General features: G+C 37.2%; 1 protein-coding gene, 1 long non-coding RNA gene and 1 other non-coding gene across 3 annotated transcripts; 2 read left to right on the top strand and 1 right to left on the bottom strand.

Moving 5' to 3' along the window:
* The first annotated feature begins 12,195 nt into the window (after positions 1-12,195).
* On the top strand, positions 12,196-17,197 carry LOC112766411 (transcription factor bHLH96). The gene is made up of 3 exons (XM_025812303.3): positions 12,196-13,190; positions 13,535-13,957; positions 16,633-17,197. Exons 1-3 carry the CDS (start codon positions 12,729-12,731, stop codon positions 16,744-16,746), a joined length of 999 nt encoding a protein of 332 aa, XP_025668088.1. The 5' UTR covers positions 12,196-12,728; the 3' UTR covers positions 16,747-17,197.
* Positions 17,198-26,133: 8,936 nt separating this feature from the next.
* LOC140180795 (uncharacterized) lies at positions 26,134-27,783 on the top strand. The gene is made up of 3 exons (XR_011874760.1): positions 26,134-26,456; positions 27,386-27,469; positions 27,604-27,783. It is a non-coding gene; the product is annotated as an uncharacterized lncRNA (long non-coding RNA).
* A 15,463-nt stretch (positions 27,784-43,246) lies between these two features.
* LOC112768280 (small nucleolar RNA R71) lies at positions 43,247-43,354 on the bottom strand. Its single transcript, XR_003185717.1, has one exon. It is a non-coding gene; the product is annotated as a small nucleolar RNA R71 (small nucleolar RNA).
* Between the last annotated feature and the right edge of the window lie 28,735 nt (positions 43,355-72,089).

The following is a 72,089-nucleotide window of genomic DNA, read 5'->3' on the forward strand; positions in this document are numbered from 1 at the left end:
GGGAGGCCTCAAATGAGGTCCAATGATTGGAGGACTTTGATTCACCACAGAAGTTGGAACAAAGGTGGATGTAGTTGGTGGTCTAACTATTGGTTGCTTCATCCTTTGTGGAGGTGGGTTATTCAAGTTGATAGTCTCAGATGGTAAGGATGTAGGGTTTCTCGCACGATTAAGGAGATGGAAAACTTCGACGCCGGTGAAAGAAGGACGGAGTGTAACACCCTAACTATCCAAATGTCACGCTTCTGGCTGCGCCACTCTGATAGCTCGGGTATTACGACGACTCTTATAATATTTAATACTAAAATATGAGCCTATTTAAAACTTAAACCGAATTTTTCAAAAACATACATTCATACGTACAATATAAATTACAATACTCACAAGAAATATATATATATATATATATATATATTAATTTACAAGCATCTCATATCAAAATCATATCCCTCTTACAAGACTTGCAAAGTTAAAGGCGAGGGAAACATAAATACTAAAACAATACAAAAATATCGTCTAACAGAAAAGAAATAAGCTCTTTCAAACTTCGTCGTCTGTAACCTGAAAAAGAAAAGACCTGTAGGGGAGTGAGAACATCATCCTCGAAAGGGTTCTCACTATAGGGTTGCAGAATTACTATAACAGGATACGTGAGATAAAATCGTTACAGTGATTAATAACCGCCTTATGCATCTTTTCAAAACCAAAGATTTAATTTCAATTTTTCGAAATCCTTTCTGAAAGAGACAACTGTCAATTCTTCAAAATCCAAAAGCCTTTCGAAAAGTCTTTCCTAGACAGTGTGAATGACCAAGCTGCTCCAAGCATAGGTTCATTAAGTCTATGCTGAACCAGTTTAGTTTTTCATACGTTTCTAGACCAAAAACACGAATCAAACATGGCCTTCGGCCCACCTCATAATCAACCACGGCCCTAGACCTAAATAATCCAAACAACAGCCAATCCACCGCAATCCAACCAATTTTTCAGTCACAAACACAAGTAGGAATGTTCAAGCACAAACAAACGGTTACTTCAAGTAGAGCAAATAGCAATTAAATATAATTAATCACATAGGCAAACCAAGTACAATATGCACACCCAAACAATGTCACATAAATGCATATGATGCATCCCTGTCCTAATGGCTGATGAGTCACATCTGTCGGTTATAAAGCCAACCCGACAAGTCCTGGTAGCTAACCATTGGACTGTCCTTCTGTCGTGCATCCCCAACTCGAGTTATTCACAATCATAATCATAATCACACAACACCCACACTGGTGTTTATCCACGGGGGCGAGCTCATCCGGAACTTTCACAGTGTCCGACCACACTTACCATATAGGGTCAACAGAGTATCGAGTCTCAACCTGGAGCACATGGTGGCTAGTCACTGCTTTCACCCAGGAAAACTCGTATCTCAAATAGTTGGAAGTGCAACAATCACTTTATCAAGTCAATTCTCATTCATATTCATCCTTAGCCATCCGGCTCATAACATATTCCACAATCAGCCATAATTCATTATCATATACAGCCATCCGGCTCATAACATAACAGCACTTCCACCATCCAACATCATCAAACATATAATCATCATTTAAGTCATAAATAACTTTTTCTCAAATTACTTTACTTTGAAATCAAAATCAATTCTTTCCAGCCTTAACTTTAAAATCCCCATTTCTCAAATCAATTAAGACTCATAAGCCACTTTTCCTCAAACGTATATTCCCCTTTTTTTTTAAAACAAGGTCACTCTCCGCAACATCTTTCTAAACATTTCAGAAACCACACCAAATCAAAAGTCCTTTTCGAGAGATTCAAAATCATTCATTCTAAAACAGGATTTGGTAACAAAGTTCCTCAGCAAAATCTCAAGTCTTTAGGGGAGAACAACATAATTCATTTTTCTCAAATTTGTTTAAAATCCTTAAAACCTTAACTTCTTGATTTGAGTAATAAAAATAGAATATAAGCCAAGCCGAGTCGTGTAATCAATTACTCCAACCACATTTTCAAAATATTTTCTTTTACTTATACTAAAACTAATTTCAACCCCATTTTAAAATTTGAAACGTTTCCAATGACTCGGAAATCATTTTAGTCTTTCTAAACCAGAACCTTAAGGATACTTTAAAATTTTCCCAAAACGTCGTAAAAATAAGGTTTATCAATCAAAATTCGAGTTCTTTCAAAACCACTGAAACTCCTCCAATTGAAATTCCCCAAGTCAAATTCAAAAGCATAAAATCCCTTTTATATTTAAAACAGCCTTAAAACATAAGCTTCTTCTAAGTAAATTGCTCCCAAAAGAGATATAATACTTTTCTTAAGAAACAAGACTAAATCAATATTCTCTTTTCAACAATTTGTTTCAAAACATAATTCATAACTTTCTTAAATAACTCAAGTAAAATAGTAAAAGTCTTAAACTCATAATTTTCCAAATAACATTTCAATAAAGCTCAGGATCCCCTAGGAATTTTGGCAGCACCTCCCTTAAAACTTGGACCTTGCCATCCTTTCCGGGTCCTAATCGAAACATTTCGCAACCCTCTTCAACGGGTTAAAAACCAAATCAGTTCAAAATCAAATTGTTTCCAAAAGTGCATCATTTTTAGATTTCAAGAACGCCAATTCAAACTCAAATCAATTCCAACAGGTTAAACTTGATTTCAAAGCTTTTACAAAATAACTTTAAAGAAGCATTTCAAAAACAGTCAATTTCACAAAACCGAACAATAACCCAACCGAACAAGCATTCATATTCATCCAAGACAACCAACAACACATAAGACTTATACAATCACTCAAGATACATTTTCTCACATCAATATCCATATATAATAATTCCAATTCATAAACTATAGTTTTCCGAAAAGGCCCCTACCTCGACAAGCAAAACCATAACCCAAGCGCCTCACAGAAATCCTTTCGTCTCGACCCGAATTTGACAACCAAAATCCCAGCTCCGCTTGCTTTTCTCAATAGCAGAAACAGCCTCAACGCCACATATAAGCTCGGTTACTAATTCCTAACACATCAGTATCGCGAAAATCTTAAAACTCATAACTGAAAACTAATGGCAAGGATTCCGAGATAGAGACACTTATTGGAATAAAAGGAACGGCGCAGCAGCCACAGCAACACTTACGCGACACACAATCATCATAACTCAAATCTACGTTACCAAACCTCAAAGTCTTTAACCAAACATAACCGAACACTAACGCAAGGATTTTCAAAACGTAAAATACTTACTGTAATATGAAAACGAACCAACGGCGGTCTCCAAACCGATTCGGCGGCAGCACCCGGCAGCCACCTCAAGCGGCAGCGGCGACCTACATAACATGCAGCGACAATGAAGTTCCCGAAAACTCAACGGAAAGGAAAACTAACTTAAAACTCTTACTGGCAGAGCGTCCTCTCGCGGTAGAGGCAGCTTCGTCCCCTCTCATCCATGATCAACCACGACGGAGATGGAAGTTGGCAGCGACAGCGGCGGTTCAGACGAAGGCGACGCCAGGGACGCGAACAGCGGCTGGGCGCGGTGGTTAGACCCCAGCTCAGTCTCAGATCTCTCTCTCTCTCCTCTACTCCCGAGCTCACTCTCTCTGGCTTTGCCATAAGTGACGGCGATGACTCGGGCTCCGCGGTGAGGATGACGACGGCGCGAACATAACAGCGGCAACGGCGAGCTAGTCAGCGACGAGGATGATGACGAAGGCCCCACGTTCGGCCTCTCTTTCTCTTCGGCGCCGCTCTCCCCCGGTGACCCTCTTGCGTGCGACGCGACTAGGGGTGGCAAGCGGGGAAGCCCGCCCCGCCCTGCCCCGCCTAGTGAGGCGGTCCCAGAATCCCAGCCCGCCCCGCCTAACAGCGTGCTGGCGGGCTAGCGGACCGGCGGGCTAAGCCCGCCAAATATCGTCTTCTTTTTTTTTTACTTTTAACTATTAAATAATATATATAAAGGCATATAAAAATCTCCTTTGTTTTTTACTTTTAACTATTATAATTTCTAAAAGTATAAACAAATTATAATTTTTATATTCACAAACATTAAAGTCTTTGTAATTATAAATATCTAATAAACATAATTATAAACCAAGTTTTCATCCAAAAATAATTATAAATATTGTTCCCAAAATAAAATAAACATAATCCAAAACATAATTATAAATATTGTCTCTAAAACAAAATAAACATAATCCAAAACATTCAATTTTCATCTTCATTCTCTTGTAAGTTAGGTTGAGGGAAGTTGGGTTTTGGCAAAAAAAAAATTGTAAAAATAACCCTTGTCAAAAAAATACTAAGCCTGACGGGGAAGCCCGCCCCGCCCCGCCAAAGCCTGCGGTTTAAGCGGTACAGGTTAGGTGGGCTTTTGCTATTTGGCGGTCCCAATTTTCCAGCCCAGCCCGCCTTTTTTGGCGGGTTACGCGGACCGGCCCGGCGGGTTTAGACCCGTTTGCCACCCTTAGACGCGACGTGACAAAGACTGGGTGCGGCTCCTCCAGCATCACGCCTTCTCCCTCCTCCTCTCGGTGACAGAGGCGCGACTCATGGCTCCATGGACGGGACGACAATGGAGGCAACGGCACGGCTTCTCACGTGCAGCAGTTCGGCGGTTGGGTGTGGCGCAACTGCTCTTCTTCTTCCTTCACTTCTCCTGGATCTCTCTCTCGATGATGATGATGGTGTGCGCTCAGTAAAGAAGGGGGAGGAAAGATGGGTGGCGGCTACTGATGGAAACATAGGAGGGGTGGTTGTTTGAAATTAGGGTTAGTGTGGGTCAATTTGGGGATTTTAGGTTAACTAGGGTTTGAAAATTCCTAAAAATTATTTTAAAATATTATTTGTTCTACCGAAATACTAATTAATTAAAATCAAATACTTTAATTGAAAAAAATAAAATAATAAGATTAGTTTCTTTTATTTCTAAGACTTAAAGTATTGAATTATAAAAATATCAACTATTTAAATTAGACCATATAAAATTCTTATTATTTCATAACTACTAACGTTATAATTTAAATATAGAATTCGATAATTAGAAAATTGAATAAGAATCTTAATTTATTTCAAATTCAATTAATCAAAACTAGTTTTAATTATCTTTAACAAAGAAGTTTTTGAAATTAAAGTTATAAATAAATAATTGAATCTCAAATTAATTTATAATAAAATTTTTAAAAGATCTGGGTCTTACACTGAGGGCAGCCACACGACTCAACAACCACACAGAGGCGCAGGGTGGGTCGGAGATTAGCTAGGGATTTTACGCGCCGTGGATGAGGGAGTATGGATTTCAGACACTGTGCAGGAGTGTCGAAAGCTCCATGCCGGATAGAGGAAGATGGATCAGCGACACACGGTGGAACAGTAGTGCCAGGATTCGTGCGCTACCAATCTCATTTCGCCAGTTTCTACAATATTGGGGGAAATGATTGGTTATAAGATAAAAAAAAGGCAAAATAAAAATTTAATTATGATAAAGTCTAAATTAGCGGCATTTTTTGATACAGTCGCCACCGATAGTGCGGCACATGAAGGGTTGATTCTTTTGCATACATATTTTGCGGCAGTAAATTGAGCGGCTGGTAATTTTTGGCCGCTATGCTCAATATCTCTTGTAGTGTAATAAAATTTTTAGGACAACTATTAATATTTTAATTAACTATTTACAATAACTTCACATAATGGATTAAAATAATTATCATATCTTAAATTATTTTATATAAATATTTTATTACAACATCAATAAAAAATTTTTTAGTACAACTAATAGTATTTTAAAAGATTTAATTTTAGTGTATTAATAATTTAAAAGTACTATTTATTATTAGTAGTGTTTTTAAATTTAATTATTGGATTTTATTTTTAAAATAATAAAAAATACTAATAATTGATAATTAGTATAATTAATTAATTATGCATTAAATACTGATTTTATATAATAATTATAATAAAGATACTTTCATAAAATAAGTCGAGAAAGAAAAGATATGTGTACTTGACACTAAAATAATGTACTATCTCAATATTCTTAATACCAAAATGTTATCAACTATAAAATAATATAATAATATAATAGATTAACAAAAAAATAATACTATCCTTACAATTCAACCCAAAAGTGAAAACAGACTCAACAACTGATAATAAATAAAAAACACATCCTCATTAAAGTAACTAGAACTTTTTAAATATAGTTATTAGCTGTTTCCCAATTTTGACACAGAATTATTTGTAAGACTAAAATTTCTAGTTGTTGCACTATATTCTTGGAACTTATACTTTTGAAAACTTATCACGTGTTCTAAAAATTTTGATGTTACATAGTTTCATATATATATATATATATAAAAGCAAGTTTTAAGTGTTTTAGAAAGTCACCAAAAAAAAAGTGTTTTAGAAAAATTAATATTCCAATCATTTAATTTTAACTATTAATTTCAATTATGTATATATTTTAAATAAAATTAATAACTAAAAGTATCTGAACACTAATTTTTCTGATACACATGATAACCTTTCTATATTTTCTAATAAAAACTAATGGTGAAAATTACTAAAATATACCAATTTTCTTGAAACACCTGATAACCTTTCCATATTATTGTGTCACATACTCACATACACCCCCATTAAGTGGTTTATCTATTTATAGATACGAGTTCCTTTCTTGTTTATTTATCTCATGAATGGGGTCTTTCAGATTCTGGGTTATTAAAAGCTTTTGGTGTCCTTTCTCTGTTCAAAGTGTCCAATACCAATTATCACCAAATGAAAGCGAGCACAGATCCAAATTAAAAGTAGTACCGTATTACATGACGCAGGACAACAGACAGAAGCCCATGCATCATCATCCTTTTCACCTTAATAGTGTTAGAATATTTGTGTGGTTGTAGTTTGAAGTTTTAATTTGGAGAAACAATTTTATGAAACCATATCACAAAGTGTAAAAAAATATTACTTATCATTCTATATATATATATATATATATATATATATATTCAAATTTCAAACTACTATGTTAGATGTATATTAAAATTATTTACTAAAATCAATCATTAGAGTAAAATATACATTAAAATACAAAATATATATTTAAAATGAGTTAAATTATACATATATTTTTTATATAAATAATATATAATAATTAATTTTAGTAGCTAATTTGGTGTATAAATAGTATTTTTAGTATTCAAAATGTATAATTTAACACTATTGATCAAATATTACAAATAAAAAAGTTTTTTATTTTCTAAATTATTAACACAATTAATTGTTATTTTTTTCTTTAATTAAAAGGCTATTTTGGAAGAAAATTTAATTAAAAAGATGTCTTTTATACTATAATAATTTCCAGAAGTTAAAAGGGATTATTAATTACGTTTTTCTCAATTTAATATTATAACTTTGAATACACAACAAGCTTTCAGTTAAATCCAGGAAAATATTATTAATTATTAATCGAGTTGGGGACAGTGAAAAGACCAAGTTATCCTTCAGGTTGTCATGATGAATAATGAGTGATCAATGAGTGTGATCAGTGAAGAGTGGAGTGAGCCTGCTATGCTGAAGGAAATATATAGTGTTTCTTGCATTGTGTTTGTCCCATTGTGACAACTAACCGTTTTTGGTGTTATGACAACTAAGTTGGTCTATATGGATGGATACGTAGTTTTCTTTATGCTTTTGTCCCCTTGCCGACCAACCTTTTTTCTTTTCCCACCAAGATTCGTGTATGTATCTACACACTATTATTTTTGGCCATCATATGTTCTTAAAATAAAGAGTTTGATGAAGTGGAGGATAAGATCAAGTTATTCGGTTGATTATATTGAATCATGAAGAGATTTATTTTTGGTTATATACTTAATATTTTAGATTTCTATTTATTCTGCTTTCATAGAAAAGAAGATCATAAATGATATACCACTTTTCTACATATATTTATTAGATTATATCGATGAGATAGTTGTTATAAAAATGATTTATCCGCCCGTATAAATTATTAATTAGATAATAATATGTGAATATGATTATATATTTAATAATAAAAAAATAAAAATTTATGTAGTTATAGAAACATAAAATTTTTTTAGAAACAAAAAATTGTTATATATGTTTCGTATTGCAAAAGTGAAAACAAAACATATTTGTTTTTATATTTTTTTATAAAGATAAAATTTAAATGCCATCCTTATAACATTGTTTCAAAAATGGAAAAGTTGTAAAAAACAATAATACTATTTTGAGTTATTTAGAGAAGTGGATTGAGTAAAAGAGGTATTACCAAAAAAAGAGAGAAATTGTTTAAGGAAAGATTCAATATCATTGGGAGAGATAGAAGATATACTGATAGAAATTAAAGTGGTAGAGTCACTGATAACAGCAATAGTTATAGACACAGACTTGACAGAGTTTAAACAAACATGATATTTTGGCTAATTTGCTCATGATGGACGAGTGAGACAAGTAGCAATCAAGTTCCCAGAAAACTTGCAGTAGCGATAGAATTGGTTGGGGCCGTTTAAGGTAATGTGACCCTTTTGCTTGCAACTACGGCATTTGACCGAGGTACAATCTGAGAGAAGATAACCTGATCAGTTATAATTTCGACAAAAATTTTCCCTTTTTATCGGTAACCATCAAGGCAATCTCAGATTTTAATCGAGTCAACTGTATCCTAGTCATGATTCTTTAGACTTAAGACGAGGGAGAACATCTCTAAATCTAAGTAAAGAGCTCTGATAGAGTACCCACTCATAGTCATCAGTAAGTGTCATGATGAATTGGATAAGATGCGAACTGTTGCCATAATCATCATAAGCCTTGCATTAGTCAAGTCTTTGTTTGGAAGAGGTCAATTGATCCCAGGTATTTTTTATTTGGACAAAAAAACCATAAATAGTTTGTCTACAATCTTGCTTAAGGTTATAAAACTATTTCAGCAGTTGGTATTAATAGTGCGAGCGATTAAAAGTGATCTAACGTTTGACCAGGTGGTCCTATACTTTTTTAACAATTTCAAAATACCCAAATTATAAATAGATATCTGGAGTAAAAGTGTTATAAAACCAAGTGATAATTTAGTATTTTTGTTGTCCCATTTTTTTAATTTTTCTGCAAAATCTTTGCCAACGTCATATTTGGAATTGGAAACACCTTCTTTGAGAATTTCTCATATGGTTTCAACCTAATGACTACAGTTGGAATCATTAACAATGACATGAGTGGGCTGAAAAAGTTTGATTTCTCCATAAATATACCATAGAATTGAAAAACACCAAAATCAAAATAGAGCCATAAGAAAGGAGGGAAAAATTAGAAAGAACTTACCAAAAAACTTAGAAAGGGTCTCACGAAGTACCACGTTAACGGCCACAAGGAACTGACACATCAATAGCTAAGACGACATGTGGCAAATTTAGATTGAAAGAAGAAGACACATTAGCAGAGTCAGCAAGTGAATAAAGTCATCAGTATGTGGTTTATTGTATTGGTCATTCGCACGGGTCACAGTCTCGATGTGCGGGTCAGATTTTTTGTGTTATAATCATAGTCGTTGAACTTATCACATCAGATGGTTGGAAATGCATGTGGAAGGTTGACGGAAAAACGAGAGAAGAAGCGGGCTTGTGGCAGCCCATGGGAGTACTTCCGGCTGCGATTGGCGGTAGTGTTTGGTACGTTCGACTCTGAACAGTAAGGCGGAGCCAATTGTGTAGTTGGTGGCGAAAAGTAATGTAAAAAGGTGAACAAAACATGAAAAAGTAACACAAGAATATTTAATTAAAAGAAGAGGAATGTTAGAGGGTTAGTAGATTTTGTGATTTGTAATTATTAATTAGTCATTATTAATATTTTTAATAATATAAAATTACTCATTTTTTTTACTAGTTAAATGTTAGACCAAATTTTAATTAAAAAACTGACTTTCTAGACTTTCTTTTAAAAAGAATTAGTTGTTTCATCGAAAAAAACTACCTAAGCTTATACCATGATATTAATAAAATCAGAGAATATAAAAAAGTTTTGTATTTGAATTGAGTAATATGATATAAGGTCCAAGATATATATTTTTTTTTTTACTAAAGATATGGAGACTCGAATCTGCAATCTCTTAATTGAGTATAGGGAGACTATACCATTTGAGCTATTATTTTTTGGTAGGTACAAGATATTTATTGGTGATGAATAATGTATCAAAATAATAAAAATATAATATTCTATACTTAATTATAGTATTATACTAATAAATATATACATATGTTAGTTAATTCTAACATATTGTAACAGTAAAATTATTGTATATACAGGAAAAAAGGAAAAAAAAAAAAGAAAAACAAATAAACTTTATTCGTCCTTTGTATCTGGTAGCTAAGATCTTGTGTCATACTCATATCAGGAATAATGTAAGCATATACTATTACTAGGACCTCAAGCAATGACGGTTTCTCTCATTCTCTTTTGTAATCTAGAAAATCATAAAGGAGAAGAGTGTAATTTCACAGTGTGAAGCGTGAACTGTGAAGCGAATCTGAATCTGCCTGTGTTTGTCCGTGGCCGGGTGAGTTTGCGCGATCAGGGAAACTGGTCTTAAATTGAAACCTCACGTGCATAGAGCTGTAGCATTTTGTTTGGAGTTGAGTAATCCGGATTATGTGTATTAACTCAAATATTTTATTTTCAAATTTTTCAATAACTGGTATCAGATACAAACTAAAAGAAAAATGATACAAATTTATATGATTATTTCAACTACTCACATTTTATATATAGTTAAATAGATAAATCGTTAGGTATCAATTTATACGGTATATTATGTTACCCATAACCTAACAATTTAGTCATCATCTCAAAATATGTTTGACATAAGTTTAGCCCCTCAACAAATAAATACGTCCAAACCGTCTATATTATGTGAAATTAGTTTAGTCGATTAGCTTCGCCAGTTAAAAGATGTGATTTTGGAGAAAGAAAAGTGAAAGAGAGCTTAAAAATTGTAAACTTTTTTTGTTAAGTTTAGAATGAATAAGGAAGAATGATTTAAAGGATTTATTATATATTTTTATAATTTTATCTTTTACTAGAATATTAGAGATAAAAAGGTAAATGATAATATAATAATTTATTAGTAGAGAAATAAAAAGGTAAATTAAATTAAAATAATATAAAGAATTTAATTTTGAACATTGTTAATGTAAATATTTTATATAATTATGTAATTACATCCGTTTTTTTAGATGATTATTCATACAGTCAAGATAAAAAGTAATTGTTTATGCTAGTATAACTTTACGTAATAGAATACAAGTATTAAAATTAAATTCTATTATAAAATTGTCAATTTAAAAACATTTAAAAACAGAGATAGAGTTTAGAGTGTATATAAAACCACCAAAAATCTTACCCTCTAAAAATAGAAAGCATAAACAAAGTATAACCTTTAAAAACCTATTTTTGCTCTCCTAAATCTCCTAAACTAAAAAACTAAGGAACACACACTTAAAAAGAGCTAAATATTTTAAGCTGTATTTGCTTTGTATTTTTATTTTATTTTATTTTTTAAATATTTTTTGTTTTTTAAATTTTGTGAAAAAAAAAGGAAAAATAGGAAATAAAAATAGAAAGTAGAATTTTATTGTTTTCACTTTTTCTTTCACAAAATTCAAAAAAGAGAAAATACTAAAAATAAAAATAGAAAATAAAAACGCAAACCAAACATATCTGAGCTTTCTAAAAAATTTGTAATAGTTATTTTTTTAAAAGATACATGGCACTTTATGAATTTATTTGATATCATATGTATTTTCAAAAATAAAAATATTTTACATTTAATTTATTAAGAATTGAACTAACATCACTTTATTAAAGACTGTCATAAAATCATTTTTTCTAAGTTTAAATTGATAGGAGGAAGTATATTAATAGATATATATCTAATATATTTATTCACACAAAAATCTCTTTTATATTTGTGTGATCAAATTTTAAATTTTTAATTTATAGAAATTCTAATATCATATTATAAAATTATCTTTTTAAAAAATTTAAAATATAGAAGAAGATACATCAATAATTTTTTTTAATAATTAATACATGAATAAGTTTATTTTTAATTATTATTGTCAGAAGTTTTTTAGGTTAAGTATCTTATATCACATGTATTTTAGTGACCAATACTTGTTGAGTTTCTGAGTTTTTTTTTTTTTTATTTTTTGGTTTCCCTACTAACAATGCAAACTAAAGGCAGAGGCCTTTTTTAGAAAGGAAAAAAAAAATACAATCCTGCTTAAAGTTTAAACTAAAGACAGGGCTAACTTGATGAGGCGATGATGCAATATAAAAGGGCTACGTTGTTTGCTCTGTTAGCTAGGACTACATTGCTTCTCCTTTCCCATTTTCGCCTTCCTTCCTTCTCCAAATTCATCTTCCTTTCTTCTTTGCCACTTAAATCCTTCACCTTCATCATCTTCATCTTCACCATCCATACTTTCCTTTACAACTTTCTACATCTCTTTTCCCTCTGTCTTGCTTTTCTTTTTTTTTTTTTCTTTCTCTCTTGTTATTTTTAAGCTTTCATCATTTTGGGGAACAAAGAGGGGCGTCCTTTCAACAATTACTTGAAATTCAACTCTATATCTCATTTGAGCCTGAATTCCGTGTTCAACTCCCATCAGTATTGAAGTAAGAATAGTTTATATACAATGGCTTTGGAAGCAGTGGTTTTCCCACAAGATCCACTTTCTTATACTTGTAACAAGGATAACTATTTGTACTCCATAGCTGCAAGTGGTGGACCTTGGAGCAACCATGAAGAACCCTACGGTAATAATGTCACAGATTCCATGGACCAATGGGATTCTTACAACTCGAATTCCTCCCCTGAGCCTTGCATCACCACCATTGATCACGATCAAGCATCGGTTCCTGGAGCTAACAATTCCCCCCTTGCCCCTGTAGAAGCCGCCACGAGTAGCAACACAGTTGCTGCTGGGGCGGCTTCCACGGGGCGACGCAAGAGGAGGCGTACGAAAAGCGTGAAGAACAAGGAGGAGATTGAGAACCAAAGGATGACCCACATTGCAGTTGAGAGAAACCGAAGAAAACAGATGAATGAGTACCTGGCTGTACTTAGATCCTTGATGCCTCCCTCTTATGTACAAAGGGTCAGTTTCTCTTTTACACCCTCCAAAATTTATCTGCACACTTTTTTGTTCCGTTTTTATCCTCCGCTGCTTACTGCCTTTGATTTAAAAAAAAAATGGAATAATATCAAATTATGTGAATTGTATTTAATATTTATTCTCTTTTTGAACAAATCTTTATAGGCAAAAAAAAAAAAAAATTGAATTCAGTGTAAATAAAAAAATGAAAAAAAAAACTTGTTAGTTAGAAATCCAAACTAAATGACCATGACGTGAAATATTCAAATTTAATTTTAATTTTGAAAATAAACTGATCCATGATCTTATTAATTACTTTGCCTTGTTTACAAAACCGTAAAAAACAGGGTGATCAAGCGTCTATTATTGGTGGCGCAATTAACTTTGTGAAGGAGCTAGAACAGCTTGTACAGTGCATGAACGGCCAAAAGAAAACAAAACAAGAACACCACAACAACACTGTACCCTTTGCCGAGTTCTTCATGTTCCCTCAGTACTCAACACACGCCACTCGTTATTGCAACAACGACAACACGGTGTACCCGCCGTGCATCGAGGCGGGCACGAAGAAGCCATCGTGGTCGTCGACGGCCGCGGTCGACATAGAAGTGTCGTTGGTAGATAGCCATGCTAACATGAAGATATTGTCAAAGAAGCAACATGGTTTGCTTGTGAAGATGGTTATTGGACTACAAAATCTGGGTTTCACCATTCTCCACCTTAATGTTACAACCGCTAATGATATGGTCCTTACCTCAGTTAGTGTCAAGGTATAGTTGCTTCCCTTTCATTTTGCTAACGATAATTTAATTAAATATATCAAATAATCTAATAACTTTTAATTATTAATTTTATATGAAAATAACTAAATTTAAATCTCTACATTTTGAATAAAATTACTAGTATAACTTCATCAATAATTATAAATAAATGTTCAAAAGCAATTTTCTAAAGGTGAAAGGATGAGAAAGCATTACACTGTTACTAAATTGTGGCCTATGGTAAATTAAAGTATGTATTAAATAAATGAGATACTAATGTTGCTTGAAGTGTTCAAATTATATAACATTATTCAAAGCACCAATAATAACGTAAAATTGTTGCTATTTTCTTGTTAATCAAGATGACGTAAGAAGGTCGGTCTAGTTAAACTGAGGTAGATTCAAGCTAAGATCCTTTATCATATCAATAAACTTATTTGTACATAATAAATCAAAATATTTGTAACAGCAAAATATAACTAAGTCGAGAATTGTAGGACAATTTATTTAATCACATTCCTATTTTTAGATAATTTTATGTTGGATATGAAAAATAATTATTTTTAAAAGAGTTATAATACATAAATAATTGAGATATAAAATTTAGGTTTAATTATTCTATTGGTTCCTTTAATTTCGCAAACTTTTTAATTAGATCCTTATACTTTTTTTCTTTTAATTGGGTCTCCGCACTAATTTTTTTTCAATTGAGTTCCTACACTTTTTTTTTTATTTGAGTCCTTGAACTAATTTTTTTAGTTGAGTCCCTATACAATTAAGTCAATTACTACCAAGAGGAATCTAATTGAAAAAAAAATTTGGTGCAGGGACCCAATTAAAAGAAAAAAAAAAGTATAGAGACCTAATTAAAAATTTTGCGAAATTATAGGAACCAACAGAATAATTAAACCTAAAATTTATTTATGCTAATAATGCATCAAAATTAATTTTATTAAAAAAGCTCAAATTATCAACATATTTTCGAAAAAAAAATTTCAGTCAATTTTTTTTAGCTATCAACAAATTTTGTCCATAAAACATATGTTAGTTTAAGAATATATAATTAGTAAAGAGGTAACTACCAAATTGGTACCCGAAAGATTCTGGCGCTGACAAAATGGTACCTGACTTTTGTTATTGACAAAATAGTCCCTAAAAAATTTTAAAATTTGACAAGCGTGTCCCCGAGCTCGCCGGAGCAAATTTTCGGCAAGCACAATGCTGACATGGCCACCGTATTTTGGTGACCTGGCAAGCCACCTCCCAAACCCTAATTCCTCCTTCCCCAACGCAGACTCCCTTTCCTCTTCCTCCCCATTGCAGTCCCCAATACACACTCCCCCCTTCCCTTTCCTTCCCCATCGCAGTCCTCTTCCCTCTCCCTCCCTCTCATATCATCTCATCTCATCTCATTTCTGCAACGAAAAAGAACAAAAATCTGATACCTCAAAATCACATCCCTTCACAGCATTCACAAACCAAAACGAAAATTGGAGAAGAAGAAGAAGAAAAAGAAGAAGAAGGAATAATGGATCTAGCACTAGAGGAGCTACAATTCCTGAACATCCCAGAAATCTTGAGAGAATCAATCTCAATTTCAAAAAGATCACTGAAGATGTTCTACCTCATAACCCTAACCCTAATTTTCCTCTCTGATTCGCAATCCTCGCACACTCACTCTTCACACACCCATTTCTCACTTAGTTTCAGAACCCTTATCAGGACTCTTCCCAGGCTAACCATGAATGGACTCTTCTCCTCACAATTCAGTTCTGCTATCTTCTCTTCCTCTTCGCCTTCTCTCTCATCTCCATCACCGCCGTCGTCTTCACCGTCGCTTCCCTCTACACCAACAAAGATGTCTCCCTTTTCTCCACCGTCTTCGCAATCTCCAAAGTCTTCAAGCATTTTGTTCATCACTTACCTCTGGGTCACAATTTTGATGTTTATCTATAATTTTGTCTTCGTGATTTCCTTGATTTTGCTTATTATAGCAATTGATATCCTTCTCTTCCTTTGCTGTTTTTTGCGGTTATTGTGAATGTGTTGGTCATTGTGAATCTGGATGTATGATCAAAAGAAAAGAAATTTGGGGGGTTTGTAACTGAATTTTTTTCTTCTTTTTCTATCTGTGTCTTTATATGATCTGCGATGAGAGGAAGAGGGAAAGGGGCTGCGATGGAAAGGAAAAGGGCAGGGAGAGTGTGCGTTAGGGGGCTGCGATGGGAGGAAGAGAAAAGGGGGTTGCGATGGGAGGGAGGGGGAGGGGGTTGCGTTGGGTAGGGGGGTGGGTTGCGATGGGGAGGAAGAGGAAAGGGAGTCTGCGTTGGGGAAGGAGGAATTAGGGTTTGGGAGGTGGCTTGACAAGTCACCAAAATACGGTGGCCATGTCAGCATTGTGCTTGCCGGAGATTTGCTCCGACGAGCTCGGAGACACGCTTGTCAAATTTTAAAATCTTTTAGGGACTATTTTGTCAATAACAAAAGTCAGGTACCATTTTGTCAGCGCCAGAATCTTTCGGGTACCGATTTGGTAGTTACCTCAATTAGTAAAAATGATTGCTCTAGTATTATATTTATTTATATATTACTATAAGGTTTTTCTTTTCTTTAAATTTCTTATAAAAAAAGTACCAATTCCTATATCCTCATATATTCATTTATTTCTTTTTTTATTGGAACAGGTGGAGGAAGGGAGTCAGCTGAATACAGTGGATGAAATCGCAGCTTCTGTGAATGAACTATTACGCACAATCCATGAAGAAGTTCCTCTCTACGCTGATCATCATCAATTATAAGCTTAAAAAAAAAGAGTTGCATCTTCTAATTAATATAATATAAAACAATATTGTGCAAAATAACTTTAATAATATCCATGTGTACAGGCATCATCGGTTTCGATCGTTCACCAGTTTGGATGGAATAACATTAACAAGTGTTCCATTATTTTCGGCATAAGGAAGATGCTTGCTTAGTTATAGGTTTATTTTATTATTATTATTATTATTATTATTATTATTATTATTATTATTATTATTATTTTTTCCCTATATGTTTATCTCTTTCCTCAGTTGCAAGAAATTATCACCAACAAAGAGAGATGGAGGAAACAACCAAAGTAATACATGTTGTATTGTTGGAGCCCATTTTAGATTCTACTTGTAGCTAGGGTGTATCATCATCATCATTTACCAACTTGTGAATTATTAATCGTTATTTTCTATGATAATATGATCATCATTTAATTAATTAGTTTCCTTGGAATGTTTGTGGTTTTCATCTTTTATTAAATGCGCTTGTGTATAATTGTTGTATAACACTATAAATTATTATTCTTCCGGTTTTCACGAGACCCATATGTTAGATAACTCGTATTAATAACTAAAATTGACCACTCTATATATGTATTATATATAGTAGACTATGCTTTAAAAGAGGCATAGTATCAGTGATATATGTAGAGATCATGTTATTGCATTATAAGAGTAATATTCCTCCGTTTAATTTTTTTATCATTTTTACATGCAAGCATTAACGGATCCAAATTAAACACAAAAAGGTATATTTAGATACGAAGGATGTTACATGATACCCTAATAAAATTTATTATATTTGGATTAATTTTTAGCTAATTTTAGACATTAAAAATTAAATTTTAAATTTTAAACATTAAATTATAAATTCTAATAATATAAAAATAAAATATTAACATAAAATATTAGCTAATATTAACAAAAAGTATTAATTCTTAATTTTTTCTTTAAATATATTAATATTTGTATTATTTAAAAGATAAGAGTGACTAATGTAAGAAAATCAATTTTTTATATTAAATTTTAGAATTTAAATTATAAGTTTTTAGCTCTAAATTATAAATTATAAAATTTTAAAAAGTAAAAAAGTTTTAAAATTGAAAAAAAAAATTAACTAATGTTAACTAAGTCATTTCTTATCGTTTCTCTATCTAAAACCAACAGAATATAATATTGGGGGTTGGACTTTAGTGAGAGAATATAATGTAAGTAAAAGCGCCAAGAAGAAACATTCATGAATTATTTTTTCTGATCAGTGTACTTCTCTTATATATATTGCTTTTTTTTGGAATTATTTGGACATGATAATGCTTTTGGAAACAGTGAAACAGGGTAAAGTAGTAAAGTGTTATCTTCTCTTCAACATATGAGTTGGAAATCGAAATAGTGTCATATTTAAAAATGTTAAATAATTAATTTTTAATTTAACAGTATAAAAATAAAAAAATTAAATATTTAAAATTTGTTAAAATAAACAAGTTTGGTAAAAATTAAAAACCATAGAATTGATCTTTATTTTTATGTTCGAATGATAATTATAAAAGTAGAAAATAAAAATATGTAAATTAAAATTTACATAAAAAATTAATATATAAAACTACACATGCATGCTCATCGATAAGCATTCTGTACCTTAATTAATTTTATTCTCTAGCTAGCTAGCTGGACTAACTCAAGATGTAAAATTATTTATTCATTTGAGAGGCAAAAATATAAAAATGGGGGCCAATAGACAAAAAAATGCACATGGTCGGTCCACCTTTCAGAATGACACGAGGACATCACGAATCCATAATGTCGTAATTTGATAGTTTGATTTTTTAGTCGGTTTTTAATTTTAAGTAAACTATTATTTTTTATCTATAAAAATTAAAAATATTGAGATAGAAATTATTATTTGTATTAATGAAAGATTGGTTTTTACAAATAAAATTATCTAAACCTTAAATAATTAAATAAAATTTTCAAATTATTTTTGGTGAGTCTTATCATCTGCTGCTCTTTATCTATAGTTCTCTCTTTACGTCACAACTCACCCAAAACTAAAACTTTTTATTTTAATTTATTTTTCAATCATTCACTCAGAAGAAGGAGAAAAATCAAAAGAGGAGAGAGAAGGAAGAGGCGAAGGCACGAAAAGCCACTGTCGCCACTGTCGCCGTCGCGGGTTGACGAGGAATTGAGGCAGAAATGTTGAACCCGAGAAGACAGAGAGGGGAGAGAGATGGAAACAGAATGCGAAAGGGGGTTGAAGATCCCGAGGAGATGGCAATGACAGAGGTGCACTCGCAGTGATTTCCGTCGCAGCTGAAGGAGGCCGCCGCCGAGCTGCTCTTCTCGCTATGTCGCTGCTGCTACTGTAAACTCCATAGAATTAGCAAATAATTAGTCAATAAATTAATTTTTAATAAGAGAAATTAGAAATATGAATTTTATAATATAGGAGGTAGAAATAATTAAAATATAAATTTCAAAATTAATTTTAAAGAATTTGGTCTAAGATTGGCCCAAACGGATCGAACTGGTCGAAATAAGCCCAAACCAGACTTATGTGTACACGAATATGTTCTGTGTACGTGAGATAAAGGAAAATGCATGCCTACACGTACGTATGGCCCACGCATACGCAGGGCCCTATTTTTTAGCAAAAGTGAATTTTGTATTTTAAACATGCTTTTAAACCTTTAAACCTCTATTTTTACTCCTTTAGACCTTAAATATTAGTTTTGTGTATAGTGAAGATGTTAGGCTATAGAAAGAGGGTCATGTAGAGATGAAGAAAGTTTGAGAAGTGATGATTTAGGTGTAAGAACCGGAATTTTTCACGTAAAACCGTTTTGATAAAATAATTTTTAGTACCCGGAGTAGATTCAAAATTTAGAAGTTTCAATTTGAAAATATAAAGGTGAAATTTGATTTCAATGAATTTTTCTAAGTTAGAAAATGTATCCTTCGCGAAAGTTTTTTTTTAAATGGGTACCGAAGCTTAAGCCGGCAGTACCGGCTCTAGACTGTCTAGTACCATGTTTTGAGAAAAATAAGATTTTGAAAATTGATTTGTTGTTTTGAAAGAATAAAAATAATTTAGAATTGAAAATCGGGCACTAATTTTAAAGGTTTTGGCCTAAAGTGAGCCAAACGGATCTAAAACGCTAACGGGTTGGACCGGGTTCAAGTTGGGCCCAAGCCCAACATATATATGCATCCTTTAATGAGCTTTCAGCTCATTATACCCTAATGAAGAGAGGTGAGAAGAGAGAAGAGAAGGGGTGGGGTTTCACTATTCACCCCAACCTTGTTTTGATCATATCTTGAGCTACGGAGCTCTGATTGACGAGTTGTTTGCGGCCACGCGAAGCTGTTGTCGAGCTCTTCATTTATATTTAAGCAAAGCTGGTAAGAAATCACGTCTCATACTCTAGTTTTCTGCCCTAAGTAAATTCGTGTTTTTATGTTTGGTTTTTGAGTAGATTTTGTGATTTTGGTTGTTTAGGGGTGATCTAGTATTGAAATATTGTTGGATTTTATCCCTAATCTCATTGGGTAAGGTAAGGTTCACTAAACCCTTGTGTTTAGTTATTTTGTGAACCTTAAGTTTGATGTTGGTATGTTTTATGATGTTAGATTAAGTTTTGGTGTTTGTTGGAGTTGAATTGAGGCTTTGGTTCGAGCTTGGTGGCTTCGTTTTGATGTTTGGTGTATTTTGGGAATCGGCTAAGGTATGGTTTCGGTTTTCTTTATGTAATATGTAATGTTTCGTGAATCTTAGGCTAGTTGACCTTAAGATAGGATTGGATGTTTGGGTGTATATTTAACTGTATGTGATTTTGGTGATTCGAAGGTAAGTTGTGTGGTGGTGATGATGATATAGAGTTTTGGGATGTGGAATATATGAATTTTGATGTTGATTATTGATAATTAATGATTATGAAGATTGATGATGAATGTTGTGATTTATTATTGTTTATGAGGATTGTGGAAAAGTGAATGTTGATAATGGTTAATGATGATGAGAATAATGTGACGAGTAAACACTTTGATGAATTTGGGTAATGTTAGATATTGTTTGGTGATGGTTATTGAAATTGATGAGGTTTTGTTTTGGTTGTTGAGGTTGTTGTTGGTTGATGATGATTATGAGTGTGGATTTATGATTGAATTGGGAATTAGGGATTGATAGTGTGATATATGGTGTAATGGTTGAGTAATTTAGGTGTGAAATTGAGGAGAATGATATGAAATGGTAAGATGTTGGGTGTGGTAGTGTTTTATGATGATTGAGCAGATTTGATTTGGTTTTGAGTTGAGAGTTGGTTAAAATTAAGGTTTTGAGGTTTTTGGTAAAAATAGATTTTTGGTAAACTTTGACGGATCATAACTTGAGCCTTAATTTTCAAAATTTTTTGAAATTTGCTTTAAATTAAAGTTCATGGAAAAATATTTAAATTGATATAAAGTTTGTAAAATTTGGAGTTTTGTAGAGGAAGTTATGATCATTCAAAGTTTGGTGTCAAAATCTGAATTCTGTGCATGCTGCAGAATTTGTGATTTCTGGTTTGTGTGTGCACGCACAGCCTTGTGCGCACGCACACCCCTGTGAGTTTTTGAACCTGTGTACACGCACAGCCTTATGCGTACGCACACACAGGAAAATGCTCACTAATGGGAGCGCTAGCACGCCCTGTGCGCACACACAATCAACTAAGTTTGGCAAGCTGTGTGCACGCACAGCCCTGTGCACATGCACAGCCTTGTGAGCATGCACACGTTGGAAGGTGCACTCTGTTGAGGGCGTTCGCATACCTTTTGCGGGTGAATAAAGTTGGAATTTTTACTACCTGTGCGTACGCATACCTTTATGCGTACGCACACATTTGAAAACTTTCCTGGGCGTGCGCACGCATACCTCTGTGCGTACGCACATGCCCTATTTTTCAACTAAAACTTTGTTTTTGAACTATTTCACCTTCCTAACAAGCTTGTAACCTTCTATGACACCTATTTAAGACTCTTTGGCTTATTTTTTGGTATTAAAACATGGGAAAAGGTCCTAGGCGATTTACTTTGGTATTTCTTTGAAAAGTTAGAGAACGGAAGTTTAGGTTTCTGGCGCATTGAGGATGGGTTTAGTTGAGAGAGAAGGAAGTGAACTTGGTGATTACTGACAACGAATTGAGAAACTGATGAACTAATGAGTTCAGAATGGAATTAAGAACTGATGATTGTTATTATGAGTTGATGGATATTGAAGGAAAGTGTGCCAGGCACTATATCATTGGAATGTTGAGAATTGATAATTAAAAGTGATTTGAGATGAGAATAGTGATGACTGGTGATGATTTAAGGTCGATGGACTTGCTGGATGTGGATAGTGTGCCAGGAACTATATCCTCGGAATGATTTATGATGAAATAGATGTTGTTGTTGTTTTCCTTTTCTACCGCAAGAGTGTGCCAGGCACTATATCCTCGGAATGAGCATGCAAGTGTGCCAGGCACTATATCCTCAGAACGATAGTGTGATAGGCACTATATCATCGGAACAAAAGCGTGCCAGGTGCTATATCCTCGGACGTGGCAGAAAGGCGACATCCGGAAGGATGTGTCGGGTTGGCATTATTAGACCGACAAGTGATATCACGAGCCAATAGGACATGCATTCATCATGTGCATCTACTATGTGTTTTGTTTGCTTTGCCTAATTGCATATCTTGCCTAAATGAATAATATGCTTATTTGCTAGTTGTTTTACTTGCTGTACATGTATATTACTTGTGATTTACTTGCTTGTATTACTTGTGATTGTCTGGTGCTGAGGAGGTAGGTAGGCGGTGGCGATGGAATCGCACGGAGGTTAGGTTGGTGAAGGTTGTGGGATATAGCGGTGTGTTTAGCATTAGTTAGAATTTCCATAAGTTTAGATAACCTGGTCTATGTTTAAAGTTCTTTATTTGTTTAATTTATTCTAAGGTTGAATATCCGTATTCGATGTGAAGTTCTAGGATTGCCTTCGGCATCCCGGAGCCTTACATCTTACATATTGGGCACTATTACCATACTGAGAACCTCCGGTTCTTATACCATATGTTGTTGTTATTTTTTAGACGCAGGTTATAAATCCACCTCGGTGAGATTGCGGATATGGTGACAGCGCGGAGTATGGTTTTCCCTTGGTTTATTTCTATTTTACTTGTTGTAGTTACTCTCACATCTCTTTGTATATTTATCTTTATGGCCTTAGAGGCTTACTTGAGAGATAAGTTGTATAAGCTGTTTTAAACTTAAAAAACCCTTTGTATTTCAGTTTGACTAGTCGGCCTAAACTCTGCAGGCTGTGACTAGTTTCCTTTTTGGTATTTCATACTTATATATATATATATATATATATATATATATATATATATATATATATATATATATCGTGCTAATCTGATTATTGCCTTGTGTATCCTGGAGCTATCTACAAGGTTTATATGTATTATGTCTTGTCCTGTTCGTGCTTATGCATTTAGTTATCGTGTGTGAATGCTTTGCGTGTTGTAATTCCGCTTTATGCAATAATGAGCTTTTATTCCTTCATCGGGATTCTAGTATTACTATTTTTTTCTTTACACACACACACACACACACACACACACACACACACACACACACACACTTCTTATATTACAAGGCTGATTAAAGAAAGGAATGAATATTTCATCTGAGCACTCTTTCTTGAAAGTGCGACCCCAGGAGATGGTGGAAGGTGTGGATCCCCTTCTTTATTTCTCCTGGTATTGTAAAATCTCCCCTAGCGAGATGGTGGGAGGTTAAGATCCCCTCCTTTGTTCCTCCTGGGCATATGAGAATGTACCTCCTGGGTAGACTCAAGGGTTGTGGTTTCGCCCCACTTGCTCCAGGTTGGTTAGTATAGAGGCTCCTCGGGTAGATGCAAGGGTGTGGTTCATCCCACTTGCTCCGGGTTATAATGAATTATGTATAAAAAAGTGTAAATATATGGGGTATAAGTGATGTTATGGCTATAATGAATGATTATGAAATGATTATGAATGAATATGAATTAAATGAGGCTTATGCGCTTATGTTATCTGAGATACGAGTTTCCCTGGGTAAAGTACCGTGGCTTGCCACCACGTGTTCCAGGTTGGGACTTGATACTCTGTTGATCCTACGACATAAGGGTGACCGGGCACGTATAAATTTTCGGGAAGGATATCCCCTAATGAGCAAAAAGATATATATATATGAATGAAAAAAAGCTATGCATAGACTCTTGGGGATGCGCGTCGAGGGACAGTCCAGGGTTTAGCAGCCGGACTTGTCGGGTTGGCTTGATAACCGACAGATGAGACTCATCAGCCATAGGGCAGGCATGCATCATATGCATATTGTTTGAATTGGTTGTTTGTGCATTATTTGGGAATGCTTAAGTGAACTTACCATGTTAATTGTTATATTTGCTACCTGCAATACTTGTATTCTACCTGTGTTTGTTATTGTCTGCTTGGTTGTCTGTGCAGTTCTCTAGTGTTGGAGGATTGGAAGAAAGGAGGAGGATTGATGGTTAGGTTTAAGTTTTAGTTGAGATAGAAATCCTTAGAGGACCACCCTGACTTATGGTTTCTATTTTAGTTCTTTAAGCTTTATAATATGAGTGTCGGCGTTCTAGGATTGCCTCTAGCTTTCCCAGGACCTTATATCTTATGTATGCGACACCTTTACCATGCTAAGAACCCTCGGTTCTCATTCCATATGGATATTTGTGTTTTTTAGATGCAGGTCGAGAGGCACCTCGCTAGGCGTTTGGAGTTCTCTGCAGCGAGGTGGGCTTTGGAATTTTATATTTTATTCCACTTTGTTATATCTATATGTATAGACTCTCTCTATGTATATATATGCTTTACTGTTGCACCTCATAGAAGTTTATGGAGAACTAGGGTTACTTTTATGTATTTTGGGTTATGGTTCCTTATATGTATTTATATGACTATTCTTGGGCCAGCCTTAGCTTTGCAGGCTGAGTTCAGAGCTTGATATTTTGTACTCTTGATCTTCTACTCTTGCCTTTATATATGTGTGTGTGTGTGTGTGTGTGTGTGTGTTTGTGAACCTTAGCTTTCTTTGTATGCAAGTAATCTTACATCCTGAATGTTGTGCTTTTAAATTTGGCGATTTTGCTTTAGCTATTCCTTCAAGACTCCACGTATATTACATTCTTTCAATTATTCTACGTATATACATTTTATTTTAGAGGTCGTAATACCTCGCCACCTCAGTTTTATGACTATAGCATAAGACTTTGTGTGGTAGGGTGTTACAGTTGTGACCACCTTTTCCATGCTCTGCCATGACTCTGCGGGGTGAAGATCGCAAGGAGATGGCAATGACAGAAATTCTTCTGCAATGGTTTCCGTCACGATTGAAAAAAGCCACCACCGAGCTACTTCCCTTCCTACGTCGCTGCTGCTGCAACCGCTTTTTCCATGCTCTTCCATGACTCTGTCTTTGTTGTAAAAGAGAATGAAAAGGGTCGTTGGGTCTAGCAATAGCATCGTCTCTCAAGGAGACAACCTTCTCTGTATCTCTCTCGTTTTTTTGTCCCTAAATTTGATGAATGTTTTCACTCTTTTTGTTTAAAAAAAATTGAATTTTTTGTGGTTGTTGTTGAATTTGAAGAATTTGACGTTATTGAATCTAAAAAAAAAATCTGAGGTATTGGTGGTAATGATGATGACTATGAAAAAGAAGGCAGTGGTGGTGAATGCAGGATGAGCGCTAGTGTAGTGGTGGGATTAGAGGATTATCTAAAAATTTTATTGAATTATTTAGAGTTTGGGTAATTTTGCTTGCAAAGCCATTCTTTTATTGATATAAATGATAATTTTCATCTACTATAGGTAGAAATGTCAGCGTTTTCAACTTTTATGAATAGAAATAGTAGTTTACTTTTTAATTTTCATATGATTTGGAGGATATGTTCTACAAAAGAATAATACGTATATGTAAATTACGTATATAGTGATGGTGTTCATTGTAACACCCTGAATTTTTGAAAATTAAATAATTAATTATTTATGAGTCATTATATTTATTAATATTTTATTTTCAAAAAAATTATTTTTACCAAAAATAATTAAATATATTTTTATGATTATTGAATTTTAATTTAATTATGACTTATTCTATTAGTTTAAATTATTAATTAAAAATTATTTTGATTTCCTGTCTGGCCAAAGCCTCTAGGAAGCAAAAGAAGGAAAATTGAAAACGTGGCATGATGCATATGTATATATGTATAATCATGACATCTCATAAGCTTTCAAATAATCATTCCTCATCAATCAACCTTTAATTATTATTATTCATTCAATACCACCGAAGTCAAGAAAGAACAAAGAGAGAGAAAACGTGAAACCATGGATACCTCCATAGAATCGTGACCTTCAAGCTTCAATTTTTTGAGTTTCATAACTCCAAACCAAAATCTAATCCGATAAAAGTGTTCGTATTCTCCTCTTCTACACATTGACATTACTTTTCTCTGCTAGAAATTGGTGGTAACGTAGCTCCTCTTTCCCTTGAGTTCGGACAATTGGAGTTCTAGGAGGCACATACGATTTTTGACATTTTTCTCTTTAGCAGCTCAGTCAGAAAGTTTCTCTAGAGCTTTCATTGCTTTGATTTCGTATGGAGGTAGGATTTGGTAATTTTATAATAATTAAATATGAATTTGATAAGTGAATGTTAGTTTGATTAATTATTGTTTGAGTTTGAATGAGTTTATGTTTAATTATTGTTGAATTATTGTTGTTTGCTTGAGATTTTGATTCGGTTATGTATGAGCAACTAGCTGGGGTGTTTTGATTATGTTGGGAGTCAAAATGGATTTTCAAAAGCTTTAAGAATTATATTAGCTAATTTTGAATTATTAAAGAAATGATTATGTTTTGAATTTTATCGAAAAAAGTATTATGTTTGAATTCAATTTATCAAGAACAGGAGTTTGATGAAAGAGAAATAAATTTAAATTATTTTTTAAAGAGAGATTTTGATATTTGGAAAGACCTGGGCAGTATGCAAGAGTTGTGGCTTAGTCCCACTTGCTCCAAGTCAAGATTTTAAACGATTATGGTTTCGAATGTGAGTTTTGACCTGGCAAGGATCGTGGTGATGTACCACTTGTCCAGTGTCGCGATGGACATGGGGATCATGGTTGTTTACCTCCCATGGGTTGTGAATGTGTTTGTGGGGATCGTGGTTATTTACCTCCCATGTGTGTGTTGTTTTTCCAATTGAAGATCTTTCAAAGTTCGTGGTGGTGTACCGCTCGCAATGGTGGGGTTCGTGGTGGTGTACCGCCCACTAGTTTTCAAGAGGACGATATCCGGGTTAGCTACCGGGTGTATCGGGTTCTGGCAAAGTAACCGCCCATCATACTGCATTTGTTTGCTTTGTTTGGGTATGCTTAAGTATTTTGGTTTGCCTATCTAATGATTTCTATCTAATTGTTATTTGTTGTACTTGCTGTAATTGCTCTCTGATTGTGTTTGTCTTGCATTGTTTGTGCTTATGATTGATTCTGTTTTGTGATTGAGTTTTGATGTTGATTTAATTTGGGCCAGAGGCCGAATTGATTTATTTTGGGCCAGAGGCCGAGTTGATTTGAGATGGGCTAGAAGCCGTGATTGGTAGGATCAGGATGAAAGGTATGGAGTGTTGTTTTGTGCAAAATTTTCTATAAGAAAAATATAAGTTTTAAATTTGGATAATGAACCTAACTAATTACCCCAACCCTACTAAAAACTCTCCAGTTCTTATCCCCTATTTCCACCCCTTTCAGCTACAGGTGCGAAGGTTTAATGCGGAGCTACAGGAGCATAGAAGATTATGTTTACGAGTTGAGTTGTTAGAATTTATTTTTCCTTCGTTGTTTATTATTTTGGTCTTTTTAGAGAGGTAGGACTTGTAACTGAGGATTCTTGAATAAGTCTATGTATATAAAGCTATGCGAATATATATACTATTGTGATTAAGTGATTAAAAATAAAATTTTCTATTTTCTTAATTAAAGTTTCAGTTCGTATTTGCGAAAGTTCAATATTAAATAAACATAGTATATAATTAAAGGAATAGAGGTAAGTAGCGCTCGAACTTTTAGTACGATCATGAGGTGCTAAAAGTTAGGGTGTTGCATTCATAATTCATCTAGGATTTTTTATTTAAATTAAGTAAATATGAAATTTATCAAAATATATAAACAATATAATATTTATTGATATGCATAATATATTATATCTTGGATATTATGCCCAAAATCATATTAAAAACACATTCTAATTACTTGATACTCGAGATATGATAGGTACACATCCTAGAGGTATCTGGGATAAAAAACAAAAGCGAAAACGAGTACTAAATACTCGAAATCCCGCTGAATTGAATTGGGTCCATGAATCTAAGAAATAGCGAGAATTCTTGATCCCTTTTTTTTATTCATTTGGTCAACGTCCTCCCACACCACCATTGCATATTGTTATTTCAAACGGAACGAACAGAGATAGAATCGGAGCGATTCCCTAAATGCCTCTCTGGATATTCTTCAATGTGCCGACTATTCATGGAACGTGAGAAGCAGATGAATCTCTTAAAGATTTTTCGGATTTCAGTACCGGAATGTGTTTTAGCACTATAAAAATAGAACCAGCCCAGATGTTTGTGTTCATTTGATATTTTTTTTTTCAGTTTTGAAAAATTTGAAAACCATACATAGCTCATGTAAAACCCGGTCAAACCATAATTAATTAAATAATAAATTAAATAGGAGCGAATATGATTAGAAAATTTAGCAATTGGAAGTTGATAATTTAAATATGATATTTGGACTCAGTGAATTTTTCTGAGTCGGAAAACATAGTTTTCTGAATAAAAATGCGCACTGGAAATTTGACCGGCAGTACCGGCTGCAATCTGTCCGGTACTATGGCTTCAAATCATCAAAACTTTCTCTCCAGAATTCCGATTGGTGAGCCATTTGCGGCCACGCGTCGCTCTTCTCATCCTCTACAATTATATCTAAGTTTTTTTGTGAGTATTCCACTGTCCTCTGCCCAGTTTTTATTTTTCTCTTTAAATTTGAATATAGTTTGGGTTTTGAGGAAATCTTATGATTTTGGTTGTTTAGGAGTGCTCTAGTATGAGCCATTGGTGAGTTCCATCAACTAATTTCGTGGGTTAAGGTAAGGAACCCTCTAACCCTTGTGATTTATAAATTTTATGAACCCTAGGTTGATTATAAGTGTGAAAATTGATTATGTCAGTTAGAGTATTGGGTGATTTTGGTGCACAATTGGAAGATTGATATTGCTTGTGGGGCTCTGGTGAGGCTTGGAGCTAAGAGTTGGTAGAGACTTCCAAGAAGAGGCTCAATTGGTTTGGCTACAAGAGGTACGGTTTAAGTTTTATTTAAGTACCGTGTGGTGTGATGAGATTTTCTAGGCTAGATGCCCCTAGGATTAAGTTTGGATTGTGTAAATGGTTGGTACTAATATGTATAGTTGATATGTAATATAAATTAATGATTGGGTTGAGAATTGTGTGAATTTGTATGTTTGGTGTGTTGAGAATTTGATAAATTGGATAATGAATATTTATTTGTGAAATATGCATTTAAATTGTGAATTTGGGCCGGAGGCTGTGAATCTTGGGCCAGAGGCCGGAAAGAGGTAAGGAACGTAAGTGATACGCGTATTGTGTGATGTCATATGAGATTGAATGGATATTGAATATTGAGTGTGTGAATAAATGGGAGGAATGTGGAATAATAAAAAATTAGGAATTTAGGAGTGGAAGGTGACGAAATTAAATTGAATTGTGTAAATGAGGTAGGTTTGGTTTTGGTTGAGTGTAATCATGTGAATGTGGTTGGGTTGTGGTCATTTGGATGAGTGGAAATGAATTTGGCTTGTGAACATTGGAATAATTGGTGATTTCTGTTTTTTGGTAAAAACTGATTTTTGACCAACTTTGGCGGTGATGAACGAATTCTTGACGGTTTAGAATTTAGCTAATGAAGTCTCGTCGTAAAGTATAGTTTCCAAACCGATCAAGAATTCATTCATCAAAATGGCGCCGTTGCCGGGGAATTTGCAATGGTGTTATGTTATTGGTTATTGTATATATGTGAATACTGTGAATATGTTTGCTTTTGTTAGCTCTTACTAGTTTTAGGATTTAATTTTCTCGCTTCTTATTTGATTTTGTTTTCATTTTCTTCTTGCTATCATGAATTCTCACCTTGGCTATGAGTTTGGTTATCAACATGTTGTAGGAAATGAGGACTATAATGAAGATGTGTATCAAGAATGGGATGACAAAAGGTGGAAGGAGCCATATGCATATGATCAATCTTCATGGCAACAACCCCCACCAATGCACTATGAAGAAGAGCCATTCTATGATGCATATCAATCCAATGGCTATGGTGAATCACCTTGTGACTTTCAAGAACCACCACCATATGCCTATGAAGCATATCCTCAACATAACTCCCAACCATACTCACAAGCCCCTTCTTACCAACCATCTTCATATGACCCTAATCCATATCCATCCTACCAACAACCATATGAGCAATATGAACCACACATAGAGCCACCACCACGCCAACATCAACATTTTCAAGAGCCACCTCCTCCACATTATTACCAAGATGAACCACCTCCAATATATGAAAATTTTCAACCACAAGATGAATACTACTTTCCACCACAACCTCCCATGGAAGAATACTCATATCCATTGATCCAAGAGCCACATGATCCTAATCATATTATCCAAGAGGAACAAGAGTCAAGGGATCGTCTCAAGGAAGCATTGGATCAATTTCAAGCAACCATGGAGTGTGTTGTGCAACAAGTGGAAAGAGTGAAAAACATAGAACCACCATAACTCTACCAAGAAGAACCACCTTCCTACTATGAACCCTTCCCCCAAAATGATGAATCCTTCCGTCCACCCCAACCTCCAATGGATAACATCCTCGGTGTTCTTGTTCAAAGGCAAGAAGAGATGAAAAGGGATGTGTAAAATTTCATGGCCACCTTGGATGCGGTAACAAATCAATTAGCCTCCCAATGCTTGAACACTCAAGGAACTCCCATGGCTACATGTGGAGAATCAAATGAAGAACATAGTATGAAGGAGAGATTGGAAACTCCGGTGGGAAATGAGGGAAGTTGCTTTGTATTGGAACAATTGGAGGAAACTCTAATTGTTGAAGACAAGGAAGAAGTGGTAGAAGACTTAGGAGATGCGGAGCCTCCATGGGAACATAGAGTTGAAGAAAACCCCTCCAAGATGATTGAAATTGATGCTAGGGAGGAAAGTGCACACCTTCCAAGGCATATTCCATATGAAGACTTGGATGAGATAGAGCAAGAATTGAGTTCCTATGGCAATAAAGAGCAAACATCAAGTCCTAGTAGTGGAGAATCCTTTGAACTTGAAGAACCTTCTCCCGGTGCATTTGAAAAGGTTGTGGAGGTAAACTCCTTTCACCCTCCCAATTATAGTTTGATTAAGGGAAAAGGCTTAGATAGTTTGATTATTAATGAACAAAGGATTGAATTAGAGAAATCTTGTGAAGAGGTGGAAGTCCCTAGAAATAAAAGAACGGGGGTTGGTTATGCTTTGTCAAGATCTTTGGAAGCATCTTTGCCTAGGTGGCCATCTACTCCTTCACTTGAGTGGGTAAAATTCATTTCTATTAGCTTTATTGTCCCACTTGAGTATGGCTTGCTTGAAACGGATGGTCAACTTAGGATCCTTTGTGGGATGAAGCGTAAGCGAAAGATGTTTCGTGGTTGGCGTTGCAAATAAAGGCTCATTATGGTTGATGCATCAAACATGAGATATAAAGGTTGGAGTAGTGCTCAAATAGATGGGTCTAGGAGGATTATTGGCCACTATATAGAGAATTCACCTTACTCACCACCCGGTTGGACTAATAATGATGATCAACCTCAAGACGGGTGTGAAAACAAAGTGTGGGATCCCGGATTATAAGAAGAGGATCAACTTTGGGAGCCCCAAGCTTGTGAAGAACTCCATCAAGACTTGGCTCAATCCATGAAGAATCTTGGGGCACAATGGAGAACCAAGCATTGGTGGGAGTTCCAAGATGAATACAAGCACAAGCCACCTTGATGAGGAGCTCCCCATAAGTCCAACTTAAGGACAATAAACAAAAGTGCTAGGTGGGAGACAACCCACCATGGTAAAATCCTTTCATTTTCTCTTTTGTATATATTGGTAGAATTAGTTTAATTTCATGTTTTGTTTAGTTAGTTGAGTATGTTTGGTAGTTTAAGTATGTTAAATAAGGTTTTATGGTGTTTTGGTAGCTGTTTGGAGGTTTGGAATGCTTGGATTGGTGCAAAAACATAGAAATTTTTTTTGAAAAACAGAGCACCATCCACGTGTACGCGTACATGGCGCGTACGCGCACTTCCAGCATTTTCGACCATCCACGCGCGCGCGCCATGCGTGCGTACGCGCGGATTGAGAAGTTCCAACCTCCATACATTTTCCAGAGAGTTGTGCCTGCGCCGCGCCAACGTTGTGCCTCTGGCACAAACCCCACTTGCGCACACGCGCACACGACGCGTACGCGTCACTGTCGAAATAAGCCAACGACGCGCGCGCACCATGTGTGCGTACGCGCGGATTTCTTTCTCCTATCCACTTTTCTTTTCTTCTCCTCTTTCCAATTCTTTCCTTCTCCTTTCTTCTTCCCTCCTACTACCCCTCATCCAACACTTCATTTTAGTTGGTTGTTAGTTAGTTAGTTAGTTAATTAGTTAGTTAGTTAGTTGATTAGTTAGTTTTAGTTTAGTTTTCATTTTATTTTCTCTCTTTTCATCATACGTGTTGGAGTATTGACTTTGTTTACTATACATTGCTATATCCCTTATTGCCTAAATGCTATTTTAGCATGAATGTTTTTAGATAATCTTTGTTGGATTCTATGATTGAGGTTATATTTTACTACTTGGTTTTGAATTTTTCATGCTTACCTTTTGAAAATACCAAGTGATGAGAATTGCCTTCGAGTTTGTAACTCTTCTTGAATTGCATGATTTGGCCACTATGTGATTTGAACCGTATTCTTTGATTAGGCAATCTCTTGATGGATGATGTTGAGCATTTACCTTAATGCATTGTATTTCATGATTATATCCATCCATATGTTTGACTTGAATGCTTTCATGCTTCTCTAATGCTTGTCTTACCTTACAAGCTTACTTAAAGCATCTCAAGCACACTAGAATGAGTACAGTACATGCTTCTTTTGTGACATAGCTCTTTATACTAATGTGTGTTCTAAACCGCGCAATTTAGAATTCACACACTTATTTGTCATTCATGTCACACTAATTCACTCACTCATTTCTAGTGATCTACCTCATTCCAACAATGTATGCTTCTTTGCTTTTATATCTTCTCATCTTATGGTGTTATATTTTTGTTTTTCATAAACAATGCACCACAAGCACACATGGAAGCGGAAGAAAGAACATGCAACAATCTGGAGATTCGCCGTACCCCCTTGCTCATCTTTGAGTGCACCGAGGACGGTGCAAACTTTTAAGTGTGGGGAGGTCGTCCGACCGGTCGGCGATTTTGGGTGACAAATTTCTAATCCCAACACTTTTGTATTTCATTTTAGGTTTTTAGGATTTTTACTTTCATTTTCTTATTTTTGCATATGTATACACAATAAGCTTAGTCAAAATAATGAAAATTTTCAAGGATTTCTATCTATAGGGCACCTCAATTGATTTGAGTGAAAATTTTTCATAGAACTTGCTTGAATTATATATATTGTGGATCATGTTTTTAAGCTAAGAACACAAGCAAGTGAGATTTGAGCCTAATGGGGTGGTTACATCTTATAGCCACTTATTTTCCTTCTTGTGTGCATTATTCTCTTTCTATGATTGGAATCTTTGATTTGTTTGATTCTTTATACCCATTATTTTGTGTATTCATGCATTTATATGATTGAGGCCATCATTTCATTAGCTCACTCGCCCATATAGCCTACCTTTTATCTTTCTTTGTTAGCCAAATTTGAGCCTACGCTTAACCCACTTGTTCTTATTTTAGCACATTACAAGCCTTTAAGTGAAAAACAATAATTGTTCCTTATTTGGATCTTTGATTAGCTTAGGCTAGTGTGTGTGAGTATCATTCAAGTGTGGGAACCTTGGGACATTGGGTGAATAAAAGGGTATTTTGTATTGTTATTGAAAATATTGGGAATTGGGTACATACTCATGTATTGATCAAATGTAAAACCTTATGCATTGATGCTCTTGTATATAAAAAGAAAAAAAAATAAGAAAAACAAAAGAAAAAGAAAAAGAAAAGAAAAATAATATGGAAAAGAAAAAAATAGAAAAAAGAAAAAAAAGAAGAAAAAAAATAATAAAAAGGGGACAAAATGCCCCAAAGCAAGGTCCAATAAACTCAATGCATAAGTGTTGCGAAATGAAAAAGAAAATGCATGAGTATGTGGAAAAGTGAAGAATGGGTAGTTAGGTTAGAACTTAATTGTATAGGATGTCATAGGTTAGGTAGGAAGTCTAAGCTTATCAAAGATTCAAACTTCAAGCTCACTTGACCATATATGCATCCTACCTTGACCCTAACCCCATTACAACCTAAAGAAAAGACCTCATGATACTTGTATGCATGCATGAAATGTATGTCGATTGTTAGAAGAAAAACAAATCTTGGAAAGCATGATTAGGGGAGAATTGAGAGAATCGACCCTAAACACTTGAGTGAATAGAGCGGATACACATCCGGTGAGGGTTCAAAAGTTCAAGTACATGTGTTCACCCATATTATTTATATTCTTGCAAGCTTGGACTCTTTTGATTTGTTTTTGATAATTCAATACAATTGTGGTTTGGGCTTAATTCCTATTGCCTAGCTATTGTGCTTATACATGTCTCTTGGGAATTGATTTGTTTGAACTAAGCATTTCCATTTGCTTTAGGTATTCGCATATAGATAGGACTCATATAGTTTAGTTGCATTTAATAACTGTCATACTCCTTAGTTCCTTCTTATTTTAGCATGAGGACATGCTAAGGTTTAAGTGTGGGGAGGTGCCATTTTGATGAACGAATTCTTAACGGTTTAGAATTTAGCTAATGAAGTCTCGTCGTAAAGTATAGTTTCCAAACCGATCAAGAATCCTTTCATGCAAAAAGTTGTTTGTCACTAAAACAAACCCCTAAATTTATAAACCGAAGTATTCGAACCTCGGGTCGTTCTCCCTAGGAATTGCAATGAAGTGGTTTGTTATTGGTTGTGAGTTATTTTGGGGTTTTAAGATTTTGTGCAAGAAATATAATTGGCAAAGAAAATAACTAACAATTGACAAAGCTCTTAGCAAGATATGAGAACTAGAAATCCTATCCTATTTATCCTCCTCAATTGTGATGAGAATTGTTCATTGCTCCCACTTAGTTAACCTCTAACCATGGAGGAAAGTCAAGTGGATGAATCAATTTGATTCCTCAAGACCTAATCAACTCCTAAAGGAAAGACTAGCTTTAGAGGCATTCAAATCAATTAGCAATCTCTAATTATCAATCAACAAAAGAATTAGATAACTCAAGAGTCACTAATCACTCTACCTAGGCCAAGAGAAACAAAATCTATACAAAAATCCAATCAAGCATTTCATCAAACACTCGGAAGGCACAAAAGAAAAGTATAGCAAATCATAACAAGAATGAATTCTAACTACAATTGAATACAAAGAATTAGCAACAACAATCAAGGAAATCACAATTATCATGAACTACCTCAAATTGCATTATTGAAAGGGAATAAAAGAAACAACAATCTATCCAAAACAAGAATTAAAGTACATAACTAGAGAGAAGAAGAGGAGAAGATTAAGAATTGGCAACGGAGAATTGAATTAAGGCATGAATTAAACCTAGATCTAGGAAGAGAGATTAACCCTAACCTAATCCTAATCCTAGAGAGAAGTGAGAGCTTCTCTCTCTAAAACTACTCTAAACTAGAGCTACCACTAACTTCTAATCTAATTGTCTCTCCCCTTTAATCCTTGATCTTTTTATTCCTTTCTATCAGCAATTGGCGCCAAAAAAATGGGTTCAGAAAACCCCTCAAAATCGCCAGGCACGTGTTGCCTTAATGAAGTCATGTGCAGACATCGACGCGTGCGCGCACAGTACGCGTGCGCGTCCCTAGCTGATTCCGCAATGTGCGCGCGAGCGCCTTGTGCGCGTGCGCGTGCTTGGCCGTGATCAATTCTTTGGCTTTTTGTGCTTCTCTCCACTTGCATGCTTCCTTCCTTGCTTCCTCTGATCCATGCCTGGCCTATTTCAATCCTGGAATTACTAGCAAACACATCAAGGCATCTTATGGAATCAAGGAGAAATCAAAATTCATCAAAATAAGGCCTAAAAAGCGTGTTTTTACACTTAAGCACAAATACGGGAGAGATAACAAAACCATGCTAATTCATAGGTTAAATGCGAGAAAAGGTCATCAAAATACTCTAAATTCAATACAAGATAAACCCTAAAAATGGGGTTTATCAGGCGGTCCGTAACCCGGTCCTTAGAGTTAGGAATTCTTCAAAACCAGATTTTTATGAAAGTTCATTCGACGATCTTTCTAACGGTTCAGAAATGGTTGAAAAAGGAATTTTGTAGAAGAAGTTATGTGTAGCGGAAGTTTGAGGTTTAAATACGAAATTCTGCAGCTTTTTCAGACTTAGTAAAATTTTTAAGAAAATGTACTACGACGCGCACGCATGGCCGACGCACATGCGTCACTCACGATTTTTACTCTCTCACGCGTGCGCCTGGCCGACGCGTACGCGTCACTGTATTGATGCAAGTGCCCAGTAGAAATTCCAGAGAGTTGCGCTGGTACTGTGCTGGTTTTGTGCGAGGAGCACAAAACGCAGCCACGCGTACGCGTGACTGACGCGCACGCGTCGTGCTACCTTTCTGCTTCTCATGCGTGCGCATAGACGACGCTCACGCGTCACTTGCTTTTTTCCGCTTTCCATGCGTGTGCGTCGAACCCTCCATTCTCATCCTTTGAGTCCTAAATTTTTATAGTATGCTTAGTAATGAAAAGAAGCTAGGACATGTGGTAACTTGTGGAGGAATTAAAGTGAGAATAAATGATGAATGATGAGTAATGATGATGGTAGAAGTGCTGTGTATAGTATGAGCCGGATGGCTGTAATAAGAATTGAATTATGGCTAAGTATGTATATGTATATTATTAATTATTAAATATGGTGAGTGAATAATGATGGAAAATGTTGAATGTGATGTGTGACCCCGGGTACCAGGCAGTGGCGTTGTCCACTTGCTCCAGGTATGAGATGGGAAAGGAGAATTATGATAAATGAGTTTAATTATGGAATTTTGAATGAATGTATGTCTGTGATACCTGGGTAGTCGTGGTTCGTCCCGCTTGCTCCGGGTTATTGTTTGAGAATTGGTAATAATGAAGAGTGATTATGAATGAATGTGTATTTGTGATACCTGGGTAGTAGCAAGGGTTGTGGTTTGTCCCGCTTGCTCTAGGTTAATGTTTGAGATTTGATAACAATGATGATTGATTTTAAATTGAATGAATGTAGGTTTTGAGATCCTGGGTAGTAGCAAGGGTTGTGGTTCGTCCCACTTACTCCAGGATAGAGATTGTGATACCTGAGCAGTAGCAAGGGTTGTGATTTGTCCCACTTGCTCTAGGTCAGAGATTGTGATACTTGGACAGTAGCAAGGGTTGTGGTTTGTCCCACTTGCTCCAGGTCAGCGATTGTGATGCCTGGGTAGTAGCGACAGTAGTGGTGATTCCACTCGCTTCAGGTTGAGCTTTTAAACACCCGCATGGGTAGTAGCCACAGTAGTGGTTATTCCACTGGCTCTGGGTTGAGCGGGTAGTAGCAAGGGGGTTGTAGCTCAAACCTACTTGCTCCGCGATGGGTGTTTCTGTCCCTGGTTAGCTACTAGGACGTGTCGGGTTACATATGTTTGAATTGTTTGGGTTTGCCTATTTGTTTTGGATTGCTATATCATATATGCTATGTTACCTGATTATGTGCTACTTGTTCTATTTGTACCTTATTGTGTATTACTTGCATGTATTGCTTGTGTTTGTACAACTGAGAGGTCCCTCATGCTGGTGTCGATTGACGCTGAGGGATGTTCTTGTTGAGATGATGTAATGATATGATTAATTTAAAATGATGATTATTGAATGAGATAATTTGAGCTCCCTGGGTGGACACAGTGAAGTGATTTTACTTGCTCTAGGTGAGGATATGAAGTATTGATATAGAATTGTTGAGATAGAATAACTGGTGATAGTTTTGTTTATGATTTTGATTCTGATTCGTTGGAGAGTTATAAAGTTGGGAAGCATGAGAAAGAGGAATTAGATTTAGCGTTCCCTTATGACAGTTGCCTAGTTATGGATTAGCGAGAACATAGGGTGAATATTTGGTGAAAGGAAGTTTAAGATGCTTAGTGAGTTTTTATTACAATACATTGTATTTATTTGGCACTTTTATTGTACTGGGAACCCATGGGTTGGGGTTCTCATTCCGTATATATCTCTTGTTTTTCAGATGCAGGTCCAGGTGCTTAGTACTGAGCTGTGGTTTGTCTGAAAAACAGCGAAGACCTTTAAGATCTCTTATTTACATTTTGCTTAGATTCTCTCTGCTTTTGTTTTTAAAGAACTCATGACATGTATTTAATCCTTTGGAAAACTTGCCTATAGAGGCCCTTGTGCATCTTTTGGGAGAGATTAGGAGATATGGTTGTCAAACTACTTTTATACTGTACCCTAGCCGGCCTAAACTTCGCGGATCGTGACTACTGGCTAATTATTTATGTTACCTATCTATATTTCATTTTATATTATTTTTCTCGATGGCATTATCTTTATATCGTCTTAGTTCACGCTTTAGCTCCTTTTGTCAATATGTGAGCGCTATGAATTCGTGATTTTATTTTTACTCTTTTCAGCCTTCTCGATTAATACTCCTTTCAATTATACTTGTAAACTATGTATTAAAAATTCACCTTGAGAGTCGTACCACCATATTATCATTGACTTATGACTCGAGCATAAGGATTTGAATATTAGGGTGTTACAGCTCAACAAAGGGATTATGTGCAGTCAGGAAATATTTACCGGCTAAATGTGTAACAACCCAATTTTTGGTAGGTCCAGATCACTACCAAGTTATCAAGCGTCACTTCTCAGTAACCCTATGATGAGCGGATAATTTATACGCTTTTTGACATTGTTTTTAGTATGTTTTTAGTAGGATCTAGTTACTTTTAGGGATGTTTTTAATAGATTTTGTGTTAAATTCACATTTCTGGACTTTACTATGAGTTTGTGTGTTTTTCTGTGATTTCAGGTATTTTCTGGCTGAAATTGAGGGACTTGAGCAGAAATCAGATTCAGAGGTTGAAAAAGGATTGCTGATGCTGTTGGATTCTGACCTCCCTGCACTCAAAGTGGATTTTCTGGAGCTACATAACTCGAAATGGCGCGCTTCCAATTGCGTTGGAAAGTAGACATCCAGGGCTTTCCAGAAATATATAATAGTCCATACTTTGGCCAAGAATTGACGACATAAACTGGCGTTCAACGCCAGCTTTCTACCCAAATCTGGCGTCCAACGCCAGAAAAGGATCCAAAACCAGAGTTGAACGCCCAAACTGGCACAAAAACTGGCGTTCAACTCCACAATTGGCCTCTGTACGTGCAACACTTAAGCTCAGCCCAAACACACACCAAGTGGGCCCCGGAAGTGGATTTATACATCAAATACTTACTCATGTAAACCCTAGTAGCTAGTTTATTATAAATAGGACCTCTTACTATTGTATTAGGCATCTTTGGATTACCTTATGATCCTTTTATCACGTTTTAGGGGGCTGGCCATCTCGGCCATGCCTGGACCTTCACTTATGTATTTTTAACGGTAGAGTTTCTACACTCCATAGATTAAGGTGTGGAGCTCTACTGTTCCTCAAAGATTAATGCAAAGTACTACTGTTTTCTATTCAATTCTTCTTATTTCGCTTCTAAGATATCCATTCGCACCCAAGAACGTGATGAAGGTGATGATTATGTGTGACGCTCATCATCCTTTTCCCTTATGAACGCGTGCCTGACAAACACTTCCGTTCTACATGAATTAAGCTAGAATGAATATCTCTTAGATCTCCTAACCAGAATCTTCGTGGCGTAAGCTAGAATGATGGCGGCATTCAAGAGAATCCGGAAGGTCTAAACCTTGTCTGTGGTATTCTGAGTAGGATTCAATGATTGAATGACTGTGACGAGCTCCTAACTCGCGATTGCAGGGCGTTAGTGACAGACGCAAAAGGATAGTAAATCCTATTCCAGCATGATCGAGAACCGACAGATGAATAGCCGTGCCGTGACAGGGTGTGTGAGCATATTATTCACTGAGAGGATAAGATGAAGCCATTGACAAGGGTGATGCCTCCAGACGATTAGCCGTGCCGTGACAGGGCATTGGATCATTTTCCCGTGAGATGACCGAAAGTAGCCATTGACAGTGGTGATGTATCACATAAAGCCAGCCATGGAAAGGAGTAAGACTGATTGGATGAAGATAGCAGGAAAGCAGAGGTTCAGAGGAACGAAAAGCATCTCCATTCGCTTATCTGAAATTCCTACCAATGATTTACATAAGTATCTCTATCCCTATTCTATTATTTATTATTCGAAAACACCATTATCACTTTATATCTGCCTGACTGAGATTTACAAGGTGACCATAGCTTGCTTCATACCAACAATCTCCGTGGGATTCGACCCTTACTCACGTAAGGTATTACTTGGACGACCCAGTGCACTTGCTGGTTAGTTGTATCGAAGTTGTGACAGACAATAAAACTAGATCAGAGCACCAGGCCTTTGAAGCCATGGATATGTATCACAATTTCGTGCACCAAGTTTTTGGCGCCGTTGCCGGGGATTGTTCGAGTTTGGACAACTGACGGTTCATTTTGTTGCTCAGATTAGGTAATTTTCTTTTTGTTTTCTTTTCAAAAATTTTTCAAAAATATTTCAAAATTTTCTCACTTGTTTTCGAAAAAAAAAAAATGTTTTCAAAAATATTATTTTTCTTCAGAATTTTTAAGAATGAATTCTAGTGTTTCATGAAGCATGTTGAAGCCTATCTGGCTGTAAAGCCATACCCAAACTACTTTGGGATTGGCATTCAACTAATCACTCCAGTCCATGTAATTATATGCTAAAGCTTGGCTGGCTATTAAGCCATGCCTGACCCTTTGATTGGAGCTTTAAGACTAACATGGCGAGATTCCTGGAATTCATATTAAAAATTTTGAAATCCTTATTTTTGTTTTTCAAATAATTTTTGAAAAAAAAAAATACAAAAAAAATTAGAAAATCATAAAAATCAAAAATATTTTGTGTTTCTTGTTTGAGTCTTGAGTCATGTTATAAGTTTGGTGTCAATTGCATGTGCATCTTGCATTTTTTTGAAAATTTCATGCATTCATAGTGTTCTTCATGATCTTCAAGTTGTTCTTTGTCAGTCTTCTTGTTTGATCTTGATGTTTTCCTTGTTTTGTGTCTTTTCTTGTTTTACATGTACATTTTTTATTTATTAGAGTCTAAACATGAAAGATTTCTAAGTTTGGTGTCTTGCATGTTTTCTTTGCATTAAAAAATCTTTTCAAAAATATGTTCTTGATGTTCATCATGATATTCACGGTGTTCTTGGTGTTCATCTTGACATTCATAGCATTCTTGTACACATTCATAGTTTTGATCTAAAATTGCCATGCATTGCATTATTTTTCTTGTTTTTCTCTCTCATCATAAAAATTCAAAAATAAAAAAAAATATCTTTCCCTTTTTCTCTCATCAAATTCGAAAATTTGGATTGACTTTTTCAAAAATTTTTAAAATCAAGTTGTTTCTTATGAGTCAAATCAAATTTTCAATTTGAAAATCTTATCTTTTTCAAAATCTTTTTCAAAAAAAATCAAATCTTTTTCAAAATTATTAGTTATTTCTGAAAATTCCAAAAATTTTTTTCAAAAATTTTTTTCTTATTTTTATATAAAATTTTCGAAAATAACTAATCAATTAATGTTTTGATTCAAAAATTTCAAGTTTGTTACTTGCTTGTTAAGAAAGATTCAAACTTTGAGTTCTAGAATCATATCTTGTGATTTCTTGTGAATCAAGTCATTAATTGTGATTTTAAAAATCAAATCTTTTTCAAAAACTAATTTCTATCATATCTTTTCAAAAATATCTTCTTATCTTATCTTTTTCAAAAATATCTTTTCAAAATATCTTTTCTAACTTCCTAACTTCTTATCTTTTCAAAATTGGTTTTCAAAATTTGTTTCAACTAACTAACTAACTTTTTGTTTGTTTCTTAACTTTTTCAAAACCACCTAACTAATTCTCTCTTTCTAATTTTCGAAAATATATTCCCTCTTTTTCAAAATTTCTTTTTAATTAACTAATTATTTTTAATTTTTATTTTTGATTTCAAAAAAAATTTTCGAAAAAAATACTAAACATTTTTCAAAAACTATTTTCAAAAATCAGTAACTCTTTTTCAAAATAATTTTCGAAAAATTTCCCTCCCCCATCTTACTCTATTTATTCATTCATATCCTAACATCTCATCTCACATCTCTAGCCTCCTCACAGTTGTGTTTCTTCCATTATATTACATTCTTTGTCTCCCCCTCTTCTTCTACTCACACAGGGATCCCTATACTGTGGAATAAAGGATCTCTATTATTATTATTATTTTTCTGTGCCTTCTTCTTTGTCATATGAGCAGGAGCAAGGATAAGAACATTCTTGTGGAAGCAGATCCAGAACCTGAAAGGACTCTGAAGAGAAAACTAAGAGAAGCTAAAATACAACAATCCAGAGATAACCTTTCAGAAATTTTCGAACAGGCAGAGGAGTTGGCAGCCGAAAATAATAATAATGTAAGGAAGATGCTTGGTGACTTTACTGTACCTAATTCCAATTTACATGGAAGAAGCATCTCCATTCCTGCCATTGGAGCAAACAACTTTGAGCTGAAACCTCAATTAGTTTCTCTGATGCAGCAGAACTGCAAGTTTCATGGACTTCCATCCGAAGATCCTTTTCAGTGCTTAACTGAATTCTTGCAGATATGTGATACTGTTAAGACTAATGGAGTAGATCCTGAAGTCTACAGACTCATGCTTTTCCCTTTTGCTGTAAGAGACAGAGCTAGATTATGGTTGGATTCTCAACCCAAAGACAGCCTGAACTCTTGGGATAAGCTGGTCACGGCTTTCTTAGCCAAGTACTTTCCTCCTCAAAAGCTGAGCAAGCTTAGAGCTGATGTTCAAACCTTCAGACAGAAAGAAGGTGAATCTCTCTATGAAGCTTGGGAAAGATACAAACAGTTGACCAAAAAGTGTCCTTCTGACATGCTTTCAGAATGGACCATCCTGGATATATTCTATGATGGTCTGTCTGAGTTATCTAAGATGTCATTGGATACTTCTGCAGGTGGATCCATTCACCTAAAGAAAACGCCTACAGAAGCTCAAGAACTCATTGACATGGTCGCTAATAACCAGTTCATGTACACTTCTGAAAGGAATCCTGTGAGTAATGGGACGCCTATGAAGAAGGGAGTTCTTGAGGTTGATACTCTGAATTCCATATTGGCTCAGAATAAAATATTAACTCAGCAAGTCAATATGATCTCTCAGAGTTTGCATGGAATGCAAGCTGCATCCAACAGTACTCAAGAGGCATCTTCTGAAGAAGAAGCTTACGATCCTGAAAACCCTGCAATAGCAGAGGTAAATTATTTAGGTGAACCTTATGGAAACACCTATAACTTATCATGGAGAAATCATCCAAATTTCTCATGGAAGGATCAAAAGCCTCAACAAGGCTTTAATAATGGTGGAAGAAACAGGTTTAGCAATAGTAAACCTTTTCCATCATCCACTCAGCAACAGACAGAGAACTCTGAACAAAATGCTTCTAATTTAGCAAATCTAGTCTCTGATCTATCTAAGGTCACTGTAAGTTTCATGAATGAAACAAGGTCTTCCATTAGAAATCTAGAAGCACAAGTGGGCCAGCTGAGTAAAAGGATCACTGAAATCCCTCCTAGTACTCTCCCAAGCAATACAGAAGAGAATCCAAAAGGAGAGTGCAAGGCCATTGACATAAGCATCATGGCCGAACCTGTGAGGAGAGGAGAGGACGTGAATCCCAAGGAGGAAGACCTCCTGGGACGTCCAGTGGTCAATAAGGAGCTTCCCTCTGAGGAACCAAAGGACTCTGGGGCCCATCTAGAGACCATAGAGATCCCATTGAACCTCCTTATGCCCTTCATGAGCTCTGATGAGTATTCCTCTTCTGAAGAGAATGAGGATGTTACTGAAGAGCAAACTGCCAAGTTTCTTGGTGCAATCATGAAGCTAAATGCCAAATTATTTGGCATTGATACTTGGGAAGTTGAACCTCCCTTGTTCATCAATGAACTAAGTGATCTGGATCAACTGACATTGCCTCAGAAGAGACAGGATCCTGGAAAGTTCATAATACCCTGTACCATAGGCACCATGATCTTTAAGGGTCTGTGTGACCTTGGTTCAGGAATAAACCTCATGCCCCTCTCTGTAATAGAGAAACTGGGAATCTATGGGGTGCAAGCTGCTAAAATCTCATTAGAGATGGCAGACAGCTCAAGAAAACAGGCTTATGGACAAGTAGAGGACGTGTTAGTAAAGGTTGAAGGCCTTTACATCCCTGCTGATTTCATAGTCCTGGATACTGGAAAGGAAGAGGATGAATCCATCATCCTAGGAAGACCTTTCCTGGCCACAGCAAGAGCTGTGATTGATGTTGACAGAGGTGAAATATTCCTTCAATGGAATGAGAACTCCCTTGTGTTTAAAACTTAAGGATCTCCCTCTGCAACCATGGAGAGGAAGCAGAAAAAGCTTCTCTCCAAGCAGAGTCAACCAGAGCCCCCACAGTCAAACTCCAAGTTTGGTGTTGGGAGGCCACAACCAAACTCTAAGTTTGGTGTTGAACTCCCATATCCAAACTCTAAGTTTGGTGTTGGAGAGTCTCAACAAAGCTCTGCACATCTGTGAGGCTCCATGAGAGCCCACTGTCAAGCTATTGACATTAAAGAAGCGCTTGTTGGGAGGCAACCCAATTTTTATTTATCTAACTATATTTTTTTAGTTATATGTCTTTGTAGGTTCATGATCATGTGGAGTCACAAAATAAATATAAAAATTGAAAACGGAATCAAAAACAGCAGAAGAAAAATCACACCCTGGAGGAGCATCTGTCTGGCGTTCAAACGCCAGAACAGAGCATAGTTCTGGCGCTGAACGCCCAGAATGGGAGCATCCTGGCGCTGAACGCCCAGAACAAGCATGGTTCTGGTGTTCAACGCCAGAAATGGCAGCAAAGGGGCGTTGAACGCCCAAAATGGGCACCAACCTGGCGCTGAACGCCCAGAGTTGTGTGCAAGGGCATTTTACATGCCTAAATTGGTGCAGGGATGTAAATGCCTTGACACCTCAGGATCTGTGTACCCCACAGGATCATCTCAGGATCTGTGGACCCCACAGGATCCCCACCTACCTCATCATCTCTCTTTCCATTCATGATCATCCCTTCTTTTTTTCCATTTACCACTCACATCCATACACCCACTACCTTCAAAAATTCAACATCTCTCTCCCACCCAATCCCACCCATATGGCCGAATACACACTCCCATCCATCTCCTCCATATCTTCTTCTTATTCTTCTATTCTTTCTTCTTTTGCTCGAGGGCGAGCAACATTCTAAGTTTGGTGTGGTAAAAGCATAGCTTTTTTGTTTTTTTCCATAACTATTGATGGCACCTAAAGCCAGAGAAACCTCTAGAAAGAGGAAAGGGAAGACAAAAGCTTCCATCAAGGGTCTATAGCTCAGTGGTAGAACATTTGACTGCAAATCAAGAGATCCCTGAGATACCTCAAGGGATACATTTTCTTCCACACAATTATTGGAAGCAACTAAGGGTGGAACATCAAGAGCACTCCATCATCCTTCATGAAATCAGAGAAGATCTAAAAGCACTGAAGGAGGAGCAACAAAGGCAAGGAAGAGACATAGAAGAGCTCAAGGACATCATTGATTCCTCAAGAAGGAAATGCCACCATCACTAAGGTGGATTCATTCCTTGTTCTTAATTCTTCTGCTTTTCGTTTTCTATGTTATGTGCTTATCTATGTTTGTGTCTTCATTACATGATCATTAGTAGTTAGTAACTTTGTCTTAAAGTTATAAATGTCCTATGAATCCATCACCTCTCTTAAATGAAAAATGTTTTAATTCAAAAGAACAAGAAGTACATGAGTTTCGAATTTATCCTTGAACTTAGTTTAATTATATTGATGTGGTGACAATGCTTCTTGTTTTCTGAATGTATGCTTGAACAGTGCATATGTCTTTTGAAGTTGTTGTTTAAGAATGTTAAATATGTTGGCTCTTGAAAGAATGATGACTAGGAGACATGTTATTTGATAATCTGAAAAATCATAAAAATGATTCTTGAAGCAAGAAAAAGCAGCAAAGAACAAAGCTTGCAGAAAAAAAAAATAGGCGAAAAAAAAATAGAAAGAAAAAGAAAAAGCAAGCAGAAAAAGCCAAAGCTCTTAAAACCAAGAGGCAAGAGCAAAAAGCCAATAACCCTTAAAACCAAAAGGCAAGGGCAATTAAAAAGGACCCCAAGGCTTTGAGCATCAGTGGATAGGAGGGCCTAAAGGAATAAAATCCTGGTCTAAGCGGCTAAACCAAGCTGTCCCTAACCATGTGCTTGTGGCGTGTAGGTGTCAAGTGAAAACTTGAGACTGAGCGGTTAAAGTCAAGGTCCAAAGCAAAAAAAAAAAGAGTGTGCTTAAGAACCCTGGACACCTCTAATTGGGGACTTTAGCAAAGCTGAGTCACAATCTGAAAAGGTTCACCCAATTATGCGTCTGTGGCATTTATGTATCCGGTGGTAATACTGGAAAACAAAATGCTTAGGGCCACGGCCAAGACTCATAAAGAAGCTGTGTTCAAGAATCATCATACTGAACTAAGAGAGTCAATAACACTATTCGAAATCTGAAGTTCCTATAGATGCCAATCATTCTGAACCTCAATGGATAAAGTGAGATGCCAAAACTATTCAAGAGGCAAAAAGCTATAAGTCCCGCTCATATGATTGAAGCTCTGTTTCATTGATAGTTTGGAATTTATAGTATATTCTATTCTTTTTATCCTATTTTGATTTTCAGTTGCTTGGGGACAAGCAACAATTTAAGTTTGGTGTTGTGATGAGCGGATAATTTATACGCTTTTTGACATTGTTTTTAGTATGTTTTTAGTAGGATCTAGTTACTTTTAGGGATGTTTTTAATAGATTTTGTGTTAAATTCACATTTCTGGACTTTACTATGAGTTTGTGTGTTTTTCTGTGATTTCAGGTATTTTCTGGCTGAAATTGAGGGACTTGAGCAGAAATCAGATTCAGAGGTTGAAAAAGGACTGCTGATGCTGTTGGATTCTGACCTCCCTGCACTCAAAGTGGATTTTCTGGAGCTACATAACTCGAAATGGCGCGCTTCCAATTGCGTTGGAAAGTAGACATCCAGGGCTTTCCAGCAATATATAATAGTGCATACTTTGGCCAAGAATTGACGACGTAACCTGGCGTTCAACGCCATCTTTCTACCCAAATCTGGCGTCCAGCGCCAGAAAAGGATCCAAAACCAGAGTTGAACGCCCAAACTGGCACAAAAACTGGCGTTCAACTCCACAATTGGCCTCTGCACGTGCAACACTTAAGCTCAGCCCAAACACACACCAAGTGGGCCCCGGAAGTGGATTTATACATCAAATACTTACTCATGTAAACCCTAGTAGCTAGTTTATTATAAATAGGACCTCTTACTATTGTATTAGGCATCTTTGGATTACCTTATGATCCTTTTATCACGTTTTAGGGGGCTGGCCATCTCGGCCATGCCTGGACCTTCACTTATGTATTTTTAACGGTAGAGTTTCTACACTCCATAGATTAAGGTGGGGAGCTCTGCTGTTCCTCAAAGATTAATGCAAAGTACTACTGTTTTCTATTCAATTCTTCTTATTTTGCTTCTAAGATATCCATTCGCACCCAAGAACGTGATGAAGGTGATGATTATGTGTGACGCTCATCATCCTTCTCCCTTATGAACGCGTGCCTGACAAACACTTCCGTTCTACATGAATTAAGCTAGAATGAATATCTCTTAGATCTCCTAACCAGAATCTTCGTGGCGTAAGCTAGAATGATGGCGGCATTCAAGAGAATCCAGAAGGTCTAAACCTTGTCTGTGGTATTCCGAGTAGGATTCAATGATTGAATGACTGTGACGAGCTCCTAACTCGCGATTGCAGGGCGTTAGTGACAGACGCAAAAGGATAGTAAATCCTATTCCAGCATAATCGAGAACCGACAGATGAATAGCCGTGCCGTGACAGGGTGCGTGAGCATATTATTCACTGAGAGGATAAGATGAAGCCATTGACAAGGGTGATGCCTCCAGACGATTAGCCGTGCCGTGACAGGGCATTGGATCATTTTCCCGTGAGATGACCGAAAGTAGCCATTGACAGTGGTGATGTATCACATAAAGCCAGCCATGGAAAGGAGTAAGACTGATTGGATGAAGATAGCAGGAAAGTAGAGGTTCAGAGGAACGAAAAGCATCTCCATTCGCTTATCTGAAATTCCTACCAATGATTTACATAAGTATCTCTATCCCTATTCTATTATTTATTATTCAAAAACACCATTATCACTTTATATCTGCCTGACTGAGATTTACAAGGTGACCATAGCTTGCTTCATACCAACAATCTCCGTGGGATTCGACCCTTACTCACGTAAGGTATTACTTGGACGACCCAGTGCACTTGCTGGTTAGTTGTATCGAAGTTGTGACAGACAATAAAACTAGATCAGAGCACCAGGCCTTTGAAGCCATGGATATGTATCACAATTTTGTGCACCACCCTATAAGACTCTAGACTCAATAATATATACTACATATGAGCCTTTTGTACTAACGGAATCGCGTATGTTAGCTTATTTTTATCATATAATTTTTCTTAATAAACGCGTTAACAACAAACAAAAACATCATCAGAGATATACAATTTAAAACAAGTACCAAACTACAGTAAAATCAAATAGCAACGAGATTACAGAAAAAATTTTCATACCTATATATATCCCAAGTTAGTTCATACAAACTTAACATATTTAGATATATATACATATAGACATATATACAACTGACAACTTTCCAGATACTTGGTCCATGTAGAAAATCCCTAAATTAGTATCCAGACTAACAAAAGAAAAGAAAATATGAAGTCTTATCCCTAAAAAATACTACAAAATTGAGGGAAAGCAAAGTCTAAAGAACAAAGATCATCTATCCTACATTTTTTCCTCCGTCGAGGCACAAGTCTGCAAACATCATCTCAGGAATAGTCTCGAGCATCTTCTGTAGGGTCCAGAAATACATGCTCCTCTGGTACCTCTCTAAATATAACTCTAGTGGCGACAATCAAGTTGAAATCTTCCATCTCTGGGGAAAAGAAAAAAGGAAGGGGTGAAAACCTATATGGTTCCCAATAAGGTGTACCATGGAGAACCTATCCCTCTCGTAAGATCTAGAGTTCTGGTTCTAACGTAATGACTCGCTTGCTAAGTCTCTTGACTATTTTTCTATCGCGGGTTCTGTCATAACTCTATCTTGGCATCTTCCTTTGAGGTTAATGCTGCTCCTTACGCTATTCTCTATGATTGTTATTCCTAATTTTACTATCTTATTCTAAGATTTGAAGAATTTTAAATAATATAATTTTAAAAATACAGACAAGAATCAGAGAATGAAAAATTAGCAAGAAGCAGATAGCACATAGCAGAAAGAATGAACAGTAAACAATCACAATCAAATGAGCAAACAATTTATGATGCATGCTTGTCCCTAGTGCAGATCATGAGCTCACACGTTGGTTATTTATCTGTAACCCGACGTTACCTAGAATGGATTCCAAATATGGTTTCTCCATTGAATCAGTCAGCACAGGTATCACATGGGTGTCCCCATGTCAGTCAGATACTAAAGCGGGTATACCCGTGTCAGCCAGGCTAAAATCATAATCATATAATTGCTATATCATATGTGCATTCAGTGAGAAACAGGGTACCATATGGGCGAACCCATATCAGTCAGATACCGCTTGCCTTTAAAGTGAGTGTCTCCACTAAGCAACTCTGCCCAATTAGTACATTTTTTCTAACTAGGGTCTCTTCCCGGTTAATACATTTCTTTGACTGGGATATAAGGCATCTTGGGCTTTCTTAACCTCATGGGGTTCATCTTTACTTTCGGTACTTTATTATCATTACTTCACTTTTAACTTACATTCCTATTCATTTTCCTAACTTGTTTAGCTTAATATCTCGCTGGCAACCATTTTTCTATTTAATAATTAATATAGCAAACGGTTTTAGAATCGCGCAAATTTTATACTCACGCATCCACGATGGATTGAAGTTTATGACATTCCTATAATCACGCTTTTGATACCTGCATTGAAGACTATTCATGAAAAATGGTGACTACTATGTAAAGATTTTTGACTCAACACCTATTGACCTTCTAAGGTACATATATATTGTGAAAAACTCAAGCACATAATCTTTAATCATACCATATAATTCTTCAGTTTTAAGGCTTTAATATAAAACTAGTTTTGAGGTATTCTGAAAAGAATTGAATTTTATAAGAATTTTCAAAAATTATGCCATCACTTTGTGAGCACATAGATAATAGCAGAGAGTAGTAGTTTTAATAAATTTGTGAAAAATCCAATCCTACCCAACCGTCCTTCAAAATTGATGACCTTAAATAAGACTTAGCTATATTTCAAAAAAATTAAATTTCAGTTCTATACCTTATCACACCAAAAAGTTATGTAACTGGGAATATGTCCCTGTTTTAGAGGAAGCTGTTTGGAAAGGGCAATGAGCTAGTCACCTTTCCACCTGTATAACTAATTTTATAAATATGGCATAGGACTGAAATTTAAAATAGTTATAATATACATACAAATATTTAAAATGCCATTAGTCTCGCTTAATTACTTATTAGAATTAAAAGTTAAGTAGGTTGAAAGTTGATGCTTCTACAGCAGGACCATAGAATTTTCTACAGAAACCAACAGTTTTCAAAAATTCATTCCTCTCAACCTACTTATTGATAGGTCCTAAAATTTTAATGAGACATTTAAGACACACCAAGGTTTCATGAAAAAATAAGTTTGTTTAAAATGGTGGTCTAGAGTGCTCCTATAATTTGTTATAAGTCACGGTCAATTGTGCAGAAAATTCTGCATTGAGCAATTTCACAACCTTATATACTAAATTCCACATCTAAGCTTATAACTCTTCTAAAATCACACATTTAACTTTTTATTGGTTATCCAAAGTTTCTACCACCCTTAACACATCCCCAATTGCCCAAAATCATTAATCACCTTTTTATGCCACTTTTCTCACTTAAACTAGCATAGGTAAAGTCACCAACTTCTGCACTTTTCACAATGGCATCTAGCCACAAGATCAATCTCACAAATCATATAATTCATCATCAATCAAATATATCATTTATAATAGAATTCATCTCAAGCACAGCAACTCATGCTATCAACTAATTCAATCATAAAACATGGCCTTTAACCTTCAAAACAAATTCTGCACATAGCAACATAGAACTTCAAGTAACATCATCAATCCTACAATTCACATATAGCACCATCAATCAATCACAGATATATCCTTTTAGACATCCTAACCTTTACCTTGTTGGAGTTCACCCTTTCTCACGAAATCGGTTCTAGCTTTTTCTTTATCTTTTTGGTCAAGGCACTTTCTTGAGCTGGGATTTTGGGAAGTCTTAAAGGAGGATGACGAAGAAGATCAAGCTCAAAGAACTCCTAGAAACATGATGGTAAGGTGAAGATCAGATTCATAGCTTGAAGAAGGCTTGATAAAGGTTGGAAAGTTGGGCTCCAAGCTCTCAATCTCCTCGGTTGTTCTCTCCTCCAATCACTCTCCCTTTTTAGCTTTCAATATCTCGAATTATCCTTCCTCTTTTGTTTTCTTATTAAAGCTTAGAAATAAGGGTGAGCATGTCTATTTATGGTGGAGTGAATGGTGTGGTACATTGCCACCAAATCAAGGAAGAATAACACTTGTTTAATAACATATGTTTCTTCATTAATTACTTCCTAATGATTCATCATTCTTGGCCAAGTTGTGGCTAAGATTCGGCCAGCAAGAAGAGACTAGAGGGAGTGTTTTAATTGTGGTTATGTGGCTAATCTAGAGAGAGTGGTTTGGTTAAGAAAAAATTAGTACGGTTTATATCCGGTTATATTTTAATTAAGCTAGGTATTTCGGTTCTTTATTTTTCTTCTAGATAATCTTTCTAGTGGCTTCATGAATTTAAATTGAAGATAGCTTCCTTGTAGGTTTGGCCGAATCACCAAAGAGAAGAAAGGAAACGGTTCAATAACTAAACCGTAAGATTACCGTTTTCAAAATGTATCGGTTTTTTAAACAACCAGCAACTAGGATATTGGCAACAGATAGTATCTCAACTTCGAATCAAATATAGAATATTCTACTAAGCTGATTCAGTCAACAAAAGCTAGTAGTAAAGTGATGAGTCCATATTTGATGTTAATTTTTTGCTTGAATTTGATGAAATTTGTCACATAAACTCACACTTATTTACTAAAATAGCATACTTTTGTGATTTCTCTCTAATTTGAACCTAAATATGAAAACATGTATTTTTATGCTTAAATTGATCATTTTAATTCCACATATATTCCATTCGCTGCAGTGATATATTTTGTTAAGTGATTTCAGGTCAATTAGACAAGAATGGTTTGGTAGCAGTGGAAGGAAGCATGTAAAATGGGAGATTTCATGAAGAAAACAAAGGAGAAGCACACACTCAAGTGGAATTTGGGGGACTTCATTAATGAAGCACATGGCTTACGATTTTGGGGGCCTCTTGGCCCAATTTTTGGAGTTGCTAAAGCCAATTTGAAGGCTATATCAAAGGAAAATGAACATACACTTAGAGGGGGCCTCATTATACACTTTAGATAGATAATTAAGAGTAAGAGTAGTGTAGAGTAGTTTTCTTCAATTTCTCCCTTAGGGTTTACTTAAATTTTGTAAAACCCGGTTAATTAACGGCTAATTAACCTATAAATGAGAATTTATTCTAGAAAGCCAAAAATGTGATTTTTGTGGCTAAATATGATAGAGGGGATTGAGACGAAAATTTCGGTACCAATTTTGAAGAAATCGGACCAAGATTGGACCGAACGGACTAAACCGGGCCAACCGGACCCATAGTGGGCCCTTGGCCCAAACTAAAATAAACCTAATACACTTGTTTCAGCACTCTCTCTCCTCACTACACTCAAGAAACACGCTGAAATGGAGGCCAAGGGAGGAAGAAAACTCTCAAGTTTTTTCTCTCATTTGATCTTCAAACCACCATAACTTTTGATCTAGAGCTCCGATTGCCGCACTGTTTATGGCCACGCGTTCACCGCAGAGAGCTCTAAAAAACTCATACAATCAATCTTGAGGTAAGCTATAGTTTGCTCTTCGAAATTCCAGTCCTTATTTTCGAATTTCATGGGTAAAATGTTGAGATTTTGGGCTCTTTGATGTTATAGGACCCAACTCTCTTGAAGGAGAAGGTTAATCTTATCTCCTTGGACCTTGGGTGTGGTAAGATTCTCAACCCTAGTGTAAATTGTTGTTCTGGGTATTGAGATGTTGTGTATGGGTATGATGATTGTGGCTTAGGTTGTGTATATGTGGATATTGAAGCTTGATTGAGACTTTGAAAAGATTGAAAAGGGATTTTTGGTGATAAAAATCTGTTCTTGGAGGTGTTGAAACCTTGAGAGCTTGCGGACAAGTGATTTAGAAGTGCTCCGATTGAGCTTGGGAAATCGGATAAGGTATGGTCTCTGTTTCTCGTACCTAAAATGTAATGTGGTAGGAAATACTTAGGCTAGAGGCCCTAAGATAGGTATTGAATTGTTGATGTTGTTGAATGGTTGAGATATATGATATGGTCATATATGTGATTATGAATATTGATGCCTTGATGGTGTGATATATGAGAAAAATGCATGCTATGATATATGCTTAATGAATGAGTAAGGTTGAATTGTGGATGGAACCATGTGATAGTGAGCATGGTAGTGATTATGTGTAATGTTGGTTAATTGGTAATGATGTGATTGGAAATTGTGATGAGGAAGGGTATATGCCTTGTTAATGTATTTAATGTTGGGCTATTTGATTGAGATGGGATGAAATAGTGAGTTGTTGGCTTGTAATGTGTTAAATATGATAATGTATGAGTTGAAGAGGCTTGAGTTGATTTTTGGAATACCTTCCTTGATTTCAAAAAGGGTTAAAATTGGTATGATTTGGTTGATTTCAAAAAGGGATGAAATTGGGATGTTTTGAAAATGGCACATTGTGGTTTTGAATGAAAATGTGGTTTTTGGGCATACTTTAATGGGACATAACTTGAACTTCGGATCTCCGTTTTGTGCCAAATCTATTTAAAACTGAAATGCGATCCGGGGTGGTTATGCCGTTCGAAGAACGGGCGAAAAACGTTTTAAAACGATGAAGTTATGTCCGTTGGAAAATTGGGGACTTAATCTGTGAATTCTGTAGCTTTTAACTTAGAAAAATTTTTAGCAGAATAACCCTCCACGTGTAGGCGTGCTTGACGCATGCGCGTCGTTTTTCAAAAATGCCATCCAGCGTGCGCGTGGCTCATGCATACGCGTCGATGTGCTAAAATGGTTGCCCAGCCAAAATTTTCGAGAGTTGTGCAAGCACTGTCTGAGTTTTGTGCGTGGAGCACAAAACGCACCCACGCGTATGCGTCGCTCTACTTTTCTGCCATCCATCCGTGCGCGTGGGCGACGCATACGCGTCGATGAACTTTTGGTCATCCACGCATGCGCGTGGAGTACGCGTACGCATGGCCCTGTTTTCATCCCAAAGTTGATTTTTGAGTTTTAAAAGCCAAATTTCATACTTCTAAGCCTCCGATCTCACCACTATTGTCTTAAATCATTATGATATGCCTTGCAATGAGAAAAGGAGCTAGGAGATGTGGTACCTTGTGAGTTAAGCAAGGGAAAAATGAATGATCAATGAGGATCAAAGATGACTATATGAGATGCGGAGGATCGCGGTGGAAGTGCTATATGTGCCATGAGCCTGAGGGCTGTAATTGTTATGAATTGGCTGGTTTTGGATTTAACCATGAGCCGGATGGCTGAGTTATTGCCGTGTTACGGCGGTGCCATTATTGATCATGGCCGAGTATAAATGCATATATGCTATTGAATGAAATGTGAATGTTGCACTTCCACTATCTGAGACACGAGTTTCCCTGGAAGAAAGCAGTGGCTAGCCACCACGTGCTCTAAGTGGAGACTCGAGACTCTGTTGACCCTATGTCGTAAGTGTGGCCAGACACTGTGAAAGTTCCGGATGAGCTCTCCCCTGTGAATATACACCAGTGAGGGTGTTGGATATGGATCATGATTATGATCATGATTATGTTGAGTATAACTCGAGTTGGGGATGCGCAACAGAGGGACAGTCCAATGGTTAGCTACCAGGACTTGTCGGGTTGGCTATATAACCGACAGATGATATCATCAGCCATTAGGGACAAGCTTTCATCATATTGCATACTACATGATTTGTTTGAGATTGTCTAATTGACTGCATATTACTTGCTAATTGTCTAAATGCCTTATCTGTTCTTATTTGTATATCTCTTGTCCGATATAACTGTGTTTGCCATATTATACTCCTACTGGTGGTTGGAAGATTTGAAGAATTTGGAAAGGGAAGTATTAGTTAGACTGAAGAATCTTTAGTCAGTTGCCAATTATAGTTTAGCTGTTTATAAGCTTTGAATTTATCTGGTAGAAGTTCTAGGATTGCCTTCGGCTTTCCTCTGATATTACATGTTAAATATGTGGGAACTGTTACCATGCTGGGAACCTCCGGTTCTCACCCATGCGGATTTTGTGGCTTTCAGATGCAGGACGTGAGGCTTCTCACTGAAGCATGCTGGAGGCTTCTGGATTAGCAAAGATCTTTGTTCTCGGGACTCTATTTTGGATTATATGTTTTGCTTAGATACTTTATCTCCATTTAATAATACAAACTGTGATGACTCCTCTTAGAGGGGATTTTGGAGAATAGGTCTTCTTGTATTTATGTTCCTTTGGGTTTCCTTTGGGGTTTCCTATTTCATTTACTTGTATATATTGCTATGCTCGGACCGGTTATCTTCGCAACCGACTTATGAGTTTTGATATTCATGTTCTTGAAACTCCTTTGTATATATATATAATCTCACGTTGGTTATCCTTTGGCCGTCACGTTTTCGATCGGAGTGTTGCGCTTTCGAGTTGCGGATTTATTTTACCCCTTTTCTTCAAAGGCTCCTAGTTATAATCTTTATTCACATTACTATATGTACTAAATTCTAATTTATAGAGGTTGTATTACCTTGCCATCTTTGAATTATGACTTAAGCATACGACTCGTATGGTAGGGTGTTACATTATGGTATCAGAGCAGTTCGTTCCTATAGAGCCTAAGGGACGGACTGACTATGCTTCTGTGCATTCTCTGTTTGTGTGTTATGTGCTATTAGTATATCTTCTTGATATAACTGGCATAAACGTTCATGAGCATGCATTTGGGACTTTGAAGAACTAGACTTCCGATATTGAGACTGATCAACTTAATATCAATTGTTTGATGTGTATAAAAACCAGATGGCGCCTCGTGGATGCGGTAGAGGCCGTGGGAGAGGTCGTACTAATGCTCGTGCGCCGGAGATTAACCCTAATGACCCGGTGAACTTTATGACGGCGTTAGAGAACATGGCTGATGCTATGCAAGCCACTGCTGCGGCCCTTGGACAACAGATGAACAACCATGGCAATGATGGAGGTGGAGCTCAGGGCCCGATGACACTGGCAAACTTTTTGAAGGTTAATCCACTTAAGTTCAAGGGAACTACTAGTCCGACTGAAGCCGACACCTGGTTCCAGGCTATGGAGCGAGCACTGCAGGCGCAGGTGGTGCCTGAGGGGCAACGTGTTGAGTTTGCTACCTATTTGCTCACTGGGGAAGCATCACATTGGTGGTAAGGAGTCTGACGTCTCCTGCAGTAGGGTGATGACTATATCACCTGGGATGTCTTTCAGGAGGAGTTCTATAAGAATTACTTTCCAACTTTCGCCAGGACGGCTAAGGAAATTGAGTTGCTGTAGCTGAAGCAGGGTACTATGTCCGTATCTGAGTATACAGACAAGTTTGAAGATCTGTTCAGGTTCTCCCATATGTGTCAGGGGACTCCGGGGGACTATGAGGAATGGAAGTGCATTAAGTATGAAGGAGGACTCTGGAGTGACATCTTAAGTTCAGTGGGACCAATGGAGATTAGGACTTTCTCCGAGTTGGTGAATAAGACGAGGGTTACGGAAGAGTGTGTGAAGAAGGCAGCTGCTAAGAGAAGAAGTCACAAGGGATCATTTCCATAGAACCGAGGGAAGAACTTTGCACCTAGAGGTCCACCTTTCAAGCAGGGAGGCTCCTTCAGGAAGCCCAACAACAACAACAACTCCCAAGGAAAGAAATTTGGGAAGCATCCTCAGAGTGAGCAAGCATGTGCTAGGTGCGAAAGTCACCATCCGGGAGCCCCGTGCAAGGCCGGGTGGGGCTTGTGCTATTCTTGTGGCAAGGCGGGACATAAAGCCGCAAATTGTCCAGAGAAGAAAAAGCAAGGTGCCAGAAAGGCACAGCAGACTGCTCGGGTGTTCACCACCTCAGCTATAAGTGCCGAGGGATCCGAGACACTTATCCGAGGTAACTATGAAATGGCTGGTCAAATTTTAAATGCTTTATTTGATTCGGGAGCATCACATTCACTCATTGCATTCGAAAAAGCTCATGAGTTAGGATTGAAGATTGTAGTTTTAGGTTATGACCTAAAGGTGTATAATGCCACCCAGGAAGCCATGGTAATTAGGCTAGGATGCCCGCAAGTTTCCTTTAGGTACAAGCAGCGTGATTTTGTTCATGATTTAATCTGCTTGCCGATGATCGATCTTGATCTTATCTTGGATTTGGACTGGTTATCTAAGAACCATGTTCTACTTGATTGTTCTACAAAGTCGGTATACTTTATGCCGGAAGAGATAGAAGGACTGGTTGTGGTGAATAGTTACTACTTGAATTCTATGATGGTGAATTGCTCTGGGACCGAATGTCAAGGTATCTTTTTGTTAACCACGGGTGTTTCGGGTGGTGATCAAAGATTGGAACAAATTGTGGTTGTGTGCGAGTTTCCGGAAGTGTTTCCCGACGACATAAATGAATTTCCACCTAACCGAGAGGTTGAGTTTGCTATCGAGTTGGTGCCTGGGGCTAGACCAATCTCGAGTGCTCCTTATAGGATGTCACCACTGAAAATGGCCAAGCTAAAGTCTCAGTGGGAGGATCTGTTGGGTAAGAATTTTATCCGATCAAGTGTTTCTCCGTGGGGTGCGCCGGTGCTACTGGTAAAGAAGAAGGACGCGAGTATGCGACTCTGTGTGGATTACAGGCAGCTGAACAAGGTCACAATAAAGAATAAGTACCCGTTACCGAGAATTGATGATCTCATGGATTAGTTACAAGGAGCTGGGGTTTTCTCCAAGATTGATTTGCGATCGGGTTATCACCAGATAAGGGTGAGGGGAGAGGATATCCCTAAGACCGCTTTCAAGACTCGTTATGGTCATTACGAGTACACTGTAATGTCTTTCGGGTTGACAAACGCTCCTGCGGTGTTTATGGATTATATGAATAGAGTTTTCCGTCCGTTTCTGGATAAATTCGTTGTTGTCTTTATTGATAACATACTGATTTATTCCAAGACCGAAGAGGAGCATGCGGAACATTTGAGGACCGTGTTGCAGATACTGAAGGAAAAGAAACTCTATGCGAAGCTGTCAAAATGTGAATTCTGGAAGAGTGAGGTGAAGTTTTTGGGTCACGTGGTGAGTAAGCAAGGGATAGCAGTTGATCCATCTAAGGTGGAGGCAGTGATGGAATGGAAGCAACCAACCACGGTAACTGAGATAAGGAGTTTTCTAGGCTTAGCCGGCTATTACCGAAGATTTATCAAAGGCTTTTCGCAATTAGCTTTGCCATTGACAAAGTTAACCCGCATGGACACACCATTTGTTTGGACTCCTGAGTGCGAGGAAAGCTTTCAGGCGTTGAAGAAAAAGTTGACCACTGCACCTGTGTTGGTGTTACCTGAGTTGAACGAACCATTTGAGGTGTACTGTGATGCCTCACTAAAGGGTCTAGGGTGCGTAATGATGCAACATCGTAATGTGGTGGCATATGCCTCACGGCAGTTGAGACCACATGAGGTTAACTACCCTACACACGATTTGGAACTTGCTGCGGTTGTGTTTGCCTTGAAGGTGTGGAGGCATTATCTCTATGGGGTTAAGTTCGAAGTTTTCTCCAATCACAAGAGCTTGAAGTACCTCTTTATTTAGAAAGAGCTCAATATGCGGCAGAGAAGATGGATGGAACTAGTGAAGGACTACAACTTTGAGTTGAATTACCGTCCGGGAAAAGCGAATGTAGTGGCGGATGCCTTAAGTCAGAAGTCGTTGCATGCAGCTTGGATGATGCTTCAAGAAGAGAAGTTACTCAAGGAATTCGAGAGCCTAAAGATTGGTGCTCAGGAAGTATCTGGAACCCTGTGTTTGAGTCAATTAGAGATCTCAAGTCACTTTAAATCCGAACTCCTAAAGGCTCATGAAAATGATGATGCGTTATGGGAGGTGTTACCAGCTATTGAGCAAGGGAAATGGTGGAGAGTGTCGGAGGATAAGGACGGACTATGGAGATTCAAGGATAGGATCATTGTACCGGACGTTGGCACTTTGAGGCAAGACATCCTAAAAGAAGCACACAAGAGCGGGTTTTCTATTCACCCGGGAGTACTAAGATGTACCATGACCTAAACCCGATGTTTTGGTGGCCGGGTATGAAGAATGATGTGGCAGAGTATGTCATGAAGTGCCTAACTTGTCAAAAGGTAAAGATTGAACATCAAAGACCTTCCGAGACGTTGCAACCTTTAGAGGTTTCGCAATGGAAGTGGGAAAGCATTGCAATGGACTTTGTGTCGGGATTGTCAAGGACTAGGGCCGGTTTTGATGCTGTCTGGGTGATTGTGAACCGACTGACGAAGTCAGCTCACTTTTTACCCATTCGGATGACTTACACCCTTGAGGAGCTAGCGCGGTTGTACATAAAAGAGATTGTAAGACTTCATGGTGTGCCGGCTACTATAATCTCTGATAGAGATCCTCGTTTCACTTCAAGATTTTGCGGTGCATTTCAGAAAGCTTTCGGAACCCGACTAAGCTTGAGTACGGCTTACCATCCTCAGATAGATGGTCAATCTGAGGGGACGATCCAAACACTAGAGGATATGTTGAGAGCTTGTGTTTTGGACCAACTGGCGAGTTGGGACCGGTATATGCCGTTAGTGGAGTTTGCATACAATAATAGCTACCATGCGAGCATCGGAATGGCTCCGTATGAGGCCTTGCATGGGAGAAAATGTCAATCTCCGCTATGCTGGTATGAAGCGGGAGAGAAAGGCTTGCTGGGGCCGGAGATGATAGCTGAGACCACTAAATAAGTCAAGAAAATCCGAGATAGAATGCTTACGGCGCAGAGTCGCCAGAAGAGTTACGCCGATCGGAGGTAGAAGCCCTTGGAATTTGAGGAAGGAGACCATGTTTTCCTTAAAGTTACTCCAACCATGGGAGTAGGTAGGTGGTGCAGGAATTGTGAATCACACTTTTCACAACTCGTACCACTGACCAGCAAGTGCACTGGGTCGTCCAAGTAATACCTCACGTGAGTAAGGGTCGAATCCCACGGAGATTGTTGGTTTGAAGCAATCTATGGTTATCTTGTAAATCTTAGTCAGGAAGTCAATTATGTTTATCAGTTGAATTACAAATAAACAAGAGAGCATAAATTAAAGGTTACTTGTTATGCAGTAATGGAGAATGTGTTGGAGTTTTGGAGATGCTTTGTCTTCTGAATCTCTGCTTTCCTCTGTCTTCTGATTCACGTACGCACGTCCCCCTATGGCAAGCTGTGTGTAGGTGGATCACCGTTGTCAATGGCTACCATCCATCCTTCCAGTGAAAAGATTCCCAATGCGCTGTCACCGCACGGCTAATCATCTGCAGGTTCTCAATCATGCCGGAATAGGATCTGTTATCCTTTTGCGTCTGTCACTACGCCCAGCACTCGTGAGTTTGAAGTTCGTCACAGCCATCCAATCCCAGAATCCTACTCGGAATACCACAGACAAGGTTTAGACTTTCCGGATTCTCATGAATGCCGCCATCAGTTCTAGCTTATACCACGAAGATTCTGATTAGGGAATCTAAGAGATATTCATTGAATTGGATATAGAATGGAGGTGGTTGTCAGGCACACGTTCATGGTTTGAGGAAGGTGATGAGTGTCACGGATCATCACCTTCATCACAGTTAAGCGCGAATGAACATCTTAGATAGGAACAAGCGTGTTTGAGTAGAAAACAGAAATACTTGCATTAATTCATCGAGACACAGCAGAGCTCCTCACCCCCAACAATGGAGTTTAGAGACTCATGCCATCAAAGAGTACAAAGTTCAGATCTAAAATGTCATGAGATCCAAAATAAGTCTCTAAAAGTTGTTTAAATACTAAACTAGTAGCCTAGGTTTACAAAAAATGAGTAAACTATGATGGATGATGCAGAGATCCACTTCTGGGGCCCACTTGGTGTGTGCTGCGGCTGAGATTTAAGCAATTCACGTGCAGAGGCCATTTGTGGAGTTGAACGCCAGTTTTTGTGCCAGTTTGGGCATTCAAATCCAGCTTTTGATCCTTTTCTGGCGCTGGACGCCAGAATTGGGCAGAGAACTGGCGTTGAACGCCAGTTTACGTCGTCTATCCTTGTGCAAAGTATGGACTATTATATATTTCTGGAAAGCCCTAGATGGCTACTTTCCAACGCAATTAGAAGCATACCATTTCGAGTTCTGTAGCTCCAGAAAATCCACTTTGAGTGAAGGGAGGTCAGAATCCAACAGCATCAGCAGTCCTTTTTCAGCCTGAATCAGATTTTTGCTCAGCTCCCTCAATTTCAGCCAGAAAAATACCTGAAATTACAGAAAAACACACAACTCATAGTAAAGTCCATAAATATGAATTTTTCCTAAAAACTAATGAAAATAAACTAAAAACTAACTAAAACATACTAAAAGCTATATGAAATTAACCCCAAAAAGCGTATAAAATATCCGCTCATCACAACACCAAACTTAAACTGTTGCTTGTCCTCAAGCAACTAGACAAATAAAATAGGAGACTAATAGGTTGAGAAGCAATAATATTTCAGAGTTTTTGAGTGAAGCTCAGATTCTAATTAGATGAGCGGGACTAGTAGCTTTTTGCTTCTGAACAGTTTTGGCATCTCACTTTATCCATTGAAGCTCAGAGTGATTGGCATCTATAGGAACTTAGAATTCAGATAGTGTTATTGATTCTCCTATTTCAGTATGATGATTCTTGAACACAACTATTTTATGAGTCTTGGCCGTGGCCCTAAGCACTTTGTTTTCCAGTATTACCACCGGATACATAAATGCCACATACACATAATTGGGTGAACTATTTCAGATTGTGGCTCAGCTTTGCTAAAGCCCCCAATTAGAGGTGTCCAGGGTTCTTAAGCACACTCTTCTTTTTGCTTTGGACCTTGACTTTAACCGCTCAGTCTCAAGTTCTCACTTGACACCTACACGCCACAAGCACATGGTTAGGGACAGCTTGGTTTAGCCGCTTAGACCAGGATTTTATTCCTTTAGGCCCTCCTATCCACTGATGCTCAAAGCCTTGGGATCCTTTTTATTTGCCCTTGCCTTTTGGTTTTAAGGGTTATTGGCTTTTTGCTCTTGCCTCTTGGTTTTAAGAGCTTTTGGCTTTTTCTGCTTGCTTTTTCTTTTTCTTTCTATTTTTTTCGCCTATTTTATTATATATATATATATTTTTTTTTTCTGCAAGCTTTGTTCTTTGCTGCTTTTTCTTGCTTCAAGAATCATTTTTATGATTTTTCAGATTATCAATAACATGTCTCATGTTCATCATTCTTTCAAGAGCCAACATATTTAACAGTCTTAAACAACAAATTCAAAAGACATATGCACTGTTCAAGCATTCATTCAGAAGACAGAAAGCATTGCCACCACATGTTACTAATTAGAATTTTTCTTATTAAAAACTCGAAATTTTATTGCCTCTTATTCAAAAGATCTACTATTTTATTCATGTTTGCTGATGATGAGAAAAATAGACTATAACTTAATTGGGGATAAAATCAAAATAGACACTAATTACTACTAATGATCATGTAATGAAGACACAAACATAGATAAGCACTTAACATAGAGAAAATGAAAAACAGAGAAAGTAAGAACAAGGGACGAGTCCACCTTAGTGATGATGGCATTTCCTTCTTGAGGAACCAATGATGTTCTTGAGCTCTTTTATGTCTCTTCCTTGCCTTTGTGGCTTGATTCCTAGTGATTTTTGGTATTTCTATCCTCAGTTGCTTCCAATAATTATGTGGAGGGAAGTGCATCCCCTGAGGTATCTCAGGGATCTCTTGATTTGCAGCCACATGTTCTACCACTGAGCTATAGATCCTTCACATAATTGTTTTACCACACCAAACTTAGAATGTTGCTCGCCCTCGAGCAAAAGTAGAAGGAATAGATGAAGAAGAAGATGCGGAAAAAAAAAACTAGGATTATGAGGAGGGAATGTGGGGATCCTGTGGGGTCCACAGATCTTGAAATGATCCTGTAAGGTCCACAGATCTTGAGGTGTCAAGGCATTTACATCCCTGCACCAATTTAGGCATGCAAAATGCCCTTGCACACAACTCTAGGCGTTTAGCGCCAGGTTGGTGCCCATTTTGGGCGTTCAACGCCCATTTACTAGCCATTTCTGGTGTTGAACGCCATAACCATGCTTGTTCTGGGTGTTCAGCGCCAGGATGTTGCCCATTTTGGGCGTTCAGCGCCAGAACCATGTTCTGTTCTGGCGTTGAACGCCAGACAGGTGCTTCCTCCAGGGTGTGATTTTTCTTCTGCTGTTTTTGATTCCGTTTTTAATTTTTAATATTTATTTTGTGATTCCACATGATCATGAACCTAATAAAACATGAAAAACCATGAAAGTAAATAAAAGTTGGGTTGCCTCCCAACAAGCATTTTTTTAATGTCCTTAGCTGGACCTTGCTGAGCTTTTAATCTAGCTTCAACCTTGAGCACTCTTGCTCAACATTGCCTTCAAGATAGTGCTTGATTCTCTGTCCATTAACAATGAACTTCTTGTCAGAGTCAATATCTTGAAGCTCTACATAACCATATGGTGATACGCTTGTAATCACGTATGGTCCCCTCCACCGGGATTTCAATTTTCTCGGGGAATAGCCTGAGTCTAGAGTTGAACAGCAGAACCTTCTGTCCTGGTTCAAAGATTCTAGATGACAGCTTTCTATCATGCCACTTTTTTTATTTCTCTTTATAAAGCTTGGCATTTTCGAAAGCTGTGAATCTGAACTCCTCTAGCTCATTTAGCTGGAGCAATCTTTTTTCTCCTGCTAATTTGGCATCAAAGTTTAGGAATCTGGTTGCCCAGTAGGCCTTATGTTCCAGTTCCACGGGCAGGTGACATGCCTTACCATACACGAGTTGGTATGGAGAGGTCCCTATAGGGGTCTTGAATGCTGTTCTGTAAGCCTACAGAGCATCATCCAAGCTCCGTGCCCAATCCTTTCTACGGGTATTTACTGTCCGTTCCAGGATTCTCTTTAATTCTCTGTTAGAGACTTCAGCTTGCCCATTAGTTTGTGGATGATATGGAGTAGCCACCTTGTGGCAAATCCCATACCAAACCATGGCAGAGTAAAGCTGTTTATTGCAGAAGTGAGTGCCCCCATCACTGATTAGTATTCTAGGGACACCGAACCTGCTAAAGATATGTTTCTGGAGGAACTTCAGCACCGTTTTAGTATCATTGATGGGTGTGGCAATGGCCTCAACCCATTTTGATACATAATCAACTGCCACCAGAATATAAGTGTTTGAGTATGATGGTGGGAAAGGTCCCATGAAGTCAATTCCCCATACGTCAAACAACTCAATCTCCAAGATTCCTTGTTGAGGCATGGCGTAACCATGAGGCAGATTGCCAGCTCTTTGGCAACTGTCACAGTTACGTACAAACTCTCGGGAATCTTTATAGAGTGTGGGCCAATAGAAGCCACATTGGAGGACCTTGGTGGCTGTTCGCTCACCTCCGAAATAGCCTCCGTATTGTGATCCATGGCAATGCCATGGGATCCTCTGTGTTTCTTCTCTAGGCACACACCTACGGATTATTCCGTCTGCACATCTCTTAAAGAGATAGGGTTCATCCCACAAGTAGTACTTTGCATCAGTAATTAGTTTCTTCTTTTGTATCCTGTTGTACTCCTTGGGTATGAACCTTGCAGCTTTATAGTTTGCAATATCGGCAAACCATGGTGTTTCCTGAATGGCAAATAAATGCTCATCCGGAAAAGTCTCAGAGATCTCAAGAGAGGGGAGGGTCGTCCCTTCTACTGGCTCTATCCGGGACAGATGATCAGCCACTTGGTTCTCTGTCCCTTTTCTGTCTCTTATTTCTATATCAAACTCTTGCAGAAGCAACACCCATCTGATGAGCCTGGGTTTTGAATCCTGCTTTGTGAGTAGATATTTAAGAGCAGCATGATCAGTATACACAATCACTTTTGATCCTACTAAGTATGATCTGAACTTGTCAATGTCGTAAACCACTGCAAGTAATTCTTTTTCTGTGGTTGTGTAATTTTTCTGGGCATCATTTAAAACGCGACTAGCATAATAAATGACATGCAGAAGCTTGTCATGCCTCTGTCCCAATACTGCACCAATGGTGTGATCACTGGCATCACACATTAGCTCAAATGGTAACGTCCAGTCTGGTGCAGAAATGACTGGTGCTGTGACCAGCTTAGCTTTCAGCGTTTCAAACGCCTGCAGGCACTCTGTGTCAAACACAAATGGCGTGTCAGCAGCTAGCAGATTACTTAGAGGTTTTGCGATTTTTGAAAAATCCTTTATAAACCTCCTATAGAATCCTGCATGCCCCAGAAAGCTTCTGATTGCCTTAACATTGGCAGGTGGTGGTAATTTTTCAATTACCTCTATTTTTGCTTGATCTACCTCTATTTCCTTGTTTGAGATTTTATGCCCAAGGATAATCCCCTCAGTCACCATGAAGTGACATTTTTCCCAGTTTAAAACTAGGTTGGTCTCTTGGCATCTTTTCAGAACAAGTTTCAGGTGATCAAGACAGGAGCTGAATGAGTCTCCATATACTGAGAAGTCATCCATGAAAACTTCCAGAAATTTTTCCACCATATCAGAGAAAATAGAGAGCATGCATCTCTGGAAGGTTGCAGGTGCATTACATAGCCCAAATGGCATCCTTCTATAAGCAAACACTCCAGATGGACATGTGAATGCTGTTTTCTCTTGATCCTGGGGATCTACTGCAATCTGGTTATAGCCTGAGTAGCCATCCAAAAAGCAGTAATAATCATGACCTGCTAGTCTTTCTAGCATCTGGTCTATGAATGGTAAAGGAAAATGATCCTTTCTGGTGGCTGTATTGAGCCTTCTGTAGTCAATACACATGCGCCACCCTGTAACTGTTCTTGTAGGAACCAGTTCATTTTTTTCATTATGAATCACTGTCATGCCTCCCTTTATTGGGACGACTTGGAAAGGACTCACCCAGGGGCTATCAGAAATAGGATAAATAATCCCAGCCTCTAGTAATTTGGTGACCTCTTTCTGCACCACTTCCTTCATGGCTGGATTTAGCCGCCTCTGTGGTTGAACCACTGGTTTGGCATTATCCTCCAATAAGATTTTGTGCATGCATCTAGCTGGGCTTATGCCCTTAAGGCCACCTATGGACCACCCAAGAGCTGTCTTGTGTGTCCTTAGCACTTGAATAAGTGCTTCCTCTTCCTGTGAATTTAAAGCAGAGCTTATGATCACTGGAAAAGTGTCACCTTCTCCCAAAAATGCATATTTCAAGGATGGTGGTAATGGCTTGAGCTCGGGTTTAGGAGGTTTTTCCTCTTCCAGAAGAAATTTCAGAGGCTCTTTCATGTCTTCTGAGTCCTCCAAATTAGGCTGAACATCTTTAAAGATATTTTCCAACTCTGATTCGAGACTCTCAGCCATGTTGATCTCTTCTACCAAGGAGTCAATAAGATCAACTTTCATGCAGTCTGTTGATGTGTCTGGATGCTGCATGGCTTTGACAGCGTTCAACTTGAACTCATCATCATTGACTCTCAGGGTTATTTCCCCCTGTTGGATGTCAATGAGGGATCGTCCAGTTGCTAGGAAGGGTCTTCCTAGAATGAGAGTAGCACTCTTGTGCTCCTCCATTTCCAGCACAACAAAGTCAGTGGGAAAGGCGAATGGCCCAACTCTGACTATCATGTCTTCGATCACACCTGATGGGTATTTAGTGGAGCCATCAGCAAGTTGGAGACATATCCGGGTTGGTTTAACTTCGTCAAGTAAGCCAAGCTTTCTGACAGTGGATGCAGGTATTAGGTTGATGCTTGCCCCAAGATTGTATAAAGCTGTCTTGGTACAATTATCTTCTAATATGCATGGTATTAGAAAACTCCCAGGGTCTTTAAGCTTTTCAGGAAAGCTCTTCAGAATGACTGCACTGCGTTCTTCAGTGAGGAGAACTCTTTCTGTTTCTCTCCAATCCTTCTTATGACTCAAGATCTCTTTCATGAACTTGGCATAAGAAGGTATTTGCTCAAGTGCCTCTGCAAATGGAATCTTTATTTCAAGAGTCCTGAGATAATCTGCAAAGCGAGCAAATTGCTTATCCTGCTCCTCTTTCCGGAGTTTTTGAGGATAAGGTACCTTGGCTTTATATTCCTCAACCTTAGTTGCTGCAGGTTTATTGCCTACAGAAGTGGTTGAAGAAGCCTTTTTAGAGGGGTTGTTATCAGCATTTGTGTGTGTCTGATCCCTCACTGGCAATTGAGTACCAGAGTTAGAAACTAGAGTGACGTTAGACGCCAACTCCTTGTTTGTTCCTGGCGTCTGAACGCCAGAACTGTGCCCATTTTGGGCGTTCAGCGCCAGATCTTGCCCAATTTGGGCATTCAACGCCAGATCCTTGCCCATTTCTGGCGTTGAACGCCAATCCTGCCTTGTTTCTGGCGTTGAACGCCAGTTTTGGGCATGGTCTGGGCGTTCAGCGCCAGCCTTCCACCAATTTTCTGGCGTTTTAGTGCCAGAATTATTTTTTCCTGGGCTCTTACTGTCCTCAGGTGAATTTTGGGTGGTTTGCTCATTCCTTAGCTTTTTGCTGCCTTGAGGTGGGGTATTTAATATTTTCCCACTTCTTAATTGAACTGCTTGGCATTCTTCTATTATTTGTCTTGATAGCTGCTGCTTTGTTTGCCTAAACTGTTCTTCCATATGTATATTAGCCATTCTTGTCTCTTGTAGCCTGTCTTTAAATTCGGCTAGCTGCTTTGTTAGAAAGTCCAATTGCTGGTTGAATTCAGCAGCTTGTTTTACAGGACTGAGTTCAGCAGTTACTGTTTTAACCTCTTCATTCATGGAAGGGTTGCTGCTTAGGTACAGATGTTGATTCCTGGCAACTGTATCAATGAGCTCTTGAGCCTCTTCAATTGTCTTTCTCATGTGGATAGATCCACCAGCTGAGTAATCTAGAGACATCTGAGCTCCTTCTGCAAGCCCATAGTAGAAGATGTCTAACTGAACCCACTCTGAAAACATTTCAGAGGGACATTTTCGTAGCATCTCTCTGTATCTCTCCCAGGCATCATAAAGAGATTCATTATCTCCTTGTTTAAAGCCTTGGATGTCCAGCCTTAGCTGTGTCATCCGTTTTGGGGGAAAGTATTGATTCAGGAATTTTTCTGTTAGCTGTTTCCATGTCCTTATGCTGGCCTTAGGTTGGTTATTTAACCACCTCTTAGCTTGATCTTTCACAGAAAATGGAAATAGTAATAGTCTGTAGACATCCTGATCTATTTCCTTATCATGTACTGTGTCAGTAATTTGTAAAAACTGTGCCAGAAACTCTATAGGTTCTTCTTGTGGAAGACCGGAATACTGGCAATTTTGCTGCACCATGATAATGAGCTGAGGATTCAACTCAAAGCTACTGACTCCAATGGAGGGTATGCAGATGCTACTCCCATATGAAGCAGTAGAGGGGTTAGCATATGACCCCAGAGTCCTCCTGGATTGTTCATTTCCGCTTAGGTCCATGATGGAGAAAGGGAGATGATGTAAAATAGAAAAAATATTTTTATTTATTTATTTATATATTTATGTCGAAAATGAAATAAATTAAAATAAATAAAAATTGAGTGAAGATTTTCAAAAAACTTAGGAGAGAGAAAGTGGTTAGGAAGTTTTGAAAAGGATATGATGATTTTGAAAAAAAAGTTTTAAATTTTGAAATAAAAATCTGAATTTTTAGAAATATATTTCGAAAAATTGTTTTTAAAATAGAGAGAAAAGATATTTTTGATTTTTAAGAAGAAAGAGAAAAACAATAAGATAGCACAAGATTTAAAATTTTTAGATCTAATGCTCCTTATTTTCGAAAATTTTGGAGGGAAAACACCAAGGAACACCAAACTTAAAAATTTTAAGATCAAGACACAAGGAAAACTCAAGAACACTTTGAAGACTCACAAGAACACAAGAACATGAAGGAAGAATGCCAAACTTAAAATTTTTAGAAAACCAAAATAAATTTTCGAAAATTTTAAGAAAAATCAACAAAAAAAACACCAAACTTAAAGTTTGGCACAGAATTCAGTAGAAAAATTATTTTTGAAAAAGATTTTAAAAAGAAAATAAGGATTCTAAAATTTTAACACGACAATAATAAGAGACTCTAAACAAAAAGAGAAATTTTTCCTAATCTAAGCAACAAAGTATTCCGTTAGTTGTCCAAACATGAACAATCCCCGGCAATGGCGCCAAAAACTTGGTGCACGAATTGTGAATCACACTTTTCACAACTCGTACCACTGACCAGCAAGTGCACTGGGTCGTCCAAGTAATACCTCACGTGAGTAAGGGTCGAATCCCACGGAGATTGTTGGTTTGAAGCAATCTATGGTTATCTTGTAAATCTTAGTCAGGAAGTCAATTATGTTTATCAGTTGAATTGCAAATAAACAAGAGAGCATAAATTAAAGGTTACTTGTTATGCAATAATGGAGAATGTGTTGGAGTTTTGGAGATGCTTTGTCTTCTGAATCTCTGCTTTCCTCTGTCTTCTGATTCACGCACGCACGTCCCCCTATGGCAAGCTGTGTGTAGGTGGATCACCGTTGTCAATGACTACCATCCATCCTTCCAGTGAAAAGATTCCCAATGCGCTGTCACCGCACGGCTAATCATCTGCAGGTTCTCAATCATGCCGGAATAGGATCTGCTATCCTTTTGCGTCTGTCACTATGCCCAGCACTCGTGAGTTTGAAGTTCGTCACAGCCATCCAATCCCAGAATCCTACTCGGAATACCACAGACAAGGTTTAGACTTTCCGGATTCTCATGAATGCCGCCATCAGTTCTAGCTTATACCACGAAGATTTTGATTAGGGAATCTAAGAGATATTCATTCAATCGGATATAGAACAGAGGTGGTTGTCAGGCACACGTTCATGGTTTGAGAAAGGTGATGAGTGTCACGGATCATCACCTTCATCACAGTTAAGCGCGAATGAACATCTTAGATAGGAACAAGCGTGTTTGAGTAGAAAACAGAAATACTTGCATTAATTCATCGAGACACAGCAGAGCTCCTCACCCCCAACAATGGAGTTTAGAGACTCATGCCGTCAAAGAGTACAAAGTTCAGATCTAAAATTTCATGAGATCCAAAATAAGTCTCTAAAAGTTGTTTAAATACTAAACTAGTAGCCTAGGTTTACAAAAAATGAGTAAACTATGATGGATGATGCAGAGATCCACTTTTGGGGCCCACTTGGTGTGTGCTGGGGCTGAGATTTAAGCAATTCACGTGCAGAGGCCATTTGTGGAGTTGAACGCCAGTTTTTGTGCCAGTTTGGGCGTTCAACTCCAGCTTTTGATCCTTTTCTGGCGCTGGACGCCAGAATTGGGCAGAGAACTGGCGTTGAACGCCAGTTTACGTCGTCTATCCTTGTGCAAAGTATAAACTATTATATATTTCTGGAAAGCCCTGGATGTCTACTTTCCAACGCAATTGGAAGCATGCCATTTCGAGTTCTGTAGCTCCAGAAATTCCACTTTGAGTGCAGGGAGGTCAGAATCCAACAGCATCAGCAGTCCTTTTTCAGCCTGAATCAGATTTTTGCTCAGCTCCCTCAATTTCAGCCAGAAAAATACCTGAAATTACAGAAAAATACACAACTCATAGTAAAGTCCAGAAATATGAATTTTTCCTAAAAACTAATGAAAATAAACTAAAAACTAACTAAAACATACTAAAAGCTATATGAAATTAACCCCAAAAAGCGTATAAAATATCCGCTCATCAGTAGGGCGATTAAAGCAAAGAAGTTGAATCCTCGATACATCGGTTCGTTTCAAATCCTGGAGAGGGTTGGGCCGGTGGCGTATCGGATGGCTCTACCACCTCATCTTTCGAACCTGCACGACGTGTTTCACGTGTCGCAGCTTCGGAGGTACACTCCTGATGCTAGCCATGTGTTA

This window comes from Arachis hypogaea, chromosome 17 (genome assembly GCF_003086295.3).
Source record: "Arachis hypogaea cultivar Tifrunner chromosome 17, arahy.Tifrunner.gnm2.J5K5, whole genome shotgun sequence".
NCBI lineage: Eukaryota > Viridiplantae > Streptophyta > Magnoliopsida > Fabales > Fabaceae > Arachis > Arachis hypogaea.

What these genes read in the sequence shown, in the direction of transcription:
- LOC112766411 (XM_025812303.3), top strand. Translation starts at nt 12,729, where the DNA reads ATGGCTTTGGAAGCAGTGGTTTTCCCACAAGATCCACTTTCTTATACT. An exon ending in CTCCCTCTTATGTACAAAGG is followed by an intron (nt 13,191 to 13,534) that starts GTCAGTTTCTCT and finishes CGTAAAAAACAG; the next exon opens with GGTGATCAAGCGTCTATTAT. An exon ending in TTACCTCAGTTAGTGTCAAG is followed by an intron (nt 13,958 to 16,632) that starts GTATAGTTGCTT and finishes TTATTGGAACAG; the next exon opens with GTGGAGGAAGGGAGTCAGCT.